The following is a 72,089-nucleotide window of genomic DNA, read 5'->3' as shown; positions in this document are numbered from 1 at the left end:
TGGATTTTAATACCTACTACGAACTTTTCTTTTGTTTCCTTTACTGCTTGCTCAATATACAAATAAAATAACATCGGGGATAGGCTGCAACCCTGTCTTACTCCCTTCCCAACCACTGCTTCCCTTTCGTGTCCCTCGACTGTTATAACTGCCATCTGGTTTCTGTACAAATTGCAAATAGCCTTTCGCTCCCTGCATTTGACCCCTGCCACCTTCAGAATTTGAAAGAGAGTATTCCAGTCAACATTGTCAAAAGCTTTCTCTAAGTCTACAAATGCTCGATACGTAGGTTTGCCTTTCCTTAATCTTTCTTCTAAGTCGTAGGGTCAGTATCGCCTCACGTGTTCCGAGGTCTGCTTCTACCAGTTTTTCCATTCGTCGGTAAAACATTCGCGTTAATATTTTCCAGCTGTGACTTATTAAAACGGTAATTTTCACATCTGTCAACACCTGCTTTCTTTGGGATTGGAATTACTATATTCTTCTTGAAGTCTGAGGGTATTTCGCCTGTCTCATACATCTTGCTCACCAGATGCTAGAGTTTTGTCAGCATTGGCTCTCCCAAGGCTGTCAGTAGTTCTAATGGAATGTTGTCTACTCCCGGGGCCTTGTTCCGACTCAGGTCTTTCAGTGCTCTGTCAAACTCTTCACGCAGTTTCATGTCTCCCATTTCGTCTTCATCTACATCCTCTTCCATTTCCATAATATTGTCCTCAAGTACATCGCCCCTGTGTAGACCCTCTATATACTCCTTGCACCTTTCTGCTTTCCTGTCTTTGCTTAGAACTGGGTTTCCATCTGTGCTCTTGATATTCATGCCATTCTTAACTGCGACAAATCGCAATTACCTGAAAGTAGCATTCACAGAAATAACTGATATCGGAAAATCGCAGTTTGTACTAGTTTGCACTACACTGGCGCTCCTGGCGGCGAAATGGGGTACTAGTGCACCACGTCAGTCAAATTCGACGTTTCCAGAACAAATTTTCACTCTGCAGTGGAGTGTGCGCTAATACGAAAGTTTCTGGCAGATTAACGCTCAACCCCAATGTTTAAATCGAGAGTTAAGGCAAACATTATTTGAAAATTTTAATTTATGCTATATAAAATTTATTTTTACTATCATTTAAGTGTTGTTTAAATGCTTCTAATTTATTTTATTACACTAAATAAAGCCTGCAGCATAATTTTGTGTTGTTCTTTTAAATAGTACACATAAATAGACTGTTAGAGTACTGAATTTTACATTCTGAAAAACTATACAATCTCTGTGGCAAATAAATTTGCAAATAAAACTAAACTTCAGGGTTTAAATTTGCGCATAAAAATTCTAACCGATAGGTACAAAGAGAAAGTCTTTCAAATTGACATTCATTGCTGGGAAGTACAGGGTTATTACAAATGATTGTAGCGATTTCATAGCTCTACAATAACTTTATTATTTGAGTTATTTTCAGAATGCTTTGCACACATATACAAAAACTCAAAAAGTTTTTTTAGGCATTCACAAATGTTCGATATGTGCCCCTTTAGTGATTCGGCAGACATCAAGCCGATAATCAAGTTCCTCGCACACTCGGCGCAGCATGTCCCCATCAATGAGTTCGAAAGCATCGTTGATGCGAGCTCGCAGTTCTGGCACGTTTCTTGGTCGAGGAGGTTTCAACACTAAATCTTTCACATAACCCCACAGAAAGAAATCGCATGAGGTTAAGTCGGGAGAGCGTGGAGGCCATGACACGAATTGCTGATCGTGATCTCCACCACGACCGATCCGTCGGTTTTCCAATCTCCTGTTTAAGAAATGCCGAACATCACGATGGAAGTGCGGTGGAGCACCATCCTGTCGAAAGATGAAGTCGGCGCTGTCGGTCTCCAGTTGTGGCATGAGCCAATTATCCAGCATGTCCAGATACACGTGTCCTGTAACGTTTTGTTCGCAGAAGAAAAAGGGGCCGTAAACTTTAAACCGTGAGATTGCACAAAACACGTTAACTTTTGGGGAATTGCGAATTTGCTGCACGAATGCGTGAGGATTCTCTACCGCCCAGATTCGCACATTGTGTCTGTTCACTTCACCATGAAGAAAAAATGTTGCCTCATCACTGAAAACAAGTTTCGCACTGAATGCATCCTCTTCCGTGAGCTTTTGCAACCGCGCCGAAAATTCAAAGCGTTTGACTTTGTCATCGGGTGTCAGGGCTTGTAGCAGTTGTAAACGGTAAGGCTTCTGCTTTAGCCTTTTCCGTAAGATTTTCCAAACCGTCGGCTGTGGTACGTTTAGCTGCCTGCTTGCTTCATTCGTCGACTTCCGCGGGCTACGCGTGAAACTTGCCCGCACGCGTTCAACCGTTTCTTCGCTCACTGCAGGCCGACCCGTCGATTTCCCCTTACAGGGGCATCCAGAAGCTTTAAACTGAGCATACCATCGCCGAATGGAGTTGGCAGTTGGTGGATCTCTGTTGAACTTCGTCCTGAAGTGTCGTTGCACTGTTATGACTGACTGATGTGAGTGCATTTCAAGCACGACATACGCTTTCTCGGCTCCTGTCGCCATTTTGTCTCACTGCGCTCTCGAGCGCTCTGGCGGCAGAAACCTGAAGTGCGGCTTCAGCCGAACAAAACTTTATGAGTTTTTCTACGTATCTGCAGTGTGTCGTGACCATATGTCAATGAATGGAGCTACAGTGAATTTATGAAATCGCTTCAATCATTTGTAATAGCCGTGTACATTATTATCACCAGTCAGAACACATTCGATTTTAACAAACACGTCAAGTATTTCATTGAAGAAACAGACAGATCCCCATCACAACTTTCCTGAAGTTCTTCCCGTGAATGATAGTCTTGTTCGATAGCAGAACAGTTATCACTGGCTAATGTAAACTCGTCGCCTTTTCCGTTTATTTCTTGATTATATCACTAACACCTTCCTACATAGACTGACTAACGATTTCACCAAACTCGGGAAAGTTAAAAATGAAACATTCGTGCCAACACATTTTGTGCTATCGGTATCGTACTGAAAAAAACAGGTACGTAGTTCATGAAGCGCGGTCTACGAGACTTCAACACCTATCAGTAACACGTGTCAACATTGAACACCGAAGGCGATAACGCAACCGACAACAAAACATCGTAGGTTTGGCAATTTAAGGAGGGTAGGGAGAGTATAGAAGTATTCCATCACAACTGGCCTCGGATAGCGAGTTCAAAACTTTCCGCGCAGTCTGAGAGACCACACCGCGTGTGTTAAAACTATGTGGCGGACTGGACTCTAAATCTCGATCTCTGCCTTTCGCGGGCAAGCGCTGTAGAAGTTTCAAAGATGACGCTGTCTGCAACAAAATGACACATCCACCGATTCTGAAAGTTATCTCAATAAACTCCTACATCTTTCCCAGGTTGTGTAGTCCTTTTTGACTCATCCTGTATAGAGTATACACTACTGGCCATTAAAATTGCTACACTACGAAGATGAGGTACTACAGACGCGAAATTTAACCGGCAGGAAGAAGATGCTGTGATATGCAAATGATTAGCTTTTCAGAGCATTCAGACAAGGTTGGCGCCGGTGGCGATACCTACAACGTGCTAACATGAGGAAAGTTTCCAACCGATTTCTCAGACACAAACAGCAGTTGACCGGCGTTGCCTGGTGAATCGTTGTTGTAATGCCTCGTGTAAGGAGGAGAAATGCGTACCGTCACGTTTCCGACTTTGATAAAGGTCGGGTGTAGCCTATCGCGATTGCGGTTTATCGTATCACGACATTGCTGCTCGCGTTGATCGAGATCCGATGACTGTTAGCAGAATATGGAATCGGTGGGTTCAGGAGGGTAATACGGAACGCCGTGCTGGATCCCGACGGCCTTGTATCACTAGCAGTCGAGATGACAGGCATCTTATCCGCACGGCTGTAACGGATCGTGCAGCCACGTCTCGATCCCAAAGTCAACAGATGGGGACGTTTGCAAGACGACAACCATCTGCACGAACAGTGATGGTATGGGGTGCCATCGGTTACACGTCTCGGTCACCTCTTGTTCGCATTCACGGCACTTTGAACAGTGGACGTTACATTTCAGATGTGTTGCGACCCGTGACTCTACCCTTCATTAAATCCCTGCGAAACCCTACATTTCAGCAGGATAATGCACTATCTCATGTTGCAGGTCCTGTACGGGCTTTTCTGGACACAGAAAATGTTCGACTGCTGCCCTGGCCAGCACATTCTCCAGATCTCTCACCAACTGAAAATGTCTGGTCAATGGTGGCCGAGCAACTGGCTCGTCACAATACGCCAGTCACTACTCTCGACGAACTGTGGTATCGTGTTGAAGCTGCACGGGCAGCTGTACCTGTACACGCCATCCGAGCTCTGTTTGACTCAATGCCCAGGCGTATCGAGGCCGTTATTACGGCCAGAGGTTGTTGTTCTGGGTACTGATTTCACGGGATCTATGCACCCAAATTGCGTGAAAACGTAATCACATGTGAGTTCTAGTATAATATATTTGTCCAATGAATACGCGTGTATCATCTGCATTTCTTCGTGATGTAGCAGTTTTAATGCGTAGAAACATCGTTGCCGAGATGAAAGCACCCGACAGCAAGGCCTCGGACACATTTTCCGTTTTGCCGGGCTGACGACGGACGAGGGAGGGTTCATGTGGCTGTAGGGGGAGAGGGGGAGGAGGCAGAGCCTGCATTAAGGCGCGGTCACGCCCCCCGTGTCGTTTTAATTACGCAGCGTCAACACGGCGAGCTAACCGCCGGCAGCCGGCAGCCGGCAGCTCGCGGCTTTGTCCGCCAGATAGGCGCCTAGCGGAACCCGGCGCACCCACTCATCCAGTCCAGATCAACCGCGAGACCAACACGAGAGGGGGCGCTAAGCGGCTCTCTAGCACACGCAGCGTGTATTTTCAGGCGTTTCGCGTTCGCCCGTTACAAGGCCCGGGGTAGATAACTGCAAGAGTCACGCAACGCTCGCTTTTTGCATCCCTGTAATTATCCGTAGAAATACTGGAAGGCGAGAGGCAATACTGACCCTACGAGTTATCTTAGAAGCTAGATTAAGAAAAGGCAAACCTACGTTTCTAGCTTTTGACAATGTTGACTGGAATACTCTCTTTCAAATTCTGAAGGTGGCAGGGGTAAAATACAGGGAGCGAAAGGCTATTTACAATTCGTACAGAAACCAGATGGCAGTTATAACAGTCGAGGGACACGAAAGGGAAGCAGTGGTTGGGAAGGGAGTGAGACAGGGGTTGTAGGCTCTCCCCGCTGCTATTCAATCTGTGTATTGAGCAAGCAGTAAAGGAAACAAGACAAAAATTCGGAGTAGGTATTAAAATCCATGGAGAAGAAATAAAAAGTTTGAGGTTCGCCGATGACATTGTAATTCTGTCAGAGACTTCAAAGGACTTGGAAGAGCAGTTGAACGGAATGGACAGTGTCTTGAAAGGAGGATATAAGATGAACATCAACAAAAGCAAAACGAGGATAATGGAATGTAGTCGAATTAAATCGGGTGAGTTAGATTAGGAAATGAGACGCTAGATTAGGAAATGAGACGCTTAAAGTAGTAAAGCAGTTCTGCGATTTGGGGAACAAAAGAACTGATGATGGTCGAAGTAGAGAGGATGTAAAATGTAGACTGGCAATGGCAAGCAAAGCGTTTCTGAAGGAGAGAAATTTGTTAACACTGAGTATAGATTTAAGTGTCAGGAAGTCGTTTCTGAAAGTATTTGTATGTTGCCATGAATGGAAGTGAAACATGGACGATAAATAGTTTGGACAAGAAGAGAGTAGAAGGTTTCCAAATCTGGTGCTACAGAAGAATGCTGAAGATTATATGGGTAGATCACATAACTAATGAGGAGGTATTAAACAGAATTGGGGAGAAGAGTACAGCCATTGCAGTGTTCTGCTCTGATTGTTGTTGTTGTTGTTGTGGTCTTCAGTCCTGAGACTGGTTTGATGCAGCTCTCCATGCTACTCTATCCTGTGCAAGCTTCTTCATCTCCCAGTACCTACTGCAACCTACATCCTTCTGAATCTGCTTAGTGTATTCATCTCTTGGTCTCCCTCTACGAATTTTTGCCCTCCATGCTGCCCTCCAATGCTAAATTGGTGATCCCTTGATGCCTCAAAACATGTCCTACCAACCGATCCCTTCTTCTAGTCAAGTTGTGCCACAAACTTCTCTCCAATTCTATTCAATACCTCCTCATTAGTTATATGATCTACCCATCTAATCTTCAGCATTCTTCTGTAGCACATTTCGAAAGCTTCTATTCTCCTCTTGTCCAAACTATTTATCGTGCATGTTTCACTTCCATACATGGCTACACTCCCTACAAATACTTTCAGAAACGACTTCCTGGCGCTTAAATCTATACTGGATGTTAACAAATTTCTCTTCTTCAGAAACGCTTTCCTTGCCATTGCCAGTCCACATTTTATATCCTCTCTACTTCGACCATCATCAGTTGTTTTGCTCCCCAAATAGCAAAACTCCTGTACTACTTTAAGTGTCTGATTCCCTAATCTAATTCCCTCAGCATCATCCGAGTCAACTCGACTATATTCCATTATCCTCGTTTTGCTTTTGTTGATGTTCTGTTGCTCTGATTGTCGCGCAGTTAATACGCAGTATGGAAATGGTTGAGGCTGCTTCCTGTTCCGCAGTGAAACACGGTTAAAAAGTGCCAAGAAATGTTGTCAGATATTTACAGAGATAATAGGCTTTGAGATTTCCTGAGGCAATGTATTACAAGCAGTTTCCACAACAGCGTACGTTCGTGCATAGCGGAAACGGTAGCGTAATACCTCGATAGTACATTAAAGTATGTGGTGCGCTGTTTCCAACCTCATCCCAGTCATTTGTTTACTCTCGTTCAATTTGAATTACCTACATCTCGTAAATGTAGGCTTTGCCATCATTTTTATGAATAATGCAAATCTATTTGTTTTTAACTACATTTTGCACGCGGAATTCCCGTTTTTATTTTAAATATAAATTCTCAGTTGTCGATATTTTATGAATCACTGTTAATAAAGGTTGTTTAAATTAAGAAAACATAACAATTTAATTTTTAAGGCAAAAATGAAAAACCAAATACTCTTTATTTGGGCTGTTTCAATTGTTTTATACCACAGATGTGTCGTAGAAACATGAAAACTATAACTTCCACTGTGCCGAGCACGCCATACGAAATGCTGCATTTTTACATTTGCCACCGTACCGTTACAAGAGAACTGATCTGGAGCCAAGTTACGGAATTTGGCCCGAGAAATAACAACTGTTAAGCTGCCCGACGTACTGGAACTAACGCACGCTGCTTTTTCACACGGCACTGCCGAACGTGGGCGGGAAATATAGAACGGCACGTCATAAAAGAAGAAGAGAACATGCGGCGTGCGGGTGGCTTCGTGGATTCTGTGTTATCAACGCAGCAGATGGCAGTTCCAATACTGAAATGTATTTCTCGGATTCGGAAGAGGAAGGAGCTAAGATAATACCTTCGGTGGCTACAATATTCAACAATACGATGAAATCCCAGCAGTACGCTTTTGCATCACTCGTAGCTCGCTCGGAAAAATTACCCTGTTTTTAAGTTACGAATTTTCGTCACTCTTGTTTGTAATTAGAACACTGTGCCAGGTGAGAACAAGAGCATTTTATGCTTTCCGTCTGGTCACCTGAGAAGCGAGCAGTAGTGCTGGAGTTTTGCCGAATATTATTTCATTCTGTTTGAAAATTAAATGACATTCGAAGCTATATTGTTTCTCTGCCCATCTCTTTTTACGTCTGAACTGGAACTGCTCACATCGTTGTAGTGTAGTTGGACGTCTGGTTGGTCAGTGCTGTCCAAGTTTACTGCGCCGATAAAGCTGTTGTCCCGTACACTGTTGGTCAGTCTGTGTGCGTGTAACGCAGCATAAAACGTACTCTTATGATCCTACTTGACTGTACTGGTCACAATTTGTCTTCCCCTGCACGTGAAACGATATCCAATTATATTCAAGCAAACGCTGAAGAATACATGGCGTAATGTTTATACCAGGTTTATTCTTATGATCAACAAGTACTCTTGTAGTAAATCTTACATCTTTAGCCTCGTCTACTTTAGTATATTACTTTTGTAGTAATTTACTCTTTAAGTAACTGTTGGAGAGCTCAATTTCTGTGTACACTACCGGCCATTAAAACTGCTGCACCACGAAGATGACGTGCTACAGACGCGAAATTTAACCGACAGGAAGAAGATGCTGTGATATGCAAATTATTAGCTTTTCACAGCATTCACACAAGGTTGGCGCCAACGTGCTCACATGAGGAAAGTTTCCAACCGATATCTCATACACTAACAGCAGTTGACCGGCGTTGCCTGGTGAAACGTTGCTGTGATGCCTCGTGTAAGGAGGAGAAATGCGTACCGTCACGTTTCCGACTTTCATAAACGTCCGATTGTAGCCTATCACGATTGTGGTTTATTGTACCGCGACATTGCTGCTCGCGTTGATCGAGATCCGATGACTGTTAGCAGAATATGGAATCGGTGGGTTCAGGAGGGTAATACGGAACGCCGTGCTGGAGCCCTACGGCCTCGTATCACTAGCAGTCGAGATGACAGGCATCTTATCCGCACGGGTGTAACGGATCGTGCAGCCACGTCTCGATCCCGGAGACAACATATGGGGACGTTTGCAAGACGACAACCATCTGCACGAACAGTTCGACGACGTTTGCAGCAGCACGGACTATCAGCTCGGAGACCGTGGCTACGGTTACCCTTGACGCTGCATCACAGACAGGAGCGCCTGCGATGGTGTACTCGACGACGAAACTGGGTGCACGAATGGCAAAACGTCATTGTTTTCGGACGAATCCAGGTTCTGTTTACAGCATCACGATGGACGCATCCGTGTTTGGCGACATCGCGGTGAACGCACACTGGAAGCGTGTATTCGTCATCGCCATACTGGCGTTGAAATGGCTCTGAGCACTATGCGACTAGAACTCAGAACTAATTAAATCTAACTAACCTAAGAACATCACACACATCCATGCCCGAGGCAGGATTCGAACCTGCGACCGTAGCGGTCGCTCGACTCCAGACTGCAGCGCCTAGAACCGCACAGCCACTCCGGACGGCGCAATACTGACGTATCACCTGGCGTGTTGGTATGGGGTGCCATTGGTTACACGTCTCTGTCAGCTGTTGTTCGCGTTGACGGCACTTTGAACAGTGGACGTTACATTTCAGATGTGTTACGACCCATGGCTCTACCCTTCATTCGATCCCTGCGAAACCCTACATTTCAGCAGGATAATGCGAGACCGCATGTTGCAGGTCCTGTACGGGCCTTTCTCGATACAGAAAATGTTCGACAGCTGCCCTGGCCAGCACATTCTCCTGATCTCTCAGCAACTGAAAACGTCTGGTCAATAGTGGCCGAGCAACTGACTCGTCACAATACGCCAGTCACTACTCTCGATGAACTGTGGTATCGTGTTGAAGCTGCATGGGCAGCTGTACCTGTACACGCCATCCGAGCTCTGTTTGACTCAATGCACAGGCCTAAAGGCCGTTATTACGGCCAGAGGTGGTTGTTCTGGGTACTGGTTTCTCAGGATTTATGCACCCAAATTGCGTGAAAATGTAATCACATGTCAGTTCTAGCATAATATATTTGTCCAGTGAATACCAGTTTATCATCTGCATTTGCCTTCTTACTAAGAAAGTAAGCCATTTCTGCACACTGGGCACGCGCATTCCCTCTCGGAAAATACTTACTGTAATGGCCAGTAGTGTACTTTAGTTTCTCTTAGTCCTGGTCGGTGATCGCCACCATAAATGTCCAGAAGGGGCAGAGGTCAACCTCGCACTGAATGTATGTATTACACTTCATAATATGGACATCGTCAACGTTCGATATATGTTCAAATCAGACCACTGGCTCGCACCGTGAACAGCGAAGAAAAATGTCGCGCCACAGTGATCACAAAGATTCGCGCTATCAAGATCGATGGCGAACTCCTTAGGAGTTATAATCCGTGCAGGACTTAGCAAGATATCGACTCTTTTTTGAAGAATGCGTACAGAATCATATTGGTGTAACGGGGTAAAAATGAACTGAGCGTATGACATCGTTGGCCGGGAGGCCCAAATCTGGAAGTTCGGCCGCCATTCGAAGTCACAACGGGTGCTTGCGCGCCGATAATGGAGATGAATTAATGATGAGAACAATAGAATACCCAGTCCCCGAGCGGAGAATATCTCCAACCCGGCCGGGAATCGAACCCGGGCCCGCTTACATGGAAGGCGAGCACGTTACCACCCAGCTAAGGAGGCGGACGGTGTAACATGGATGACGAGAAGTGATGAAATGGGTTGACACACGAAACAGTCTGTCGTGGAGTTTATCGTGAAACTGGCTGTCCTTTACGGCGTAGCTGCAGATAGCGTGATAACGTTTTCAGCGCACGGAGAAAACAAACCTCCAGAGGCTGAATTTGCCCAGTTCTTCGAGACTGTAGGAACTGCTATATCACATCCTTTTCAGAAGGGATAGTTTGCTCCAGAGCGGTATGATTTTTATACGCAGACTAGGAATTGAGCAGGTTTATAGTCCCGATCTTCAAGAAAGGGGATAAAAGGAGATGTGAGAACTACAGAGGAATCACCCTGCTATGCCACTGTGGAAAAATCTATGAAAAGATCCTGGAGAAGAGAATAAGAAGCAGTATTGAAAGTAGACTGCAAGAGGAGCAGTATGGTTTCAGACCGGGAAGATCAACAACGGACCTCATATTTGCGGTGAGGCAACTGCAGGAAAGGCACTATGAGTACGGGAAGAACTTAATCATGGCCTTTTTAGATATTGAGAAGGCGTATGACAGTATCTATAGGGACAAGCTCTGGGATGTGCTGAACGCAAAAGGGATAGATGAAGAGATAACACGAAAAGTCAGAAAAATGTATGAGGGAAGTGAGAGTTGTGTGAAAGTGGGGAGGGAACGTACTGCATGGTTCAAGCTGGAAAATGGGCTGCGACAGGGAAGTGCACTTTCGCCTTTATTGTTTATTATTGTTATGGATGAAATCCTACAGCAAGTATCAGATGCAATTGGAGATCATAAAATGAAAGCAGTGCTTTTTGCCGATGACCTGATGTTATGGGGAAATTGCGAGAAGGAGGTGCAAGAGCAGTTAGATGTATGGGAGGCAACGGCAGCACAATATGGAATGCATTTCTCTGCAAAGAAAAGTGAAATAATTGTCACAACAAGGAAGAAGAATAGGCCAAATGTGGATATAGCTTGTGGAGGAGAAAAACTACAAGTGGTAGAGAACTTCAAGTACCTGGGAAGCGTGATTGAAAGTAAGGGGGGAAACGCAACGGAAATAAATGAAAGGTGCAGAAAAGCAGGGCAGTTCTACAAATGCATTAGGGGGCTTATTTGGAGCAAGGAGGTGCCACAGAAATCCAAGGGAATTATATACCGAACCTACTTTGTCCCCATATTGGCATACGGAAGTGAGACATGGGTAATGCACAAAAGCGACAAAAGTAGAATACAGGCTAGTGAAATGAAGTTCCAGAGGAGCAGGTTGAGTGTAACAAGACGAGACAGACTGCGAAATGTGTATGTGAGGGAAAGACTAAAGGAGGAACCAGTACAGGACAGGATAGAAAAATCAAGACTGCAGTGGTATGGACACATGAAGAGAATGGATGAGGGAAGAATTCCAAAGAGGATGTTTGATCTGCAACTGGAGGGGAAGAGGCCCAGAGGAAGAGCAAGAGATAGATGGGTGAAGGGAGTGAAGGAATGTGTGACGAGAAGAGGAGAGAACTGGACGAAGGTGGAAGAGGGGGAATGGTGGAAAGACAGAACACGATGGAGAGGCTTGTGTTCCCGACAGACCCAGCCAGTGGCTGGAAACTGTCCAAGATGATGATGATGATGATGATGATGATGACTAGGAATCGAGCAAAGGCAAGTTATTTTGACCAGCTATTGGCCAAAAGCAGTGCTCACGCCATACTTGTAGTTGTCTTACGCCTATTTACCCACTCTTACTTGCTGTGACGTAAATATTCGCTACTGCCGTTGCAAGATCACGCTCACGAGATAGGATCGTAGGGGGCAGAGCACATACATCTTGGAAATGAAATGAAGTCCCATGCTTCTTAACAGAGCGTAGGGGAACGATGCGGCAGACCTGCACCGACGTACCAGGCAAGGTCCGAATGGAGGTGGTTTGCCGTTGCCTTCCTCCGACCCTACTGGGCATGAATGATGATGATGAAGACGATAAAACAACAGCTAGTCATCTCTGGCCAGGTGAAAATCCCTGACCCAGCCAGGAACCTTTTTTTTTTTTGTTCTTGATTTTTTATTTTCTTTTTCATTTTGCATCATCTTCTTCAATTTTATAAAAAACAATTGTCAGCTGAAATAGGAGGCATATTAGAACAGTGCTTGATAATATTTAATGTATTACTTCTCAAGGTTGCGTTGTTATAATTAGTTAGTCGCTATTTGATCTTAACTCCCGATAGCATGTTGTATCCGACCGTAAAAGTAAAAATTTAGGTCTCACCGAGATTTGAACTTTTTTTTGGTAACGGTATATTTTTATTCAAATCTATTAACAACGATACGTTTAAAAAAAGAAAACACATTTTATTCTATTAACCTATTATATTCCTAGTGTTGGTTAACATTACTGTCATTTTGTAGGGTTTCGTTTTTATATTCTTTACTTTTTCGTTTTTCTCTTATTGTTGTTCCTTGAACCCTTTTATATGGCCGGCCGGTGTGGACGTGCGGTTAAAGGCGCTTCAGTCTGGAACCGCGTGACCGCTACGGTCACAGGTTCGAATCCTGCCTCGGGCATGGATGTGTGTGATGTCCTTAGGTTAGTTAGGTTTAATTAGTTCTAAGTTCTAGGCGACTGATGACCTCAGAAGTTAAGTCGCATAGTGCTCAGAGCCATTTGAACCATTTTTGAACCTTTTACATGGCCATTTGTCATCTTTTTTTTGGGTAAAACATTGCAGGACAGGCATAACAATTTATATATAGCACCGATGCATTGATTTCGAGTTCATGTTTCTGCATGTGATGCACTTGTGATGCCACAGCCACACTGCGCAGTCTGGTTTGATCTCTTCCTCTAGTCTGCACTGTTAGGTGGGACAGTATGAGGGAAAACATCGGCATGATAGATGGAGCACAAGTGGAAGAAACCTTTTTACATATACTACTACAAAGAGAAGCAGGAAGGAAAGTGTGAGTACAGAATATAAATTTTATAGGGCACATAGTAAAGGAAATCATTAAAAAAAATTATGAGTAGTTGGCACTTTCCACTAAGTAATGCTTGTATCCTAGGCAATATAGTACAAATGATGAAAAAAATAAAAAAATAAACTGGTAGTACCACTGGGCATACTTTCGACACTGATTTGGTTGCGACCGTGACCCGAACCCGGGACCACGAGCTCAGGAAGCGAAAACACTACCGCGAGACCACGAGTTGTCGACACAGCCAAACCTTTTGCAGCAAAATAAATAACATTCCAGCCAATTTACCATCCAGATTAAAAGCCGACATAATTATACGAATGCGTTTAGGCACTGATGTTAGTAAATCTTGATACAACCCTCTTGGTACTTCTAATTTCCAGGGTTCCTCTTCAAATCCCGATTGATAGAAGTTTAAAAGAAATTCATTATTGAACGATGGGCTAAGTTTGTTTATCTCACCTACAAATTTTCTGGCCGAATCCGCAGTTTGCTGTGCACTGTCGAGTCGAAGCTTTGTTTGAAATTTCGTTATCTTTCGTCTCCCAGTTCTGTTACACCGTTTGGAGTTGTCCTACTATGCACTCCTTCTCCGGAAATGACTGCAATCTATGTCGTGCGCAGTTTGATGTGCATAACATAGTAGGTCACTACAGTGTAACGTATATCCTCGGGACGCACAATCACCAGTTTTTTTTTAATAGTTGCGTCTTGTGCTCCCTTAAATACCCGTAGACTGTCTTACGTACTACGCGGTCATATTGCTGCGTACTTATTGGAAATCTGTTCATAATTTACTGTTTTTTTTCACTATGTAGCGGATGATCTTCCATGTAGGCTGAGCCGCGGCGCCATATTTTACTCATTTTTATTTTATTTTTATTTACTTCTTGTCTCGCGCCACTGGCTCGAGTTTGCTATCAATTTACTATTTGTTCAGTAAGCATCTTTGGTCGAAGTCCGCCTAGGAGGAAGTGCTGGCTGTGTGGCGTGTCCATGGAGGTAAGAATAAGGGGAGATGGCGCTACGTATCCCAGCCGTAGTACGTTTTGAAGCCATGGGGGCGTGGCTCGCTGCCATGACACTCTGACCAAAACATTGCCAGTGTGCTATAGCGCTGCGTCTATTACAGTCGCTAATTGCACCATATACGCATGTAACGTCATCAAATTGGTTGTTTCAAAGTTTTTGTTTAAAATAAAATCTCGTAAAGGCGAAATTCCGGGTTTCTTCTGATTAAAAATAGTTTTTAATGTAATATTACGAATAGCTAGCCTTCAATGTTAATTCAGTAATAAACGTGTATCACAAACTAAATAATAGAAACTGAAAACTAAGTTAGCTATACCCTCCCTCCAAAGCCCCATAAATACATCTTGTTTGTAATACGTACTGGGACATTTCAGTTACGTTACACTACTGGGAAACACTGTTCATTACCACCAATATTTGCTGAAATACGGTACATAGAATGGCAAATCTACACAGTGTCCTGTTTAGGCCTGTACTTTACGCCAGTTAATGTAGTGTTAGCTTTTAATTTGGTGCACGATGAAGACAAGGTGAGTTACTCAACACTTGGATTATCGACGATACGTACGTATTATACTGAAACGTGAACTTGAAAACTAGGAATTTAATTCTTTGAATTAACATACCTTTTGCAAATGTTTTGGGTGTGTTGGGAAAACTGATCGTACAGCATTTTCTCGCAGCCTCACTGTTGAAATGGAAGTTCGGTCTATGTCCTCTTCTCGGAAATGCTGAGAACATATAGTGCTCCATTTAGACGCACGCCAATTCTTCCTCCTCACGGCATTCTCCCACAGAGCTTTCCGACTTTCATTTTTAGGAAATCTAAAATCATACAGGAGAAAAACACGCTATAGTACAAGTACAGACGTAGCACACGTTCGTTCACAATGAAGTTGTAAAACCACACTTAACGAGACAACTCACACACGAAATGTTATTCCCTTCGATTTCGCATAACAATCAGAAGGATTCGTACATCCGAACATCACGCAAGTCACCATAATAGCGCAAAATCCTTCCAAAAGCGAGCGACAAGCCTATGCACACAAGCTTACAGCAGCAATGTTTTGGTCGGACTGAGATGGCTACCCTCGGCTTCACATGGCTTCGCAGCTGTGACGTCACGGCGTCTCCCTCTATTCTTACCTCAATGCGTAAAACAGATTTTGTGTTGTCAACATACATTGCCGGCCTGGTCACGTGTTCTCGGGACGTCGTGTGTGTGTCCGTATAGCGCCCTGTATATTTCGAATGTCACTGCATCCCTGGTACAGACGGATTCTTTTCGTACGTGTCGTGGATTATATTGCGCAGACATTTTAACAGTATCCATTTGATAACGGGAATAAACCAGCTACGCAACTTTTAAGGGCAAGTGATATTACATCCTTCTCCTTTGCGATAGGTGTCACAGTTCAGATGCACTCGATTTTTGGTCACTCGATTTTTGATAGTTTTCGGTATGGTACGGCACTTTATAGTATTACGGGGCCTGACGTACATTTTTTGAGGTAATGGTCTTGCAAAATGACTTGACAGTACGCTAGTACTTTTGCAAGTGTCCGAAAAACACCGAATTTGCCACACGTTAGCGATTATATCCCTGCTAATTCGTCCTTTTTTTCTGCTATTTCTGCGTATTTATTTTCTCTTTTTTGCGACCAAAAGCACAATTTTTCTTACTGGTGACACTTTGAAGTGTTTATTCAACGCATTTTACGTACTTGCACCCAGTTTATTAAATAAATAGTAGACTGAGTAAGAAGGGGGAAAAAGGCGATCGGAGAATAAATGTACTGTAAAGCAAATACTGTTGGCCATGGCCGGCCGCGGTGGTCTAGCGGTTCTAGGCGCTCAGTCAGGAACCGCGCGGCTGCTACGGTCGCAGGTTCGAATCCTGCCTCGGGCATGGATGTGTGTGATGTCCTTAGGTTAGTTAGGTTTAAGTAGTTCTAAGTTCTAGGGGACTTATGACCACAGATGTTGAGTCCCATAGTGCTCAGATTCATTTGAACAGTTGGTCATGTAATAGTCAACCCATATGACACCATTAAGAGAAGTGGAAAGTGACACAAATGAAAGAGTTTTGGGACATGTTTACTAATATTTTACGCTTCTTAATCAAATGGTGAAGAAAATTAATTCAAGGCAAAATACACCAAAGAAGATGACTGTGTACTTTGATTAGCTACACTATTGTGTTTTTTATTTCATTTGTGCAGAAAATGTATTTAATCTGAATGCAGAAATTGGTAGTAGGTGCTGTGGAAAATTAAAAATAGTTGGTATAGCATCTACCTTCAGCCACACACGTCCAAATTTTTCTCTGTCTAAACATTCCTCTTCAAAGTGTTTTGAACATACTTTGGAATATTTTGTGGGGACAAAAATTACTCCTCCTTATTTTCTGGAGCCAAATCTTTACTCGTTGTTCGGGAAACTAAAATGTAAATCACACATAATCATTCTCCATGTCCTAGACACACTGAACACTGTCTCCTACTGCAACTTTATAGTAATCAAAAAGGTTTGGACACACATATTATACGAAGACAATTACAGACTCCAATTCTATTGAATTTATCTGTCTCCCGTCTTTCAATTCTATATACATAATCGACAAGTCACTGATAAATGCATGAAGGATAGTATTTGCTGAAACAACTAATCATTCCCTTTCCTGTTCCACTAGCTAATTTACGAGAGGAAGCGATTGTTTATAAGCTTTTGTACGAGCCGTAATATCTATTATATAGTCATAAAATCGTAGAAAAATAGGTCTACAGAATCAAGGCTTAATTATAATGCGTCTCGAAATTTTTAAACATAGTACCCACGAAAAGTTACTATCCCTCCTTTCACATATTTTTCTTTGCATCCGTAGGAACAACAGTAATTCACCATCGCTATTACACTATCAACAAACGGTGAAAACACAACAAAAACTCTTGATATTATAAACTTCCAACTCTGCGGAAAGCACACACGCACAGCGAAGTCCCAAGATCACGTGACAATCCGGGTTTAATGTTGACAACATGCGCAGAACGCAGTGCTCACTCCAGAGATATTTACTCTCTTCTTATTCTACGCTACTTGGTTGCTCTGAGACAGCAGAGTTGCACATTAGAGCCGAGTTGTTTGTGACGTCGGGTTCCTATGCGACAGCTGAGTTGGGCTGTTTCAGCCAAGGTGGTATGCGAAAGCCGCATCCATCCGACACAAGTAACTGGCTGTTGGACCAGTGGTGTGTGTGTGTGGGGGGGGGGGGGGGGGGGGTCTAGTGAAGCAGGGGATACAACCCGTCGGCTTTGACCAGTGACGTCATACCTTAGTCATAGATAGTAATGTCTTCACTTCGAGGCATAGATAATAAAACAGTTCTGTGTTCTAATCTTCGACCATAGATACTAGTAGACCGGCCTTGCTGTGCAGAAGCTATAGGGCTGGTGTGGCTCCAACATAAACCACGTGACTGTTGGCAAAACGTGGCGGGATTTCAAATCAGCGGTCTGCCATCCTATGTTTGTATCGTATTTTACCCACATTTCTCAGTTGACTGCCAAACGCTTCCAACAAAAATTACTTTTTTATTTGCGAAATATTATGTCAGAACTACATTTGACCTGGATTTGTTCACAGTACCATTTATAAAATCTAACAAATACATCGAACGCCCCTCTGGTGGCCAGCGGGACGAAATTACTATAAACTATCAATTAAAGTAAAATGTCGTTAAAATTCTTTTAAACGGTAAGAGTCGGCTCGTGTCAAAACTTCTAACATTGGATTCGCCGCGTTTTGAGCTCTAGTCACTTACAAAAGAAAATGGGATATGGGAATTACGTCAACTATAGGTGCCAAAATTGTCGACTTTAGGAGCAGGTCCATTTTAGAGTATCAATTTTAGGTGCACTCTAAAGGTTCAGTTCCTACTATTTTTACAAAAGTTTAAACTATCAGTTTAAAAAAAATGATATTTTAGATGAAAGGTGAGACTTTGAAGTTTCAGAAAATAATTTTGGAGCCTACATTTATTTAATAGTATCAGAAGGTAGAAAGAAATTCTCTTCATGTGTCGACTATAGGTGCTCTTACCTTATTATAATCTCACTTGTATATACAAAAAGGCGCGTATGTGCAGATGGCTTAAAGTTTTTCCATTTCAGGGCCTGTATCCAAAGCTGCCTTCGGTTTTCATCCTTAGGGAACCTATGAGTGGGAACGAGAAACAGTTATACTTACTTCTGTGACCGAATTATCACAGTTTCGAAAATGTAATATGAGTCTGACTTTACAGGTATCACTTTCAACACTTTAATTTACGTGATACTCTATTTCAAGTGTAAAAAACATAAAAGTCACTTCAGCAGACTTCCATAAACGCATCTGCACCATCATAGAAACACTTAAACGTGAAATGTAACGCCATTTCCCCCGACAAAACGCTGAGTACAGCCGCAAGCGCAACACGAAACAACCATGTTTTGCCAACATTCACGTGACTTCAGCCCTGAGATGTTGGAGCCACGAAAATGACGTCAGGGCCAGTCTATTATATTTATGGTCGAAGGTTCTAATAAGCGCTATCATTAAAAGAATTGAATGTGAATCTAAAAGTGATCGCTTGATATTGGTTAAATTATTAAACGTGTGATTTAATTAAGTTAATTGTTTGTTTCTTATTCAGACGGTACTTAATATTTTTCATAATGATATTGAGGTAATGTGGAGTATTAGTTTTTTATTGTAGAACAATTTTTCGCGCCTTATTTTCGTTTATAGGATTGGATTTGTCTATCCGAATGAATCTGGACGATTTAAGGGAAGTTATGGGCCAAGACATGTTGACCACAGTTTGCTTCTTGCAAATATGTGGTCTCATTGCGGAATACGTCCGATGTCGTGAGTGTGGCGAACGTATGTGCCTTACCAGTGTATCAAGTCGCCGTACTCACGACTTATTTGTATGGAGGTGCAGCAGAGACCGGTTATGGCGACCTATTAGGAAGGGAACGTGGATCGAGAAATCTAAGCTCGCCCTGAGAGACATAATGAAAATCATATACTGTTGGTGTTTAAGATATCTTGTGTGCATGAATGTCGTGCGAGTAAGCGTACGGTGGTAGACTGGTGCTCATTTTGTAGGGAAGTTTGTGGGGAGTATATGAAATATAGGGGGCCGTTGGGGGGGGGGGCGGGTGTTATGGTCTAAATTGACGAATCGCATTCTGGGAAAAGGAAATACAATAGGGGGGAACCTCCGGTGTGATTATGAGTGTGGGGGGCCGTAGTTTCAGGTCAGCATTGTGACGATGTAGTGTTCAGAGTAGTACCAAATAGAAGTAAGGAAGTTTTGGTTAGGTTAATTGAAGATCAGGTTGCAGAGGGTTTCTATTGTTATTTCAGACGGGTTTTCTTCGTATAGGGATTTAGGGGATAGGGGTTATCAACATGTAGTAGTAAACCACAACACTGAATTTAAATCTCTATCGACAGGCCCCTGCACTAACAGCATAAAGGGGTACTGGTCAGCGGTAAAATTTCTTATAGGGAAAGGGAAACGTCAGATTTGGACTCTTCAAAGCCATCTAGATGAGTATTCGTGGAGACAAAGTTCAAAAATGGTTCAAATGGCTCTGAGCACTATGGGACTCAACTGCTGAGGTCATTAGTCCCCTAGAACTTAGAACTAGTTAAACCTAACTAACCTAAGGACATCACAAACATCCATGCCCGAGGCAGGATTCGAACCTGCGACCGTAGCGGTCTTGCGGTTCCAGACTGCAGCGCCTTTAACCGCACGGCCACTTCGGCCGGCTGGAGACAAAGTATTCCGCGGACATATTGCCCGTTTAAATGTTTTATTAAACGTGTTGGCAAAATGTATAGTCCCAAACATCTCAGTTAATTTCAGAGAGGAGGTGAGGGAAGGGGGGTTGGTGGATGTGTGTGTGTGTGTGTGTGTGTGTGTGTGTGTGTGTGTGTGTGTTTGGAAGAGAGAGAGAGGGAGAGAGAGAGGTTTCGTAATGTTGTGTTTGTTGTGAGTGTGGGTATGTGATTTTCGTTACTGTCTGTCTAAGCGAGATTCCTCGATATTTCCATGTGGTAAGTTCACTTTTTCATTTGCTTCTTTCCCTGTATTTCACTATTTTGCCATATTTTACTGTTTTGTTCCACCAATATGTGTATTTTCGTGTTGTGAAGTACGTAACAGAAATCTGACAGCTGTCGATCTTGTTTCGTTTTCCAGCTCTAGTATCACTACGACAATTTCGAAAGTGTGCTTGCGAAACCCCCGTCACAACTAAAATTTGTATCCCGTGTTTCATTTAGGGTTTACTGAAGCGGAGGATACATCGTTCAAGTGAAGAACACAACAGTAATGCTAATGAAAACGAAGAAATCGACTTACAACACACTCGTATTCCATACTGTACGTAGGCAACACACTTCGAATGAGCTTTTAATTTGTATCCGGTGTTTCATTTACGGTTTAATGAAGCAGGGGATACATAGTTCAAGTGAACAACAGGACAGCAATGCTAGCTGAAACTAAGAAATCGACATATGCTGAACTTGTATCCCGTACTGCACTTAGGCAATACAGTTCGAAAGAGTTTCGAGATACAACTGACATACATCTCACGTGATGTATTCTTTGCTAGTAACATATTTCATTCATTTCTTTCCATTGTATTTTGCGGAGAAATAATAACAAGGGAACCTCCCGATCGCACCCCCCTCAGATTTAGTTATAAGTTGGCACAGTGGATAGGCCTTGAGAAACTGAACATGGATCAATCGAGAAAACAGGAAGAAGTTGTGTGGAACTATGAAAAAATAAGCAAAATATACAAACTGAGTAGTCCATTTGCAAGATAGGCAACATCAAGGACACTCTGAGCTCAGGAGCGCCGTGGTCCCGTGGTTAGCGTGAGCAGATGCGGAACGAGAGGTACTTGGTTCAAGTCTTCCCTCGAGTGAAAAGTTCAATATTTTTATTTTCAGACAATTATTATCTGTCCGTCCGTCCGTCCGATGCGATCACTTTTTTGGGAGTGATTATCACATCCACAAGAAAACCTAAATCGGACAAGGTAGAAGAATCTTTTTACCCATTCGCCAGGTGTACAAGTTAGGTGGGTCGACAACATATTCCTGTCATGTGACGCACATGCCGTCACCAGCGTCGTATAGAATATATCAGACGTGTTTTCCCGTGGAGGAATCGGTTGACCTATGACCTTGCGATCAAATGTTTTCGGTTCCCATTGGAGAGGCACGTCCTTTCCTCTACTAATCGCACGGTTTTGCAGTGCGGTCGCAAAACACAGACACTAAACTTATTACAGTGAACAGAGACGTCAATGAACGAACGGACAGATCATAGCTTTGTGAAAATAAAGAAAGTAAAATTTTCACTCTAGGGAAGACTTGAACCAAGGACCCCTTGTTCCGCATCTGCTCACGCTAACCACGGGACCACGGCGCTCCTGACCTCACACTATCCTTGATGTTGCCTGTCTTGCGCATGGACTACTCAGTTTGTATATTTTGCTTATTTTTTTCGTAGTTCCACACAACTTCTTCCTGTTTTCTCGATTGATCTGTGTTCAGTTTTTCGAGGCTTACCCCCTGCACCAACTTATAACTAAATCTGAGGGGGGTGCGATGGGGAGGTCCCTTGTAAGATATAAATACCCGATATCGTTAACATGAAAATACATATGTGGAATACAGTTTTTCTCTCTCGCATTCCTTTGTTTCTGAACATTCTTCTCAGCTCTTTTATCTTTGTAGTAGATTCTCTCTGGCGAATTCTGACGTCATTGGTCAAAGCCGACGGTTTGTATCCCCTGCTAAACTAGACCCGTGTGTGTGTGTGGCGTGTTGGTCGGTTGGTGGGGTCTGCCTTCGTAGCGTCTCCCAGCTAGTGTGGGCGTGGAAAGGGGCTACTTTGTGGCGTCCGATCATTACTGACACCGCAATGCACCGGCTTGTATGACTGCCTCTTCACGTTGCTCGCAGCCTGCCTCACCTTGGACCGATATGCCAGGTACGCCATCCGACTGTGTGTTTAAAAATAATCATCGCAAGTCACCTCTTGCATCCATGCAGCGCCGACTCCTTACACGTGATGAGTATTAAGTGTGGCTTCGTTTGACTGCAGTAGTCCGAAAAGAGTGACTTTGTAGTCGTATTTCTCCAAACTGTGGCCTTCAGGGGGGTAGGACGTCAAACGGACCGACTTGGAGCAGGAGAGGCACCACAGGACATTTTGATTTACACTGTCTATAATTTTACAAATACATCCATAAAACTTTGCCAGAATGACCAGGAAGGATTCAGGATTCACACTCATAGCAGTGGAAGTTCAAAAACATAACAAATTAATTTTTTTCACACGTGAAATTTCATCATTTTTTCACTTACTATTGGCTGCATTTATTGCTGTAGGTACACTTTTCTTCGTAAGTAAGAGAGATTCTTTGGTGAATTTTGCACAGCATACAAACCATACTTACAGATGTGTGAAACTCTAGAATTTATCTAATTTTTTAAAAAAGTGAATGATCTGTTACATTTTGAACTTCATGTTTAGAAAAAAACTCGAATTTTATAATTAATTAACTCAATTTTTACCACAGTTTTTAATAGATTTGGAAAATTCTAGAGTTTCACACACCTGTAACTATGTTTTGTATGCTATGCCAAATTCATCGAAGAATCTCTGTTACTTATAAAGAAAAGTGTACCTATAGCAACAAATGCAGCCAGTAATAAGTGAAAAAATGATGAAATTTCACATTAAAAAAATTATTTTGTTGTGTTTTTGAACTTCCACTGCTATGAATATGAATCCTGAATCCTTCTTGGTCGTGCTGACGAAGTTTTATGAATTTATTTGTAAACGTTTAGACAGTAGAAATTAAAATGTCCTGTGGTGTGTCTTCTGCTCCAAGTCGGTCCGTTTCACGCCCTACCCCCCTTAAGATTTTAACTGCAAATTTCACCGACACTTTTGCATAGCCGTACCTTTTATTGTTACTATTATTAAAGGCACATTACATTTCTTCTAAATTGCGGCCATGGATTTAATTTGCAGTACTTATGTCTTTGATTTTAAGTAAAATTTTAACTTATCCGTAAATTGTTATTTGCATGAACTAAGAACCAGCTGATTTGTGGGACCGGTCCTTCCCGTTACCCTTAACTCCCTATTGTCCGGTTCATACGTAATTATGTCCAGTATTCGCTCCTCGGACAACGACTGTCCTTTACTACGTTTCGCTGCAGACGGGATTTGTGACTCCTGTCCAACAAGGATGATGAACTACATGGATCGCGCCTGTTTCTGTATCGTTTTCACTTGAGCACAAATCGTAACTGTACTCCTCAAGTACACTGTCCGCACAGTCGAGCGTATACGACGCCGCACATTCTACATCTACATCTACATACATACTCCGCAATCCACCATACGGTGCGTGGCGGAGGGTACCTCGTACCACAACTAGCATCTTCTCTCGCTGTTCCACTCCCAAACAGAACGAGGGAAAAATGACTGCCTGTATGCCTCTGTACGAGCCCTAATCTCTCTTATCTCTGTGGTTTCCGCGAAATGTAAGTTGGCGGCAGTAAAATTGTACTGCAGTCAACCTCAAATGCTAGTTCTCTAAATTTCCTCAGTAGCGATTCACGAAAAGAACGCCTCCTTTCCTCTAGAGACTCCCACCCGAGTTTCTGAAGCATTTCCGTAACACTCGCGGGATGACCAAACCTACCAGTAACAAATCTAGCAGCCCGCCTCTAAATTGCTTGTATGTCCTCCCTCAATCCGACGTGATAGGGATCCCATGCGCTCGAGCAGTACTCAAAAATATGTCGTATTAGTGTTTTATAAGCGGTCTCCTTTACAGATGAACCACATCTTCCCAAAATTCTAACAACGAACCGAAGACGACTATCCGCCTTCCCCACAACTGCCATTACACGCTTGTCCCACTTCATATCGCTCTGCAATGTTACGCCCAAATATTTAATCGACGTGACTGTGTCAAGCACAACACTACTAATGGAGTATTCAAACATTACATAATTCTTTTTCCTATTCATCTGCATTAATTTACATTTATCTACATGTAGAGTTAGCTGCCGTTCTTTACACCAATCACATTCCACTGACTCATCTTGCAGAAACGCTCGTATATCATCTGCCTCTTCTTTTTCACCCTGTGAAATTTCTTGGGTTCCTTTCTGACTGAATGGCACCTTCAGCAACTGTTGTTGTAGAGATATCGCAGCGTTTGCTTTGTTTATCGTTGCTGTTGCCCTGCTTTGTAACAACGCCACTAACTACACTTGGCCACTGTTTCTACGTTTCGATACAGTGTATCGATACCTGGAAATGTTTCAGTGTTTCGGAACGGCTGTGGTTCACTGTTTCGAAACAGTGTTGTTTCATTCCGCCCCTGTCTCGGATAACCGCACCAGATTCGATCTCGAGCCAGACACAGAAACTGTATCGTTGTTTCAGAATAAGGCTGTTTCAGTCCACCTGTGCCTGGAACGGACTGATTGTATCGAAACAGTGATGTTTCATTGCGCTCTGTGTCGGACGAGATTCGGGCTCGGCACAGGTACTGAAACACAACACACCACTTCATGAAACACTTTCAAGAGTGTCGAAATCTTTTGACAAGAAGCTTAAGGTATCCGAAAATAAAGCTTCGTTTCTAGCTGACTGTCCTATTTCGAAGTGGCGTAACATCTGCTTTATAAACACTAACCAAACAATAAAACAACGCATACTATTCACATTGAAAATAATAAATACACTCCTGGAAATTGAAATAAGAACACCGTGAATTCATTGTCCCAGGAAGGGGAAACTTCATTGACACATTCCTGGGGTCAGATACATCACATGATCACACTGACAGAACCACAGGCACATAGACACAGGCAACAGAGCATGCACAATGTCGGCACTAGTACAGTGTATATCCACCTTTCGCAGCAATGCAGGCTGCTATTCTCCCATGGAGACGATCGTAGAGATGCTGGATGTAGTCCTGTGGAACGGCTTGCCATGCCATTTCCACCTGGCGCCTCAGTTGGACCAGCGTTCGTGCTGGACGTGCAGACCGCGTGAGACGACGCTTCATCCAGTCCCAAACATGCTCAATGGGGGACAGATCCGGAGATCTTGCTGGCCAGGGTAGTTGACTTACACCTTCTAGAGCACGTTGGGTGGCACGGGATACATGCGGACGTGCATTGTCCTGTTGGAACAGCAAGTTCCCTTGCCGGTCTAGGAATGGTAGAACGATGGGTTCGATGACGGTTTGGATGTACCGTGCACTATTCAGTGTCCCCTCGACGATCACCAGTGGTGTACGGCCAGTGTAGGAGATCGCTCCCCACACCATGATGCCGGGTGTTGGCCCTGTGTGCCTCGGTCGTATGCAGTCCTGATTGTGGCGCTCACCTGCACGGCACGGCGCCAAACACGCATACGACCATCATTGGCACCAAGGCAGAAGCGACTCTCATCGCTGAAGACGACACGTCTCCATTCGTCCCTCCATTCACGCCTGTCGCGACACCACTGGAGGCGGGCTGCACGATGTTGGGGCGTGAGCGGAAGACGGCCTAACGGTGTGCGGGACCGTAGCCCAGCTTCATGGAGACGGTTGCGAATGGTCCTCGCCGATACCCCAGGAGCAACAGTGTCCCTAATTTGCTGGGAAGTGGCGGTGCGGTCCCCTACGGCACTGCGTAGGATCCTACGGTCTTGGCGTGCATCCGTGCGTCGCTGCGGTCCGGTCCCAGGTCGACGGGCACGTGCACCTTCCGCCGACCACTGGCGACAACATCGATGTACTGTGGAGACCTCACGCCCCACGTGTTGAGCAATTCGGCGGTACGTCCACCCGGCCTCCCGCATGCCCACTGTACGCCCTCGCTCAAAGTCCGTCAACTGCACATACGGTTCACGTCCACGCTGTCGCGGCATGCTACCAGTGTTAAAGACTGCGATGGAGCTCCGTATGCCACGGCAAACTGGCTGACACTGACGGCGGCGGTGCACAAATGCTGCGCAGCTAGCGCCATTCGACGGCCAACACCGCGGTTCCTGGTGTGTCCGCTGTGCCGTGCGTGTGATCATTGCTTGTACAGCCCTCTCGCAGTGTCCGGAGCAAGTATGGTGGGTCTGACACACCGGTGTCAATGTGTTCTTTTTTCCATTTCCAGGAGTGTATGTGAAAATCATTTAGTTAAATTACACTTTTTTATAACATGCGCTTCTCTGTTCATGTGCAATAATCATATTAAGAAACGCCAGTAAGTCTACAACATTTTGAATAAAAAAAGGCGTAGAGTGACAGTTATTAGACATGTACATAAATTTCATGTACGTATAATTGTAAGCAATCTGTTTGACATATCACTGTTGTGTAATGGTGAACGGGAAGGGTTGGGAAGCATGGTGAATTCATAGTAACGGTTGGAAACACCTTGAAAAACAAAAATTTTTTGTTATATTTTGTTATTTATTCGAAGTATTTGCCGTTGTTTGTGAGTCTATAGTCACGGTGCCTATTATCCACAATGATTCCCTTTCTGTGCATGGAAATTAGCACAGGATGGGTTTATTACCCGTACTAACGGAATGTGGGAATCCCAGTAGCATATCCGTTGTTTCTGCAGTTTGCTCCCACCTCCAGTTCCGTTCGTGGTGGTCCTTCAGTCTTCAGCTATGGCTGTCCTCAGCCAATTGAAAAGTATGAAAGCCACACGACACGAAAGCAGCGCATTTGCTGCAGGAAATACGAAACTGCCAAGACACCTAAGTGATAGTTTCATACTTCCTGCGACATGATTAGCGCTCTCGCACCTCATTTGTGTGTATATGGACATACTTATACAGTAGACATTCAAGATGATAAAATGTGTAGGTTTATTAGATTACAAAACACAAGTTGTTTCACTGTTTCGAAACAACGTATCGAAACATTACATTGTACTGTTTCATTTGTTTCGAAACAGTTACATGTTTGACTTTGCCCATCTCTACTCTGTGGCACTGTTGTGAGTTTCTCGTCGCCTAAGCAATTCAAATATGCTGTCCTCGCCATTGGATACCTTCAGTCCCTCCCCTGTCACCATTGGCAGTCAATATTGTGGCTGTATGCCAGACATTACGTGGGGAGTCTAATGCCGTAAACATCATTGTTTCGTCGTGAGCACGTATTCTGTGAAACACTGAAGACCGTGGCATTTATAAGGGTTTCATCCCGTTCCATTCACGTATGGAGCGCGGACTGACTGAATGTTTCAACGCTTCCGAGCGTGCAGTTATTATTATAATCTTGTCCTCACGGTCCCTATGCGGGCGGTACACAGGCGGCTGTAGTATATTCGCAGAATCATCATTTAAAGCCGTTTCTTGAAACTTCATTAGTAGACTTTCTCGGGATAGTTTAAGTCTCTTTTCCAGAGTCTGCCAGTTCATTTTCTTCAGCATCTCTGTAACACCCTGCCATTGCTCAAACAAACCTGTAACCATACGTGCTGCCCTTCTCTGTATACGTTCAATATCCCCTGTTAGTCCTATTTGGAAGACGTGTCACACACGTGAGCAGTATTCATTCTAGCATCACGAGAGATTCGTAAGCTCTTGAAGACCAGTTGCATTTCCCTAGTACTCCACCGATAAACCCAACTCCACCACCTGCTTTACAATGAGAAATCGCTTTGTACAAAAAATACTGTTTGAAATTCAGCTTTTTAAAAGATAATGTGGTATACTCAAAACAATAAAGCCACAAGATTTAAGGGGGGTAGGACGTCAAACGGGCCGACTTGGAGCAGGAGAGGCATCACAGGACATTTTAATTTCCAGTGTCTATACTTTTACAAATAAATTCATCAAACTTTGTCAACATCACCACGAAGGATTCAGGATTCACACCCACTGCAGTGGAAGTTCGAAACCATAACAAAATAAATTTTTTTACGTGCGAAATTTCATCATTTTTCCACTTACTAATGGCTACATTTGTTGCTATAGGTACACTTTTCTTCATAAGTTAGAGAGATTCTTCGATGAATTTTGCACAGCATACATGCCATACTTACAGGTGCATGAAACTCTAGAATTTATTTAATTTATGGAAAAACGAATGAACTGCTATATTGTAAACTTCATGTTTAGAAAAAACACAATTTGTAGTTCATTGCCTCAATTTTACCACAGTTTTTAATAGATTTGGAAAATTCTAGAGTTTCATACACCTTTAAGTATGGTTTGTATGCTGTGCAAAATTCATCGAAGAGTCTCTCTTACTTATGAAGAAAAGTGTACCTACGGTAACAAATGCTGCCATTAGTAAGTGAAAAAAATGAAGAAATTTCACATGTAAAAAAAAATTATTTCGTATGTTTTCGAACTATGAGTGTGAATTCTGAATCCTTCCTGGTCATGCTGACAAAGTTTTATGAATTTATTTGTAAAAATATAGACAGTGGAAATTAAAATGTTCAGTGGTGTCTCTCGTGCTCCACGTCGGCCCGTTTGACGCCCTACCCCCCTTAGTATAAACAACGGGCGCTACCGACAGTTCCAGTAGCTGTGTCATTTGCCTCCTACTTCTGCTCGGGACATATCGGGACAAGTCGGTATTCTTCGTGACTATGACGTCGTGTTTTCAACCGCTGCCAGCGGCAACGTTCAAACAGCCTCATTGCATCCGCTCGGCGATCGTGTGTCCAGTATTAATAAAGCATTTGGTGACGAATCACGATTAAGGTATTTCCTGGTTCGTCGGGCTAACGTACAATTCCGACTTCCCGAAGTCTTAGGAGAAACAAAATTACATGTGACGTGACACTCGGAGTTAAATGTTCAGTAAATGCTTTAAATTTCATTTGCCTTCTGCTCACAGAGTTGTTTCACAACTGGATTTATTGAAGTTCATGTTCGTCAACAGAAATAAGTGATAGTGACTAAACTAAACTAGACCCTGTCTGATTGTACTACGGTAAATTGAGAAACTGTCTCCCTAAACAATTATTGGCAAAGCAAGAATAAATACCTTTTATTAGTATAAAGCTTTTCTGAAGAAGAGAAATTTCTTAACATCGAGTATAGATTTAAGTGTCTGGAAGTCATTTCTGAAAGTATTTGTATGGAGTGTAGCCATGTATGGAAGTGAAACATGGACGATAAATATTTTGGACAAGAAGAGAATAGAAGCTTTTGAAATGTGGTGCTACAGAAGAATCTGAAGATTAGATAGGTAGATCACATAACTAATGAGGAAGTATTGAATAGAATTGGAGAGAAGAGAAATTTGTGGCACAACTTGAGTAGAAGAAGGGATCGGTTGGTAGCACATGTGTTGAGGCATCAAGGGATCAGCAATTTAGTATTGGAGGGCAGCGTGGAGGGTAAAAATCGTAGAGGGACACCAAGAGATGATTACACTAAGCAGATTCAAAAGGCTGTAGGTTGCAGTAGGTACTGGGAGATGAAGAAGCTTGCACAGGATAGAGTAGCATGGAGAGCTGCATCAAACCAGTCTCAGAACTGAAGACCACAACAACAACAACATTAGTATAAACTACGCTTCCTACATTTAATACTGAAAACTGCACTTCTTATAAGTGCACTTACATAAAGTGCAAATATCGTGTTTATTACTCTAAAATCGTAGATATATTTTACTGCTACGAAAAATTATCTCCGGTATGGATATGTGGCGCCTCTGGCGTGAAGCGCCAAAAAAGTCTTTGGAACGTATGTTCTTTGACACTGCTTTAGTTCACTTTGTCCCGCTGTGCCTAATCTTCGACAGCTTCTCTCGTATTCGATTTGCTCAGTGGTAAAATAAATGTTCATTCGATTGCAAAAGTGTGTTATGAGGGTTCTACGCCACATAGTACCCACAAATATTATTTTTCCTTCTGATTGAAATAAATTGAAAAATTGTTTAATTTTGTAATATTATTTCGTCAGGCTAAAGTTAACACAAGATTCTGCTAGAGTGATTTTACTTAAAGATACATTTTCAACAATCAAAGACAACAGTGCTGTGGTAACTGAACATCGGACTTCGTAAATAATTTTAAAATGCCGGTTGTTCGGAATGCAGAGCGCGAGAAATGAAAAAAAATTAATTTCAAGCTACCTTGGTCATTAAATTAAAATACCACACGAGCTTCCACCCGTACAAAGCATTGGCCACATTTATGTAAATATTATGGAGAACAAAAGGTTTCCGTTTCAAAGCAATAACAAATTTTTAAAATTCAACATGAATAATTGTTACTTAACGGTAATTCACCTTACATAAATAGGCAGCAGATCACTGTACATCAAATGTCGTACGGAGGCACTAGCGAAAAATGAGAGTTAAGCAACAAGATCAAGCAATAAGAAAAAAAAAATATGGCGTCTTATCTTTATATACACTACTGGCCATTAAAATTGCTACACCACGAAGATGATGTGCTACAGACACGAAATTTAACCGACAGGAAGAATATGCTGTGATATGCAAATGATTAGCTTTGTGAAACGTGATGCCTCGTGTAAGGAGGAGAAATGCGTACCATCACGTTTCCGATTTTCATAAAGGTCCGATTGTAGCCTATTGAGATTGCGATTTATCGTATCGCGACATTGCTGCTTGCATTGGTCGAGATCCAATGACTGTTAGCAGAATATGGAATCGGTGGGTTCAGGAGGGTAATACGGAACGCCGTGCTGGATCCCGACGGCCTTGTATCACTAGCAGTCGAGATGACAGGCATCTTATCCGCACGGCTGTAACGGATCGTGCAGCCACGTCTCGATCCCTTAGTCAACAGATGGGGACGTTTGCAAGACGACAACCATCGGCACGAACAGTTCGACGATGTTTGCAGCAGCACGGACTATCAGCTCGGAGACCGTGGCTGCGGCTACCCTTCGCGCTGCATCACAGACAGAAGCGCCTGTGATGGTGCACTCGACGGCGAACCTGGGTGCACGAGTGGCAAAACGTCATTTTTTCGGATGAATCCAGGTTCTGTTTACAGCATCACGATGGTCACATCCGTGTTTGGCGACATCGTGGTGATCGCACATTGGAAGCGTGTATTAGTCATCGCCATACTGGCGTATCACCCGGCGTGATGGTATGGGGTGGCATTGGTTACACGTCTCGGTCACCTCTTGTTCGCATTGACGGCACTTTGAACAGTGGACGTTACATTTCAGATGTGTAACGACCCTTGGCTCTACCCTTCATTCGATCCGTGCGAAACCCTACATTTCAGCAGGATAATGCACGACCGCATGTTGCAGGTCCTGTACGGGCCTTTGTGGATACAGAAAATGTTCGACTGCTGCCCTGGCCAGCACATTCTCCAGATCTCTCACCAACTGAAAACGCCTGGTCAATGGTGGCCGAGCAACTGGCTCGTCACAATACGCCAGTCACTGCTCTCGATGAACTGTGGTATCGTGTTGAAGCTGCACGGGCAGCTGTACCTGTACACGCCATCCGAGCTCTGTTTGACTCAATGCCCAGGCGTATCGAGGCCGCTATTACAGCCAGAGGTTGTTGTTCTGGGTACTGATTTCTCAGGATGTATGCACGCAAATTGGGTGAAAATGTAATGACATGTCAGTTCTAGTATAATATATTTGTCCAATGAATACCCGTTTATCATCTGCATTTGTTCTTGGTGTAGCAATTTTAATGGCCAGTAGTTTATTAGTTCATGGAATCTTTGTGTGTCACCGAGGAATCTAAAGTTTCAATGCCAGTACTTGTGATAAATATTCTTTGTTAAGCATATGTCACTGTAATTAGTCTTATCACTAATTAGAAGCGCCACACGACGTGGTGATTATGCTGTTTGAAGCTGTCCCTCGTGCAGCAACGATTATCTCTGTAGTGCCCTGTGCTACTCTCAGAAAACTGAAAAACGACTTCAGCCTGTTTCTCACTGCTATTCATCACTCACCCTACAGCCCGTATCTCGCAAATTTCGACTTCCGCCTGTTTGGCGCAATGAAGGATGCACTCTACGGGAAGGGGAAGCAGTACGTGGGTGTGGGGAGGTTACTGACGCAGCAGGACCTTTGCTCCCCATCGGCATGTAGAGTGCATAAAGGCCCTCCCAGTAAGGTGGCATTGAACGGATTCAAATGATCAGGGCTCCTACAGAGGGGTATAGGCAGTCATTTTTCCCTCGTTCTGTTTGGGAGTGGAACGGGCAGAGAAGATGCTACCTGTGGTACGAGCTACCCCGCCACGCACTGTATGGTGGATTGCGGAGTATGGATGTAGATGTAGATGTAGATGTAGAGGCTCTAAGCACTATGGGACTTAACATTTGAGCTCATCAGGGCCCTAGACCTAGAACTACGTAAACCTGACCCTACGACTTATCTTAGAAAATAGATTAAGGAAAGGCAAACCTACGTTTCTAGCATCTGCAGAATTAGAGAAAGCTTTTGACAATGTTGGCTGGAATACTCTCTTTCAAATTCTGAAGGTGACAGGGGTAAAATACAGGGACCCAAAGGCTATCTACAATTTGTACAGAAACGAGATGGCAGTTATAAGAGTCGAGGGGCATGAAAGGGAAGCAGTGGTTGGGAAGGGAGTGAGACAGGGTTGTAGCCTATCATCAATGTTATTCCATCTGTATACTGAGCAAGCAGTAAAGGAAACGAAAGAAAAATTCGGATTAGGTATTAAAATCCATGGAGAAGAAATAAATACTTTGAGGTTCGCCGATGACATTGTAATTCTGTCAGAGACAGCAAAGGACTTGGAAGGGTAGTTGAACGGAATGGACAGTGCCTTGAAAGGAGGGTATAAGATGAACATCAACAAAAGCAAAACGAGGATAATGGAATGGAGTCAAATTAAGTCGGGTGATGCTGCGGGAATTAGATGAGGAAATGAGACGCTTAAAGAAGTAAATGACTTTTGGTATTTGGGGAGCAAAATAACTGATGATGGTCTATAGAGGATATAAAATGTAGACTGGCAATGGCAAGGAAAGCGTTTCTGAAGAAGAGAAATTTGTTAACATCGAGTATAGATTTAAGTGTCAGGCATTCGTTTCTGAAAGTATTTGTATGAAGTGTAGCCATGTACGGAAGTGAAACGTGGACGATAAATAGTTTGGACAAGAAGAGAATAGAAGCTTTTGAAATGTGGTGCTACAGAAAAATGCTGAAGATTAGATGGGTAGATCACATAACTAATGAGGAGATTCTGAATAGAATTGAGGAGAACAGGAATTTGTGGCACAACGTGTCTAGAAGAAAGAATCGGTTGGCAGGACACATTCTGAGGCATCAAGGGATCACCAATTTAGTACTGGAGCTAAGTGCAGAGGGTAAAAATCGTAGAGGGAGGCCAAGAGATGAATACACTAAGCAGATTCAGAAGGATGTAGGTTGCAGTTGTTACTGGGAGCTGAAGCAGCTTGCACAGGATAGAGTAGCATGGAGAGCTGCATCAAACCAGTCTCTGGACTGAAGACCACAACAAGAACAACAAACCTAACAAACCTAAGGACATCATACACATCCATACCCGAGGCAGGATTCGAACCTGCGACCGTAGCGGCGGTGCGGTGCTGGACTGAAACGCCCAGAACCGCTCGACCACAGCGGTCGGCTCATTGAACGGAGATTATGCTGAAAAATAGTGTTTTGTTGCCAAAAGAGTGCGGAGTAAAATGGTGTATTGGGATCCTGGAAAAAACCAACGTGCTTATTAAACGGCCCTCCTACATACTGACGGAAAGGCATCGAGTAAAATAGATGTGATTTCTGGCGTTCCCCAAGATAGTGTTATAGGCCCTTCGCTGTTCCTTATCTATATAAAAGATTTAGGAGACAGCCGTTTGCAGATGACGCTCTCGTTTGTCGACTAGTAAAGCCAACAGAAGATCAAAACAAATTGCAAAACGGTCTAGAAAATATACCTGTGTGATTCAAAAATTGGCAATTGATCATAAATAACGAAAAGTGAGAGGTCACCCACATGAGTGCTAAAAGTAATCCGTTAAACTTTGGTAACACTATACATCAGTCAAATTTTGAGGCCGTAAATTCAAGTAAATACTCATGAATTACAATTGCGAACAACTTAAATTGGAAGGAACGCGTAGAAACTGTAATGGGAAAGCTAACCAAACACTACGTTTTATTATTGGTAGAACACAGAAAATGTAACAGATCTTCTAAAGAGACTGACTGCACTACGCTTGTCCGTCGTCTTTCGGAGTACTACTGCGCGGTCTGTGATCTTTACCAGATAGAATTGACGGAATAGATCGAGATAGATGAAAAAAGGGCGTCACATTTTGTCTTATCGCGAAATAGGGGAGAGAGTTCAAATGGCTCTGAGCCCTATGCGATTTAACTTCTGAGGTCATCAGCCGCCTAGAACTTAGAACTAATTGAACCTAACTAACCTAAGGACAGCCGGCCGGTGTGGCCGTGCGGTTCCAGGCGCTTCAGTCTGGAACCGCGTGACCGCTACGGTCGCAGGTTCGAATCCTGCCTCGGGCATGGATGTGTGTGATGTCCTTAGCTTAGTTGGGTTTAACTAGTTCTAAGTTCTAGGAGACTGATGACCTCAGAAGTTAAGTCCCATACTGCTCATTTGAACCATTCAACCTAAGGACATCACACACATCCATGCTCGAGGCAGGATTCGAACCTGCGACCGTAGCGGTCGCTCGGTTCCAGACTGTAGCGCCTAGAACCGAACGGTCACTCCGGCCGTCCAGGGGAGAGAGTGTCACTGAAAATGGTAGAGGATTTGGGGTGGACATCATTAAAACAAAGGCGTTTATCGCTGCGGCAGAAACGTCTGATGAAATTTCAGTCACCAGTTTTCTCCTCCGAATGCGAAAATATTTTGTTAAGGTGGACCTACATAAGGAGAAACGATGATCATTCTAAAATAAGGGAAATCTGTGCTCGCACGGAAGGATATAGGTATCCGTTTCTTCCGCACGCTGTACGAGATTGGAATACTAGAGAAGTATTGTGAAGATGTTTCGACGAATCTTGTGCCAGCCACTTAAATGTGATTTGTAGATTATTCGTGTAGATGTCGATACGAGCAATAAAAGATTCAGCGTTTAATTTCAGCGTGTTTGTAAATTGTTTCGATACGGTATACTTGTCGGCTGTGTTCGCGTTGCGCGCCACACAAAAAATCACCAAAATTCGGGTCCGCGCCTAGGCTCTGCTGCGTAACTGCACGTCGACGAATAGACACACGTCACTGGAGCCTTCCTTGGCGCTAGGCTGCAGTCAACCGCGCTAATGACTTCCTGCTGCCGGCCGTGACCCCGTGGGAGTCTGCCGCACTATACAGAGCTGCCTAACTACTGCACTGCCGCTCCCCCCCCCCCCCCCCACCCTCTCCCCTCACCACAACGACGAGTCAGTCCAGTTCCCCCACCCCACGCCTCCCTCGCCGGGCAACCACCAACTGAAGTCGACACCAAATGGAGCGGTCTTCCCAGGCGATTCTTCCGTCTGGAACACACGCACACACACAGACATACACACACACACACACACACACACGACCTTCGAAGCCCACTGGAGGCGTGAGAAACCCACAACCCAGTCGCTTCGTAACATCGGAATATCCCACCCGCGTCGCGCAGTACTCTCGCTACCACGATAGTAGTAAAACCGAACCGGCCGTCAAATGTAACGGGCATGAAAAACAACAACACTTCTTCCCACTGTGTATGTCAAAAGCTCAGATACGCCCAAGACATTTAGTGGACGTCTTAAAAATAATCACTCGTAATAGTGTTTACCTACACATGTGCTATCCAGTGTTTACGTTCGCCTGGCAGCTGATCGGCGCGCGAGAATGTTTACCATCTAGCGACTGCGACAGGTGACGTTTGCCGACCACGTGGGCACGCAGTGCTGGCAGCCGAGACCAGATCACAGGTAGAGTGGACACTGTCTTTTATTTATTTTATTTTTATTTATTTATTTATTGTTGCGTGGGACCAAATTAAGGAGAAGTCTCCGTGGTCATGGAACGAGTCAATACATGAAATTATAACACGATTGTAGAAACAGATAAAATGAAATATAAGAAACATATTCAGGCGACAAGTCGTAAGTTTAAATAAACAAAATCAACAATGTAACACTGGAATTTGCTTAATTTTTCAGCTCCTCCAGGAGCTCCTTGACAGAATAGGAGGAGTGAGCCATGAGGAAACTCTTCAGTTTAGACATAAAAGCGTTTGGGCTACTGCTAAGATTTTTGAGTTCTTGTGGTAGCTTATTGAAAATGGACGCAGGCAGAATAGTGCACTCCTTTCTGCACAAGAGTCAAGGAAGTGCATTCCATATGCATATTTGATTTCTGCCTAGTAGTAACTGAGTGAAACTCTTGGAAATAAGCTAATATTGCTAACAACAAACGACATTAAAGAAAATATATACTGTGAGGGCAATGCCAGAATTCCCAGACTATTGAATAGGGGTCGACAAGAGGTCCTCGAACTTACACCACATATAGCTCGAACAGCCCATTTCTGAGCCAAAAATACCTGTTTTGAATCAGAAGAATTACCCCAAAAGATAATACCATACGACATAAGCGTATGAAAATATGCGAAGTAGACTACTTTTCGTGTTGAACCGTCACTTATTTCAGATACTGTTCTAAAGGTAAATAAAGCAGCATTTAGTTTCTGAACAAGAACCTGGACACGGGCTTTCCACGACAGCTTACTATCTATCTGAACTCCTAGGTACTTGAACTGTTGGCGTCTCGCTTATAATATGCCCATTCTGTCTGATCAAAATATCGGCTCTTGTTGAATTGTGAGTTAGAAACTGTAAAAACTGAGTCTTACTGTTATTATTTTGAAAAGATTTTTTGTAAAAGTTGCTCAACTTCTCTAACATACACAGTGTGTCCTAGGAGGAATGCTTAATGTTCAGGGATATAAAACAACAACGATTATTCGAAGCAAAAAAAAAGAGTCTTTTAAACAAAGGCTCTAAAATGCACACTTTAACGAGCTATGAGCGCTTCTTCGTCTTCGATACTACGAAACAAATCTCCTCAACTGCTAGTGCCATGTTTTCCATATTTGCGGAGGTGTTAGTATCGACTAAAACGAGAAAAAATTTCCAGTAAACGTGGGCTCTGAAGTGTTTTCCTTAAGAGCTATGATCGCTTGTTTATCTTCGCTACTGAACAAGTGCTCAGAACTATTAAGATACGCATTTAAAAGCCCTTGTTTACTTGACAATTTTTTCTTGTTCTTCCCAAAATACAAGGTGATTCACGAAGATATGCAAATATTTTAATACCTTATTCTACAAGTAAAACTAAAGAATAAAGTTCATATAAACATAGGTCCGCAAATGTTTAGTTACAGAGTTACGGCTAATAAAAGATTTTGCCTGAAATTTAGCAACTTCACTAATATGAAGCCATCGCAGAACTGTACCAGGTTAATGTAAAACACGATTTCCATTAATTTTGTTGCTATTGGTCTGGTGAATGTAATAAAACATATCCCAGATGTGTATCTGCAGTAGTTTCCCAGAACATCCACAGAAGCAAAGACATAGTTTCGTAAAATTTTTAATTTACTAACTACTTGTCCCATTTTGTTTTTTAATTTCCAAACAATTGCACAAAGTTTTCAATGGAAGTTATAGAGAATTTAATTTTGGAAAAATGATGGTAATAACGTTAAGTGAATGAAACTGTATGAATGTGTCAGATAATATGCTTTTATTAATACTATAGCACGCGTGAATTAATGTTAAACCGGAGAAAACAAAGCTAGCTCAGTGTTGAGGAAGTTGTACAGTGTATATACAGGGTGAGTCACCTAACATTACCGCTACATATATTTCGTAAACCACATCAAATACTGACGAATCGATTCCACAGACCGAACGTGAGGAGAGGGGCTAGTGTAATTGGTTAATACAAACCATACAAAAATGCACGGAAGTATGTTTAACACAAACCTACGTTTTTTTAAATGGAACCACGTTAGTTTTGTTAGCACATCTGAACATATAAACAAATACGTAATCAGTGCCGTTTGTTGCATTGTAAAAGGTTAATTTGCTGGATTTGCCGACCGGAATGGTCGAGTGGTTCTAGGCGCTACAGTCTGGAACCGCGTGACCGCTACGGTCGCAGGTTCGAATCCTGCCTCCGGCATGGATGTGTGTGATGTCCTTAGGTTAGTTAGGTTTAAGTAGTTCTAAGTTCTAGGGGACTGATGACCTCCGATGTTAAGTCCCGTAGTGCTCAGAGCCATTTGAACCATTTACTGGTTTTATGTTCCATATATTTGATTTTATGTCACACAAAAGATAAATTTATTCGCTAGTAGGCAATAAGGAGTTCAAATTTAGTGAAGAATTCTTATTCTCCCGGTCACAACGCTACCGACCGGCCGCCGTGTCATCCTCAGCCCAAAAGCGTCATCGGATGCGGGTACGGAGGGGCATGTGGTCAACACACCGCTCTCCCGGCCGTATCTTCGTTTCCGAGACGGGAGCCGCTACTTCTCAGGCAAGTAGCTCCTCAGTTTGCCTCAGAAGGGCCGAGTGCAGCCCGCTTGCCAACAGCGCTCGACAGACCGGGCGGTCACCCATCCGAGTGCCAGCCCAGCCCGACAGCGCTTAACTTCGTGATTTGACGAGAACCGGTCTTACCACTGCGGTAAGGTTCAAATGGTTCAAATGGCTCTAAGCGCTATGGGACTTAACATCTGAGGTCATCAGACTTAGAACTACTCGAACCTTAGGACATCACACACATCCATGCCCGAGGCAGGATTCGAACCTGCGACCGTAGCAGCAGCGCCGTGCGGACTGAAGCGCCTAGAACCGCTCGGCCACAGCGGCCGGCCTGCGCAAGGCCGTTGGCGTTGCAAAATATACGTTTGAATTCAACAGAGTGAAATACAGTGACGTGCGATAGAAGAATGCTGTGTAAAGTGGCGTGGCACCAAATAACAAGTCTTACAGTTCCTCGAACATACATGTTTTATATAACAAACTCTTCAGAAAGATGTGCGCTACAAAATGAACCCCCTTTGAAAAATCGACTGTTTTTTCGATTTCTTTTTTTTTTTTTTTAATTTTTGACTTCCTGTCTCAAACGCTCGAGGAGGATGGTGGAGGGGGCGCCATTTGGAAATATTTCTGGGGATTTGAGACACCTTGCAGCGTTCAACGTATCCGTTGCCTGCAGTTCCAATGTTAAGCTGGTGCGGGGCCCAAAGGAAGTGCTACGTGGAGGCGGTTTGTTTGCTTTAGGCCTCGAAGTTCAGGACACAAAATAAAACAGCGCTTTGCTTTGATCCCACAACGAAATGTACCGCTTCTTCGGCGGTTATCCTCATAGAAACGTTTAAAGCACGAATTCTTTTCGCGCCATGATAAAATATAGACGCTACCTTACTGCAGTCACATTTTTATCCGAATTCATTAAATTTGTGCGAAAGTACGAGGCTAATACAATGAAAAGGATAGCTGCTACTCACCCATATAGCAGAGACGCTGAGTTGCAAATGGGCATAACAGAAAGTGTGTCGGAAAGTGAGCTTTTGCACGACAAGGCCTTCGTTGGAGACAGAAAACACACACACACACACACACACACACACACACACACACACACACACACACACACACACACACCCAACTCTCACACACGACTACAATCTCTGGCTACTCATGCCACACACAGCCCCAGCAGCCAGAGATATATATATAGGCTGGTCCATTGATCGTGCCCAGGCCAAATATCTCACGAAATAAGCGTCAAACGAAAAAGCTACAAAGAACGAAACTCGTCTAGCTTGAAGGGGGAAACCAGATGGCGCTATGGTTGGCCCGCTAGATGGCGCCGCCATAGGACAAACGGATATCAACTGCGTTTTTTTTAAAGTGGGAACCCCCATTTTTATTACATGTTCGTGTAGTACGTAAAGACATATCAATGTTCTAGTTTGAGCACTTTTTTCGCTTTGTGATAGATGGAGCTGTAATAGTCACAAACATATGGCTCACAATTTTAGACGAACAGTTGGTAACAGGTGGGTTTTTTAAATTAAAATTCAGAACGTAGGTACGTTTGAACATTTTATTTCGGTTGTTCCAATGTGATAACATGTACCTTTGTCAACTTATCATTTCTAAGAACGCATATATTCTTCTAATACATTCATATATTCTAATATATTAGAAGAATTAAAAATACACACACACACAAAATCAGCACCCGAGACTATATCCATAACGAACAAACAGACTTACCTAACACCCCTTTCCAGAAAAATTTCCAAAAATTACTTTCCAGCCTCAAAAGCAAATAATGTTAGTACACTTATCTGCAGATCAAGTAGCAAATTTATATGTTATTATAATTCTCATGATGCTAAGTGTAATTAAATAATATACTATTTTACCTATACAGTTCTATAAAAAAGAACTTTATAATTAATTTAAAAATATCAACTCAAAAATTCGATACCTCTGTACTAGTGTAAAAGGCATTACAGTTGCATAAATAAATATATGATCCTTTCCAAACATAGGACATCATCGTCAAATGTTACGATATATCATATCATCTGTGATACTCATATGTTTGTAAGCTCTTTGTATGTATCAAAACACGTGGTGCGTGGTAGAAATCTTCTCAGTGACAAATATAAAGTGTTTAGTGAGAACAATTTACGTGTGCAACAATAAGAATGCAGTGGGAATGCGTTTACACCTGTTGGACGCATGTTATGGAAACAAACACTCCAAACCGACGTTTCACGTAAGTCACATGCAACGGAAATCTGTAACGCAACCATCTGTGTGTGGCGTGTTTATAATTATGTATTATTTGTATTTTAGGAAAATTAATCTGTAAAAAACGCACCACATGTTATAAGGAAAGCGCGTAAACCGTCTGAGGATGAGACTTCCTGGCAGATTAAAACTGTGTGCCCGACCGAGACTCGAACTCGGGACCTTTGCCTTTCGGAGGCAAGTGCTCTACCATCTGAGCTACCCGAACACGACTCACGCCCCGTCCTCACAGCTTTACTTCCGGCAGTACCTCGTCTCCTACCTTCCAAACTTTACAGAACCTCTCCTGCGAACCTTGCAGAACTAGCACTCCTGAAAGAAAGGATACTGCGGAGACATTGCTTAGCGACAGCCTGGGGGATGTTTCCAGAATGAGATTTTCACTCTGCAGCGGAGTGTGCGCTGATATGAAACTTCCTGGCAGATTAAAACTGTGTGCCCGACCGAGACTCGAACTCGGGACCTTTGCCTTTCGGAGGCAAGTGCTCTACCATCTGAGCTACCGAAGCACGACTCAAGCCCGGTCCTCACAGCTTTACTTCTGCCAGTATCTCGTCTCCTACCTTCCAAACTTTACAGAAGCTCTCCTGCGAACCTTGCAGAACTAGCACTCCTCAAAGAAAGGATACTGCGGAGACATTGCTTAGCGACAGCCTGGGGGATGTTTCCAGAATGAGATTTTCACTCTGCAGCGGAGTGTGCGCTGATATGAAACTTCCTGGCAGATTAAAACTGTGTGCCCGACCGAGACTCGAACTCGGGACCTTTGCCTTTCGGAGGCAAGTGCTCTACCATCTGAGCTACCCGAACACGACTCACGCCCCGTCCTCACAGCTTTACTTCTGCCAGTACTTCGTCTCCTACCTTCCAAACTTTGCAGAAGCTCTCCTGCGAACCTTGCAGAACTAGCACTCCTGAAAGAAAGGATACTGCGGAGACATGGCTTAGCCACAGCCTGGGGGATGTTTCCAGAATGAGATTTTCACTCTGCAGCGGAGTGTGCGCTGATATGAAACTTCCTGGCAGATTAAAACTGTGTGCCCGACCGAGACTCGAACTCGGGACCTTTGCCTTTCGGAGGCAAGTGCTCTACCATCTGAGCTACCCGAACACGACTCACGCCCCGTCCTCACAGCTTTACTTCTGCCAGTACCTCGTCTTCTACCTTCCAAACTTTACAGAAGCTCTCCTGCGAACCTTGCAGAACTAGCACTCCTGAAAGAGAAGATATTGCGGAGACACAGTTTTAATCTGCCAGGAAGTTTCATATCAGCACACACTCCGCTGCAGAGTGAAAATCTCATTCTGGAAACATTCCCCAGGCTGTGGCTAAGCCATGTCTCCGCAGTATCCTTTCTTTCAGGAGTGCTAGTTCTGCAAGGTTCGCAGGAGAGCTTCTGTAAAGTTTGGAAGGTAGGAGACGAGGTACTGGCAGAAGTAAAGCTGTGAGGACGGGGCGTGAGTCGTGTTCGGGTAGCTCAGATGGTAGAGCACTTGCCTCCGAAAGGCAAAGGTCCCGAGTTCGAGTCTCGGTCGGGCACACAGTTTTAATCTGCCAGGAAGTTTCATATCAGCGCACACTCCGCTGCAGAGTGAAAATCTCATTCTGGAAACATCCCCCAGGCTGTGGCTAAGCCATGTCTCCGCAGTATCCTTTCTTTCAGGAGTGCTAGTTCTGCAAGGTTCGCAGGAGAGCTTCTGTAAAGTTTGGAAGGTAGGAGACGAGGTACTGCCGGAAGTAAAGCTGTGAGGACGGGGCGTGAGTCGTGTTCGGGTAGCTCAGATGGTAGAGCACTTGCCTCCGAAAGGCAAAGGTCCCGAGTTCGAGTCTCGGTCGGGCACACAGTTTTAATCTGCCAGGAAGTTTCATATCAGCGCACACTCCGCTGCAGAGTGAAAATCTCATTCGTCTGAGGATGAATCGCAACGATTCGAAACCGGTAACGGTGCCCTTTGAATAAAGGAACTGAAAGTAAATTTGTGCCTGGTTGCTGTCCTAACACCATCAACATTTGTATTCAAACAACAGCCACGGTCTGCATCACGTCATCATATGACAAAATTGCACAAAGAGATTCTGGTTCTGTGTTAAGTCAAGCAACATAAAGGCTCAGTAAGCGATGAGGAGGAGGTTCAAATGGTTCAAATGGCTCTGAGCACTATGGAACTTAACTGCTGTGGTCATCAGTCCCCTAGAACTTAGAACTACTTAAACCTAACCAACCTAAGGACATCACACACACATCCATGCCCGAGGCAGGATTCGAACCTGCGACCGTAGCAGTCGCGCGGTTCCAGACTGTAGCGCCTAGAACCGCTCGGCCACAGCGGCCGGCTGAGGAGGAGGAGGAGGAGGAGGAGGAGGAGGAGGAGGGGGGGGGGGGGGGGGGAGAAGGGACCCAACCCTTCGGAGCAGGTAAAATCGTGGCAAATGCCCGCACACCAGTTGTGTCCATGCGACGTGGAGTTGGTGCACGGTGCCGGGCGATAGGAGCTCCGACACGGTATCCCAGGACTCTCGTCGGTGTATTATAATGGGAGGCGCGCGACCGTGCAGCGGCATCGCGCCTCGTGCTGTAAACATGCAGACACGATGCAGACAGAGAGACAGATGGCCGCCACATATATAGCGGGGAGCTGCACCCCGGCGGTCAAACGCAGGCGGGGTCGCCTCCCCGGGGGTTCGTGACGTCACGGTCCTCGCCTCGGACAGCTGCGCCGCGGCCAAGGTCGGCCGGCGCTGACGTCACAGCGGCGGGAGCTGCACGGGGGCCTGTAGCCGCCCCACAGTGGTCCAGCGGCCGGCAGCGAGCGGTCTAATGGCGCCGGCCAGCAGCCAGGGACAACGAACAGCGCGCATCTAAGGCTAGGCCCAAATTGAGACGCGTGTAGCACGTGTGACGTGACACGACACTGCAGCGCGACACGCACGTGCCGCACGGGTCGCGCGGGTCCAGCGCATATTGCGACGCGTACACCGTACATACTTCGCACAACTGGCGACGCTCTGCGCTGACAGAACCGAAGCTCACGCAACTTGTTATCTTTCTCAAACGACTTTACAGAAACTATTCACTGAAAATAAATGGTTTTTGCCTTACTTGTAGCGTTATATGTCAGCTTCGTGCCCATCACCTCGCTAATGACCATTCTTATTGTGATGTACACATTTCAGTAAGACACTACGCAAAACTCAAAAAGTTTGCAACGAAAATTAGGGGTCGCTATGATTTTGCGTTTGGTGCGTGTTACACCGTATGTTGCTGCGTATGAAATTTAGCTAACATGCTGAATTTTTGTTCAGACTTGGGAGGAAGTCTCTATCTGCCTCCGATCTCGAGAAAATGGATCCCATGTAGCGCGCTCACTTCCGACCTCACGCCCGCGAGAATGAAATACTCGCAACATCTCTCGTATCTCCTAAACCGCTCGAGACATCGAAACGAAAGTTTGGCGAGTGATAGCACACAGGGAGGAGAGTGTTTTGCCAATTATTAAACACGCGGAACTTTCTTATATATGGCGAGATATCGCCACTTATACTTCCTTTTTTATTTATCTCACTCCAGTGACTTCATTTTTTAAGAGTTATCGACAGCTAGCGAAACAAGAGCTTCCTAGTATGAAAATAAACATGAAACTTCTTCTTTTATGTTACTGCAAACCGATACTACGAGGTTTTTCGTAAGCTATTGAGCTCTGTGGTTGCCAATTACTTGTTTAATGAGGCCCTCCGTTTCGGAATTCTGTCTGAATAGCTGCTGTCGTGCCAAATGCTGCACTGAAGCACAGAACAACAAGAGAAGCTCAACTCCCGTGTTAAGAGGGCAACACTGACCGATAGCAGCGCCTCTAGTGGAATGGAGATGAACTAAAAAAGGATAAACATTGCGGGTTGCATCCCTCCTAGCTTATGTACACTGTTTTTTTTATTTTAATTTTCTTAACTCAGTTTTCTGCGCGTGCTATGTAATTATTTTGGCTAGCATCATAATAAAATAATTTAGACACGGCTATAGCACATTGCAGTACAACAGCGACAAACCTATTATTCAGGAATATTTGTAGTCCAATTTAGCTGCATCAATTTTATTTAGCTTCAGCTATTTAAGCTACAAGCTTGTTTTGACTTACTGTCAGTTTCAAGTGTTGCGTCTAGTTTTTATGCCGCACAAAACATCCTGGAGCTCTCATGTTGGTAGAAATCAATATAAGTGTGTCAGTCTGCAAGTCTATTCTTGACGTTTGCGTCTGACACTCGCTGTTTCTATGATCTTTTCTTGAGCTGCAACTGTTAGGCACAAACATCAAGAATAGACTTGTAAACTGACACACTTATATTGATTTCTTTCAACATATAAGAGCTCCAGTACGTTTTGTGGGTTACAAAAACTAGACGCAACACTTGAAACTGACAGTAAGTCGAAACAAGCTTGTAGTCTAAATAACTGTCACAAGCTAAATAAAAATTGTTGCATATAAATTGGAGCACAAATATTCCTGAATAATGTCATACTTTGACATCTTACAAGCTGTGGGGTCAATGGAAGGAAAAAACTATAATTAAGAGAGTAATCGGCAGTTAAAGAGGTTCAATAAAGAAATCTTTGTCACAGTGTTAACGAATGAAGAACTCTAAAATTTGTTACAACTATGTTTGAGGACTGTAATTTCCGAGTAATTGCCCAATAAACATGCACTACTGACCATTAATTTCTTAAAAAAGTTCCTACATCTTACAACTGTAAACGCTTCAACACAAAAAAGAAGACATCAATATTACGTACCAAAAATAGGAATGGTGGATAAAAACAGTGAAATTAAAACAAAACTTACTTTTTATTTGTTAAGCACACAATAAAAATTTCACTATGAGCAACAGTTTCACCTAATTCACTACTGATATTAACAATTTCAGATGGAACACCTGCCACATGTTTTAGAAACTGACCCCTGTTTACCCTAGGCCTAATTTTATTCATAAAATCTACCTCGAAAAAATTATCTTCACAAACAAAATAAGTAGCACAATTCACATCATGTCACAGTTTACAAACACTTTTCCGCTTCAGAAGCAATCCTGAAAGTAGTTTTGGAAACCTGTTCAAATTCTTGTTCCTAGCTTTCTCCGTTGAACCGACGTAATATCCATATGAACAGCCAGGGAATTTACAGGAGTATTTCTACGTCAATTTGTTGTGTTGAATATTCTGAAAAACATAAAATTCTTCATCAAAAAAAAAAACTACTACTGACATATCAAAGTTATTTAAGTAAGCAAACAGAAATCACACAGCTTCATTCACGACAGAAGGGAATACATTTCATTTATAGGCTATCAGATTATTTAGTGGAAATTAAATGTCTTACCTTAGGATTAATTGCGGACATTTTTTCTGCAGGAAACTCTTCACTTCCGCAGTGAACTTTATAAAATTTAAAGTAATAAACCTGTTTATAATGAAGATGAGTAGTATGTAAATATGAAACATATACGAAGACGACTGTAAAAAAAATGGTTCAAATGGCTCTGAGCACTATGGGACTCAACTTCTGAGGTCATTAGTCCCCTAGAACTTAGAACTAGTTAAACCTAACTAACCTAAGGACATCACACACATCCATGCCCGAGGCAGGATTCGAACCTGCGACCGTAGCGGTCTCGCGGTTCCAGACTGCAGCGCCTAGAACCGCATGGCCACTTCGGCCGGCGAAGACGACTGTAACCGTGAACTTCAGTGCAGAGCAAGACGATATAATATCAATAACGGCCATTCGACAGTTCTCATTGGTCAATTGCAGCTTCGTTTGACCCATAGCGCCTCTAGTGGTCTGGAAGGAACTACCTGGCTTGTTGCCTCTTCTCCCATGTAGCTTTCACCCCAGTGGAGTGACGTTCGTCAGCTGTCTGTGGGTGGGAAATATTCTCGAACAAATGCGGAATACTCGCACAGTAGTGAAACGGCGAAGAAGACAAGTTACGAGGGTGACCGCCTTAAAGTAACAAAATTACGGGGGTAGCTTGAACGGAATACGAGGGTCACTCCAAAAAATACAGTTTTCAATCTGCACGTGTGAAAGTCTTACAGTGTGTAGATACATCCTTCCCGCTTGTTTTCAAACTTAGTTCAACCTGTTCCCGTGAGTGGCGCCGTCACAGCATGTCTTCAAGATGGCTGCTACACTTGACGTACGTCAGAAGCAACGTGCTGTCATAGAATTCCTGTGCTGTGGAAACGAGACAGAGGGAAACATCCACAAGAGGTTAAAAAAGGTGTACGGAGATACTGCTGTCGATCGCAGTACAGTTCAGTCGGTGGGCGAGCAGGTTACGTGGCGAAAGCGGGCACGGCAATATTGAGGATTGTCCTCGCAGCGGCAGGCCTCGTGCTGCACACACTCCAGACAATGCGCAGGGAGTTAACGAATTGGTGACTGCTCACAGACGCATCACAGTGAACGAATTGTCTCGCTACGTTGGAAGTGTCTCCAGAATACTGAAAGTGTTGGCGTTAAAGGTTTGTGCCAAGTGGGTTCCCAGGATGTTGACAGTGGCTCACAAAGAAACGAGAAAAACGGTATGCAGCGAACTTTTGGAACAGTACGAGAATGGTGGAGATGAATTTCTTGGAAAAATTGTGACAGGTGACGAGACATGGCTCTATCATTTTTCACCAGAGACGAAGAGGCAATTGATGGAGTGGCCGCCTGCAAATTCACCCAAGAAAGAAAAATTCAAAACCACACCTTCTGCTGGAAAAGTTACGGCTACGGTGTTTTTCGATTCCGAAGGACTCTTGCTTGTGGACATCGTGCCAAGTGGAACCACCATAAATCCTGATGCATATGTGACGACACTGAAGAAACTTAAAGCTCGACTGATCCGTGTTCGACCACATCGGCAAAAGGAGGTTGTTTTGCTGTTGCACGACAATGCACGGCCACATGTCAGTCCTAAAACCGTGGAAGCGATCACAAAACTCGGATGGACAACACTGAAACACCCGCCTTGCAGTCCTGACCTGACTCCGTGTGACTTTCATTTCTTTGGGAAACTGAAAGACTCTCTTCGTGGAACGAGGTTTGAAAATGAAGACTCCCTTGTGCACGCTGCCAAACAGTGGCTCCAACAGGTTGGTCCAGAATTTTACCGTGCGGGTAAAAAGGCGCCGGTTCCAAGATGGCGTAAGGCAGTTGAGAGGGATGGAAATTATGTGGAGAAATGAAAATATTGTTCCTAAAGGAGGTATCTACACACTGTAAAACTTTCAAACATGTAGAATAAAAGATGGATTAAAAAAATAGTGTGGATTTCTTTTGGCGTGACCCTCATAGAAAAAAAGTACTTACATCGCTGACACTTTTTTTTTATTTTTCAAAAAAAATGGTTCAAATGGCTCTGAGCACTATGGGACTTAACATCTGAGGTCATCAGTCCCCTAGAACTTAGAACTACTTAAACCTAACAAACCTAAGGACATCACACACATCCATGCCCAAGGCAGGATTCGAACCTGCGACCGTAGCGGTCGCACGGTTCCAGACTGTAGCGCCTAGAACCGCTCGGCCACCCCTGCCGGCTTTTATTTTTCCATGTAATCTCCTTGTACATTAATGCACTTGGTCCAACGATGTTCCAGTGTCTTGATTCCATCTCGAAAATGAGTTTCCTCCAGGCTTGCGAAATAGGTGTCAACTCCAGCTATCAATTCTTCGTTTGAAGTAAATCTTGGTCCATCAAGAAAAAATTTAAATTTTGGGAAGAGATGGAAGTATGACGGAGCCATATCAGGTGAATGTCAGGTGTGACAACAATTCATACCTTAGTTCGCGTAATTTTTCCATGGCGACGGCACGTATGCGGGCGCACATTGTCGTGATGGAAGAGGTCTTTCTTCCTTGCTAAACCTGGGCTGTTTTCGTGTATCTTTTGTTGCAATTTGTCCAGGAGGTTAGCATAGTATTCTCCCGTAATTTTTTGCTCAGTAGGGAGATAATCTACAAACAGAATCCCCTTCGCATCCGAGAACACTGATGGCGTGACCTTTTCCGCCAAAGGAATTGTCTTGCTTTCTTTGGCGGCGGAGAATCACAATGTTTTCACTGCTTTCACTGTTGTTTTGTCTCTGGCGTATAGTGGTGCACCAAAGTTTCGTGTCTGGTCATAAACCGGCGCAAAAAAGCAAGCAACGTTCCAATATCTCCATTCTCGTGCGTTTTTGACCCAGCGTCAAGAGTCGCAGCACCCATCTTGCAGATAATTTTTTCATTTCTAACATTTCAGTTAAAATGTGATATACCCTTTCAGATGACATCTGGCAAGTGTGAGTAATTTCACGCACTTCCAATCGCCGATCCTCCGTCACCATTTTGTGCACTCCTGCAATGATTTCTGGGTTAGTGACACACCTTGGCCGACCACTGCGCGGATTCTCATCTAAGCTCACCCGACCAAATTTAAATTCATTTGTCGACTTGGCAACAGTTGAATACGAAGGAGCAGAGTCCCCCAGCGTGCTCTGCAAATCGGCTCGAATGTCCTTTGCTTCCATACCTTTCTTTACGAAGTACTTAATCACTGCTCCAATCTCGATTTTATTTTTTTCCATCTTCGCAAATCACTACGCTGGAACAACAACAGAGCCACGTCACCGCCACAGCTCGCTTCCAAGAGCACAGACGTGGCTCGCGTTTACAGGCAACAGTCCGATGAATATCACGCGAACGACTCGTTGCGCTAGCGCTGACCTCTCGTGGCGATTCCGAGAACTTTTCAAACCACCCTCGTATTCGAGAACTATAGAGACAGCGGATGTCTTTGGGAAATTAATTGTGAGTAGTTGCATATCTTTAAGCACTTCAATCCGGACGCCACTTTTCTGATTTTGGGACGTAGATTAGATACCGTGCGAACTGCGTGTAAAAGAGAACTGAAGGAGGTATGTACTTTCCTACAATTGAAACGTTGCAGAGCAATCTGATTACAGTGAATAGCACACAATAGTATCGGAAATAAATTGTTGGTGGTGTTCAGCAATCAGCCACAAATTAGTTTCAGGTTACTTTATTCGAAAAGAGCCGTTACCAGTTTCGAATTTTTCACAATTCATCATCAGACGTTTTTTCGTGCCGTCATCAATACAGATTATACATTGGTTTGCTGTGAGTTGCCCTAGGATAAACAATAATTTACAAATTACTAACGAGTGACCAAAATGGTTGCGCTAAAAATTTGTGTTGGAATGCAACTTACGTCAAATGTGCATGTGGCGTATTTGTATTGGCAGTTTTCTTGCAATGAAATACATTCTCAAGGATGTTTGCATTCTCACAGTCACAAACGCTGTACTGCATTGTAAACCACTTTCGTTCGGTCACAAAACAAATTTTCGATGTGGACCACGTTTTGATTTATAGCATACGAAAACAGTACTAAGTTTGGAAAGTACATGATCCTTCATTGCAATGATACAAAGATATGGATTTTTTTTGGGGGGGGGGGGGGAATAACAGTAAATTACTGTTATGTTAGATCGAAAAATGTTTTACATTAAATATACGGCATTAAATGCCAATAGAAATGATAAATACATGGGATTTTGTGAATTATAGCACTATAAATATATTTTATAGGATGGACGTGGGAAAGAACTGTGTGAATTCTTATGTGCTATTTGAATATCGATGATAATGATACATTATAATTTATTAGTGTTTAGTGTCATAAATAATACTGTTATAGGTCTGTAGAATGTTAGCAGATTTGTTACTTGATCTGTCGATAGGTGTACAAATATTATTTATATTGGAACACAGAAAGCACTTTCTGGAAGATTTTTGGGAAATTAGTGTCTGCTCTAGAAGAATATTATAAGGGAAGTGTTTCTGTATGTAGGTGTGTCTATTTCCTATGTTCATAGTGGCTGGTTTTTCTGCTAAATTTAAGATTTTCATTTTGTTTTCACTGTCTGTCACTGCTTTGTTTTCTTCAGCAATGTGGACTGGAAATGTAGATTTCTTCACGTTTCCAAGCCTTAAGGCATCGAAGTGTTCTTTGTACCTACTCTCAAGACTTCTACCTCTCTGACCAGTGTAGAATTTTGGGCATGAATCACAGTTGAGCTTGTATATTCAGTGTAGGGGGCCTTAGAAAAATTTACATCATGGATAATTTTTTGCTGTAATTTATTGTTAGTAGAGATGCTCATATTAATGGTCTTTTTTTTTTTAAAAAAAGCCATATCTTTGCATCATTGCAATGCAACATCTTTGAGAATCATGTACTTTGCAAACTGTGTATTTGTTTTCGTATGCAATAAATCGAAACATGTTGTGCAGATGGAAAATTTGTTTCGTGACCGAACAAAAGTGGTTTTAAATGCACTACTGCGTTTGTGACTGTGAGAATACAGACATCCTTGAGAATGTATGCCACTGCAAAAAAAAAAAAAACAAAAAAAAAAAAAACTGCTAAGACTAATGCGCCACATGGACATTTCACGTGAGTTGCATTCCAACACAAACATGTAGCGGAACTGTTGTGGTCACTCGTCTGTAATTTTTAAATTATTGTTTATCCTAGGGCAACTCACAGCAAACCAATGTATAATCTGTATTGATGACGGCACGAAAAAACCGTCTGATGATGAATTGTGAAAAATTTTGAAACCGGTAACGCTACTTTCTTCAAAAAGCAACCTGAAACCAATTTGTGGTCGGCTGCTGTACACCATCAACAACCCACGTCTCCAACCACGTCTAAATATGACAAAAGTGCAGTACCGTAAATGTTTAGCACATTACGACTTTGTTTAAGGCGCAACTGCGAAAAGCCCATTCTTAAATACCTGCGAAAATCACCCGTTCTCAGTTGCTGCAGTGAAAGATTGTGGGTGAATCTCTGTAACCTTCAATACAGCCGAGGCAGTTAGCAGTTTCTGCTGCATCTCGTCGAACCTAACCTCAACGGACTTTCTGTAAACAATTCGCAAACAGCAGTACGAACAGGACGGCGCTCCAATCGCTGAGTGAACTTGATTGGCACGTGTGTAGGCTGCGCATAAGTTGGTTGGTCGGTCTGTCGGTCGGTCGGATGTGCCATAATACACACATCAAAAAAAGATTAGCATCACTGGGTTTCCCAGAACTCGTTAAGATAGACGTTGACTGTGGATATTGTATCACACACACTGTTCAGAGATGTCACTAAACCCGCCCAAAGATGTAAACAACCATGCATGAGCAGCACCTGTTAGACGGAGGGGGTCCGACAGCCGATCAGTTCCAGTCATTCCACCAGGAAGGAGGTACACGGCTCGTGTTGTCTGTAGTTCAACCGTGCCTAGACGGTCAATACCGCGGTTACTTTGTGCCAGGAAGGGCTCTCAGCAAGGGAAGTGTCCAAGCGTCTCGGAGTGAACCAAAGCGATGTTGTTCGAACACGGAGGAGATACAGAGAGACAGGAACTGTCGATGACATGCCTCGCTCAGGCTGCCCGAGGGCTACTACTGCAGTGGGTGACCGCTACCTACGGATTATGACTCGGAGGAACCCTGACAGCAACGCCACCATGTTGAATAATGCTTTTCGTGCAGACACAGGACGTCGTGTTACGACTCAAACTGTGCCCAATAGGCTGCACGATGCGCAACTTCACTCCCGACGTCCGTGGCGATGTCCATCTTTGCAACCACGACACCGTGCAGCGCGGTACAGATGGGCCCAACAACATGCCGAATGGACCGCTCAGGATTGGCATCACGTTCTCTTCACCGACGAGTGTCGCGTATGCCTTCAACCAGACAGTCGTCGGAGACGTGTTTGGAGGCAACCCGGTCAGGCTGAACGTCTGGAACACACTGTCCAGCGAGTGCAGCAAGGCGGAGGTTCCCTGCTGTTTTGGGGTGGCATTATGTGGGGCCGACGTACGCCGCTGGTGGTCACGGAAGACGCCGTAACGGCTGTGCGATACGTGAAGGCCATCCTCCGACTGGTAGTGCAACCGTATCGGCAGCATATTGGGGAGGCATTCGTCTTCGTGGACGACAATTCGCGCCCCCATCGCGGACATCTTATGAATGGCTCCCTTCAGGATAACGACGTCGCGCGACTAGAGTGGCCAGCATGTTCTCCAGGCACGAACCCTATCGCACATGCTTGGGGTAGATTGACAAGGGCTGTTTAGGGACGACGTGACCCACCAACCACTCTGAGGGATCTACGCTAAATCGCCTTTCAGGAGTGGGACAATCTAGACCTACAGTGCCTTCATGAACTTGTGGATAGTGTGCCACGACGAATACAGGCATGCATCAATGCAAGACGACTTGCTACTGGGTACTAGAGGTACCTGTGTGTACAGCAATCTGGACCGCCACCTCTGAAGGTCTCGCTGTATCGTGGTACAACATGCAGTGTGTGATTGTCATAGCAGTAGAAAGGACGGAAATGATGTTTATGTTGATCTCTATTCCAATTTTTTGTACAGGTTCTGGAACTCTCGCAACCGTGGTAGCCGGCCACTGTGACCGAGCGGTTCTAGGCGCTTCAGTCCGGAACCGTGCTGCTGCTACGGTCGCAGGTTCGAATCCTGCCTCGGGCGCGGATGTGTGTGATGTCCTTAGGTTAGTTAGGTTAAAGTAGTTCTAAGTTCTAGGGGACTGACGACCTAAGATGTTAAGTCCTATAGTTCTTGGAGCCGTTTCAACCATTTTTGGAACCGAGGTGATGCTAAACTTTTTTTGATGTATGTGTTTGTACATCGCCCCCTCTGTCCGCCACTTTCTCCTTCCTGTCTCCCCCCCCCTTCTCCCCCACCACCTTTGTCTGTTCTTTCTCCACCCCCGCATACTCTTCGTTTCCTCCTACTGCTCTCCCTGTTAGCCTCCTCTTCCCCTCCCTATCCGTCCGCTATTTACCCTGCTGTCCTACTGCTCTCCCCCTTCTGTACATCTCTCCTCTCTTTGTCCGTCCCCTCCTCCCCTTCTTTGTCTACCTCCTCCCCTTCTTTCCATCTCCTTTTCCCCCTTTTTTTATCTGCCTCCTGCTCTTCCCTTTCTCTGCGCTCTCTTCATCTCTCACCTCCTTCCTCCTATCCTCGAGTTTTGTCTCAAGTACAGATAGTGTTGAGGATCAGTTGACAAAGTTCAAAACCATCGTACAATATGCGTTAGATGAGTATGTACCAAGGAAGATCGTAAGAGGTGCAAAAGAGCCACAGTGGTACAACAACCGAGCTAGAAAACTGCTGCGGAAGCAAAGGGTGCGAGGTGCCGGGGCTAGCAGTGTATTTAACACTGAATCCTTATCAAATCTTCATATGGAAATGATGCTCTAAGCCCCCCCCCCCTTTCCTAACTCCGACTTTTGCTGTTGCTCATGGATTAAGAAGAAACGCGAACTGACTGTAATCGACCCTGCAAGTGGAGCAGAAAAGAGTTCGGCACCTGCGATAATTTAATTTGATAAATAAGTTAAATAAAGGAAAGTTTCATTAACGTAGTGAGAAGTGATAGGGTTGCTCTACCGATTAACAGAATGAAACTTCTGTCCAAAATAACAATATGATTTATTATAACTCAAAATAATAAACAAAAACACATGAAACATTTACAATACATCAAATTGGCTCAAATTGGATAGTCAAATAAACGCTGTGAAGGTGAAGTTGTCCCTAAACTAGATTGTGACATTTATGACCAAGTGGTATGTGGAGCCAATTCGTTGCAACTCAAGTCTTGAGAGAAACACAGCCAACCCAGCATTAATTGCTGCTACATTAGTGAGAACTCAGACAATGAACACCCAAGATAGAACAAAGTTAGAAAAGACAAACAGGCGCGCTCTGCTGAGCTCTGATTATCACAGAGCAACTTCCCTAATCTACTGGTGCTGCGGACGTACATTACCAAACTGTCTTCTTAACTGCAAGGACACGATCTGCTGTACCGGAGGCGATGGCTAGTTTGCTCCGACGTCCCGTTGTGGTGATGATAATGTCGCGAGTATAGCCCGAAACAAATTATCCTGGTCTGGTCTTTCCAGACTAAAGACTTCCTATCAATACAAATGTGCCTCTGAGGGAGACGAAGAAGGCTCGCCACACAATCACTGAAGGTACAGTGATTGATTTTAACAAGCGAAGTCACACAGTAACTCCGATACAGTCATCTTTAGCCAAAACTGCTCAAGACAGACAACATAGGCCGCTTGTACGCAGAATGCTCAATTGCCAACTGTACTCGGAAAGTTACGTTGAAGTCGAAACTTCAGCAACTTTGTCAAACAGTTACAATTAAATAAAAGTATATTAGACAGCCAACGGAAAGCAGGCTGACCAGAGCAGCGAGAGCTCAGTCTTGTAAGCTACCCCGACCGAAAGGCGAGAGCCGACTACCACAGGAGCACCCGTACAAACCGAACACAGAACATTCCCGCCACCACGACAGTGGTCGTGGTTAAACGTTCCAATCGGCAACTCGAAAACCGGCGGACAATTCCAGTCTATTGCCGACGCACTACTATTCCACCAATGCAGATTCTTGGCGCCAATTTCTGCGCCGATTTTGCTACGTCACGGAGCTATCCACTGAGCAAGCCAATCACAGTTACGATTTTGCAGAAAGCGCGGGAATTTGCGCGCCAAGGCTGCCTGGGAACACGAGTCATTCCCACACCTCCCTGGTAGCCCACCAGAAAGTGTTTTCACTAAGTTTCTGCGAAGTAACGGAATCTCTAGCCCAGCCGCTCCGTCAGATCCCTGTGGCGTGTCGCCCCCGCTCTTACGACAATGTCGGCGTCTGGACAGCATCCACTCGACTCCCTCGCACCCGTCGGCTTAACCCTTCCAAGATCAGCAGAGCCCGCCTGTCACCTGACCACCCGGCTGACGAGAGACGCTGCGTGGGAAGGAATAGTGACTTTTCACCGCATGCAATTAGAGAGGAAGATCGAATTACTCAGAGTAAGATAGAAATATGAGAGGGGGCTCATGCCACCTATCAAGGGAACTTCACAGCATACAGAAAAAGCCTTGCAGACAAAAAAAAATTATGCAAAGCGAAATGTAGTTTGAGGAGGTCTATGTGAGAGGGGTTCAATGAATTCGAAAGTAAAGTTCTGTGTACTGACTTGGCAGAAAATCCTAAGAAATTTTGGTCTTATGTCAAAGCGGTAGGTGGATAAAAACAAAATGTCCAGACACTCTGTGACCAAAATGGTACTGAAACAGAGGATGACAGACTAAAGGCCGAAATACTAAATGTCTTTTTCCAAAGCTGTTTCACAGAGGAACACTGCACTGTAGTTCGTTTTCTAGATTATCGCACAGATGACAAAATGGTAGATATCGAAATAGATGACAGAGGGATAGAGAAACAATTAAAATCACTCAAAACAGGAAAGGCCGCTAGACCTGATGGGATACCAGTTCGATTTTACACAGAGTACGAGAAGGAACTTGCCCCCCTCCTTGCAGCGGTGTACCGTAGGTCTCTTGAAGAGCGTAGCGTTCCAAAGGATTGGAAAAGGGCACAGGTCATCCCCGTTTTCAAGAGGGGACGTCGAACAGATGTGCAGAACTATAGACCTGTATCTCTAACGTCGATCAGTTGTAGAATTTTGGAACACGTATTATGTTCAAGTAGAATGACTTTTCTGGAGACTAGAAGTCTACTCTGTAGCAATCAGCACGGGGTTTGAAAAAGACGATCGTGTGAAACCCAGCTCGCGCTATTCGTCCACGAGACTCAGAGGGCCATAGACACGGGTTCCCAGGTAGATGCCGTGTTTCTTCACTTCCGCAAGGCGTTCGATACAGTTCCCCACAGTCATTTAATGAACAAAGTTAGACCATATGGACTATCAGACCAATCGTGTGACTGGATTGAAGAGTTCCTAGATAACAGAACGCAGCATGTCATTCTCAATGGAGAGAAGTCTTCCGAAGTAAGAGTGATTTCAGGTGTGCCGCAGGGGAGTGTCGTAGGACCGTTGCTATTCACAATATACAGAAATGACCTTGTGGATGACATCGGAAGTTCACTGAGGCTTTTTGCGGATGATGCTGTGGTATATCGAGAGGTTGTAACAATGGAAAATTGTACTGAAATGCAGGAGGATCTGCAGCGAATTGATGCACGGTGCAAGGAATGGCAATTGAATCTCAGTGTAGACAAGTGTAATGTGCTGCGAATACATAGAAAGAAAGATCCCTTATCATTTAGCTACAATATAGCAGGTCAGCAACTGGAAACAGTTAATTCCATAAATTATCTGGGAGTAAGCATTAGGAGTGATTTAAAATGGAATGATCATATAAAGTTGATAGTCGGTAAAGCAGATGCCAGACTGAGATTCATTTTAAGAGTCCTATGGAAATGCAATCCGAAAACAAAGGAAGTAGGTTACAGTACGCTTGTTCGCCCAGTGCTCGAATACTGCTCAGCAGTGTGGGATCCGTTCCAGATAGGGTCGATACAAGAGACAGAGAAGATCCAACGGAGATCGGCGCGCTTCGTTACAGGATCATTTAGTAATCGCGAAAGCGTTACGGAGATGATAGATAAACTCCAGTGGAAGACTCTGCAGGAGAGACGCTCAGTAGCTCGGTACGGGCTTTTGTCGAAGTTTCGAGAACATACCTTCACCGAGAAGTCAAGCAGTATATTGCTCCCTCCTACGTATATCTGGCGAAGAGACCGTGAGGATAAAATCAGAGAGATTAGAGCCCACACAGAAGCATACCGACAATCTTTCTTTCCACGAACAATACGAGACTGGAATAGAAGGGAGAAGTGATAGAGGTACTCAAGGTACCCTCCACCACACACCGTCAGGTGGCTTCCGGAGTATGGATGTAGATGTAGATGTAGATGCAGATCTACCTCCTCCTTCCTGTCTGTTCGTGTCTTCCTGTCTCCATTCTTCCTCGAGAACCGAGCAACAGGACTTTGCTGTTTCGTACCCCGACAGTATTTCCCACTATTTATTCACATCTACATCATCATCTACATGCATACTCTGCAAATCACATGTAAGTCCCTGGCAGACGCTTCATCGAACCACCTTCACAATTCTCTATTATTCCAATCTCGTACAGCGCGCGGAAAGAACGAACACCTATATCTCTCCATACGAGTTCTGATTTCTCTTATTTCACAAAGCTGATCATTTGTCCCTACGTATGTCGGCGTCAGCAAAATATTTTCGCATTCGGAAGAGAAAGTTGTTGCTTTAATTTCGTGAGAAGATTCCTCCACAACGAAAAACGCCTTTGTTTTGATGTTGTCCATCCCAAATCTTCTGTCATTTCAATGACACTCTCTCCCATATTTCGCGATAATACAAAACATGCTGCCCTTCTTTGAACTTTTTCGATGTACTCCGTCAGTCCTACCTGGTAAGGATCCCACACCGCGCAGCAGTATTCTAAAAGAGGACAGACAAGCGTAGTGTAGGCAGTCTCCTTAGTAGGTCTGTTACATTTTCCAAGTTGTCCCGCCAATAAAACGCAGTCTTTGGTTAACCTCCCCCACAAAATTTTCTCTGTGTTCTTGCCAATTCTAATTGTTCGTAATTATAATTCCTAGGTACTTAGTTGAATTCATGGCCTTTAGATTTGCCTGATTTCAGCACTCATGTGGATGACTTTTGGTTATTTAGGGTCAATTACCAATTTTCTCACCAGACAGATAGCTTACCTAAATCGTGTTGCTATTTGTTTTGATCTTCTGATAACTTTATTAGTCGATAAACGACAGCGTCATCTGCAAACAACCTAAGACGGCTGCTCAGATTGTCCCCTGCATCGTTAATATAGATAAGGAACAGAAAGGGCCTATAACACTAGCTTGGGGAACGACAGAAATCACTTCTGTTTTACTCGATGACTTCCCGTCATTTAGTACGGACTGTGAGCTCTCTGACAAGAAATCACGAATCAAGTCACATAACTGAGACGATATTCCATAACCACACAAATTCACTACAAGCCACTTGTGTGATACAGTGTTTAAAGCCTTCCGGAAATCCAGAAATACGGAATCAATCTGAAAGCCCTTGTCAATAGCACTTAATACTTCATGCAAGTAAAGACCTAGTTGTGTTTCACAGATGATAACTAGAATGCGTATTAAGTTTTGTTTGGGACGCACATGTGGCTTTGCCTTGTCTGCTGCTGTCACATATATTTCACATACACTTAAAATATTCCACACGTATTCGTACACGTATTTTGCCTATATCTCCAGCAAATTTTGCCTTGCAGCTTCTCTCTCACACGTCTCGTTGTTGTTGTGGTCTTCAGTCCAGAGACTGGTTTGATGCAGCTCTCCATGCTACTCTATCCTGTGCAAGCTTCTTCATCTCCCAGTACCTACAACCTTCTGAATCTGCTTACTGTATTCATCTCTTGGTCTCTCTATGATTTTTACCCTCCACGCTGGCCTCCAATACTTAATTTGTAATCCCTTGATGCCTCAAAACATGTCCTACCAACCGATCCCTTCTTCTGGTCAAGTTGTGCCACAAATCCTCTTCTCACCAATCCTATTCAGTACCTCCTCATTAGTCATATGATCTACCCATCTAATCTTCAGCATTCTTCTGTAGGACCACATTTCGAAAGCTTCTATTCTCTTCTTGTCCAAACTAGTTATCGTCCATGTTTCACTTCCATACATGGCTACACTCCATACAAGTACTTTCACAGGCGACTTCCTGACACTTAAATCTATACTCGATGTTAACAAATTTCTCTTCTGCAGAAACGCATTCCTTGCCATCGCCAGTCTACATTTTATATCCTCTCTACTTCGACCATCATCAGTTATTTTGCTCCCCAAATAGCAAAACTCCTTTACTACTTTAAGTGTCTCATTTCCTAATCTAATTCCCTCAGCATCACCCGACTTAATTCGACTACATTCCATTAACCTCGTTTTGCTTTTGTTGATCTTCATCTTATACCCTCCTTTCAAGACACTGTCCATTCCGTTCAACTGCTCTTCCAAGTCCTTTGCTGTCTCTGACAGAATTACAATGTCATCAGCGAACCTCAAAGTTTTTACTTCTTCTCCATGGATTTTAATACCTACTGTTTTGTTAACTTTACTGCTTGCTCAATATACAGATTGAATAACATCGGGGAGAGTCTACAACCCTGTCTTACTCCCTTCCCAAGAACTGCTTCCCTTTCATGACCCTCGACTCTTATAACTGCCATCTGGTTTCTGTACAAATTGTAAATAGCCTTTCGCTCCCTGTATTTTACTCCTGCCACCTTTAGAATTTGAAACAGAGTATTCCAGTCAACATTGTAAAAAGCTTTCTCTAAGTCTACAAATGCTAGAAACGTAGGTTTGCCATTCCTTAATCTAGCTTCTAAGGTAAGACGTATGGTCAGTATTGCCTCACGTGTTCCGACATTTCTACGGAATCCAAACTGATCTTCCCCGAGGTCGGCTTCTATCAGTTTTTCCATTCGTCTGTAAAGAATTCAATGTAAACAATTCAATATACCATATTTCCAGAACTGCCTACTGTACAACGACATAATTTTGCAAGTTTGTCCAGCGATATATGTGGCTGCTGTCTGCGAAATGCGTTCTGAGTGGAGTTCGTAGTAAACAAGTAATAAAGTAAGACCTTGTGCGTAATGCGGCAGCTGTGCTCGTGTTCCAGTATCTGGTGTCACATGCCCTGAACTACATGTTGTACACTGATACATTTTTCTACGTACGTTGAACAGCAGACGTGGATTTCCTGAGTCAGTCTACTGACTGGTTTGATGCGGCCCGCCACGAATTCCTTTCCTGTGCTAACCTCTTCATCTCAGAGTAGCACTTGCAACCTACGTCCTCAATTATTTGCTTGACGTATTCCAATCTCTGTCTTCCTCTACAGTTTTTGCCCTCTACAGCTCCCTCTAGTAACATGGAAGTCATTCCCCCATGTCTTAACAGATGTCCTATCATCCTGTCCATTCTCCTTATCACTGTTTTCCACACGTTCTTTTCCTCTCCAGCTCTGGGCAGAATCTCCTCATTCCTTACCTAATCAATCCACCTAATTTTCAACATTCGTCTGAAGCACCACATCTCAATTACGTTTTTTCCCTGAGTCCATGTTTCACTACCATAAAATGCTGTGCTCCAGACATACATTTTCAAAAATTTCTTCATCAAATTAACGGCTATGTTTGCTGCTAGTATACTTTTCTTGCCCAGGAATGCCCTTTTTGCCACTGCCAGTCTGCTTTTGATGTCCTCCTTGCTCCGTCCTCTTTATTGATTATTCTGCTGCCTAGGTAGCACAATTCCTTAACTTTATCTACTTCACAACCATCATAAGTTTCTCGCTGTTCTCATTTCTGCTACTTCTCATTACTTTCGTCTTTCTTCGATACTCTGTACTCATTAGACTGTTCATTCCATTCAGCAGATCATTTAATTCTTCTTAACTTTCGCTCAGGATAGTAATGTCATAAGCAAATCGTATCATTGAATAACCTTTCACCTTGAACTTTAATTCCACTCCTGACTCTTTCTTTTAGTTCCATCATTGCTTCCTCAATGTACAGATTTAACAGTAGGGGCGAAAGACTACATCCCTGTTTTACACCCTTTTTCATCCGAGCACTTCGTTCTTGGTCGTCTACTCTTATTATTCCCTCTTGGCTCTTTTACATGTTGTATATTACCCGTCTCTCCCTATAGCTTGTCTCTACTTTTCTCACAATTTTGAACATATTGGACCATTTTACGTTTTCGAACGCTTTGTCCAGGTCGGCAAATCCTATGAACGTGTCCTGATTTTTCTTTAGTTTTGCTTCCATTATTAACCGCAACGACAGAATTGCCTCTATCGTGGCTTTACCGTGTCTAAAGCCAAACTGATCGTCATCTAGCGCATCCTCAATTTTCTTTTGGATTTTTTTATATATTATTCTTGTCAGCAACTGGGATGCATGAGCTGTTAAGCTGATTGTGCGATAGTTCTCGATAGTTGTCAGCTCTTGCAGTCTTTCGAAATAGTGTGGTTGATATTTTTCCGAAAGTCAGACAGTATATCGCCACACTCATACATTCTACACACCAATATGAATAGTCGTTTCATTGCCACTTCCCCCAATAATTTTAGGAATTCTCGTGGAATGTTATCTGTCCCTTCTGCCTTATTTGATCTTAAGTCCGCCAAAGCTCTCTTAAATTCTGATTTTAATACTGGATCCCGTATCTCCTCTAAATCGACTCCTGTTTGTACTTCTCTCTCATCAGACAAATCTTCCTCCTTCCTCCTCCTTCAATGTACTCTTTGCACCTAGCGGCTTCCTCCTCTGCTTTTAACAGTGGAATTGCATTTGACAGCGGAAGTCCCATTGCACTCTTAATGCTAACAGCCTTGCTTTTAATTTCACTGAAAGCTGTTTTCACTTTCTTATTTGCCGAGTCAGTCCTTCCGACAACCATTTCTTGTTCGATTTTTTCACATTTTTCATGCAGGCATTTCGTCTTAGCTTCCCTTCACTTCCTATTTATTTCATTCCTCAGCGACTAGAATTTCCGTATTCCTAAATTTCCCTGAACATTTTTGTACTGCCTTCTTTCATCGATCAGCTGAAGTATTTCTTCGCTTACCCATGGTTTCATTGTAGTTATCTTCTTTGTATATATGTTTTTCCTTCCAGCTTCTGTGATGGCCCTTTTTAGAGATGTCCATTCCTCTTCAACTGTACTGCCTACTGCGCTATTCCTTAGTGCTGTATCTTTAGTGTTAGAGAACTTCAAACGTATCTCATCATTCCTTAGTACTTCCGTATCCCACTTCTTTGCGTATTGATTCTTCCTGACTAATGTCTTGAACTTCAGCCCACTCTTCATCACTACTATATTGTGATATGAGTCTATATCTGCTCCTGGGTACGCCTTACAATCCAGTATCTGATTTCGGAATCTCTGTCTGACCATGATGTAATCTAATTGAAATCTTCCCGTATCTCCCGGCCTTTTCCAAGTATACCTTCTCCTCTTGTGATTCTTGAACAGGGTATTCGCTATTACTAGCTGAAACTTGTTACAGAACTCAATTAGTCTTTCTCCTCTTTCATTCCTTGTCCCAAGCCCATATTCTCCTGTAACCTTTTCTTCTACTTCTTCCCCTACAACTGCATTCTAGTCTCCCATGACTACAAGATTTTCGTCTCCATTTATGTACTGTATTACACTTTCAATATCCTCATACACTTTCTCTATCTGTTGATCTTCAGCTTGCGTCGTCGGCATGTATACCTGAACTATCGTTGTCGGTGTTGGTCTGCTGTCTCTTCTGATAAGAACAGCCCTATCGCTGAACTGTTCTCTGTAACACAGTCTGTGCCCCGTCTTTCTATTCATAGCGAACCCTATTCCCGTTATTCTATTTTCTGCTACTGTTGATATTACAGTATACTCATCTGACCAGAAATCCTTATCTTCTTTCCATTTCACTTCACTGACCCCTACTATATCTAGATCGAGCCTTTGCATTTCCCTCTCCAGATTTTCTAGTTTCCCTACCACCTTCAAGCTTCTGACATTCCGCGCCCAGACTTTCGTTGATGGTTCAATCTTTTCGTCGTGGTCACCTCTTCCTTGACAGTCCCCTGCTGGAGATCCGAATAGGGTGCTGTTCCGGAATCTTTTGCCAATGGAGAGGTCATCATAACATTTTTTTTTTCAATTACAGGCCACATTTCCTGTGGAGACACGTAAACGTGTCTTTAATGCAGTGGTTTCTATTGCCTTCTGCATTATCATGCTGTTGATCATTGCTGATTCTACCGCCTCTGCCGGCCGGGGTGGCCGAGCGGTTCTAGGCGCTACAGTCTGGACCGCGCAACCGCTACGGTCGCAGGTTCGAATCCTGCCTCGGTGATGGATGTGTGTGATGTCCTTAGGTTAGTTAGGTTTAAGTAGTTCTAAGTTCTAGGGGACAGATGACCTCAGATGTTAAGTCCCACAGTGCTGAGAGCCATTTTAATCATTCGAATAACATCGGGGATAGGCTACAACCCTGTCTCATTCCCTTCTGAACCACTATTTCCCTTTTGTGCCCCTCAACTCATATAATTGCCATCTGGTTTCTGTATAAATTTTAAGTAGCCATTCGCTCCCTGTGTTTTACTCCTGTCACCTTCTACCGTATCTTCCTTCGTCGTCGGCGTTATTGCCGTGAGGCAGCGTTATATCGAGTGGAAAGGCGCGTCGATCCTAGAGCACCTGCTGAAGTGTAGGGTCTCGCAGGGATTGAAAGGAGGGTAGAGCCACGGGTCGTAACACATCTGAAATGTAACGTCCACTGTTCAAAGTGCCGTCAGTGCGAATAAGACGTGACCGAGACGTGTAACCAATGGCACCCCATACCGTCACGCCGGGTGATACGCCAGAGTGGCGATGACGAATACACGCTTCCAATGAGCGTTCACCGCGATGTTGCCAAACACGGATGCGACCATAATGATGCTGTAAACAGAACCTGGCTTCATCCGAAAAACTGACGTTTTGCCATTGGTGCACCCAGGTTCGTCGTCGAGTACACCATCGAAGGCGCTCCTGTCTGTGATGCAGCGTCAAGGGTAACCGTAGGTACGGTCTCCGAGCTGATAGTCCGTGCTGCTGCAAACGCCGTCGAACTGTTCGTGCAGAAGGTTGTCGTCTTGCAAACGTCCCCATCTGTTGACTCAGGGATCGAGACGTGGCTGCACGATCCGTTACAGCCGTGCGGATAAGATGCCTGTCATCTCGACTGCTAGTGATACGAGGCCGTTGGGATCCAGCACGGCGTTCCGTATTACCCTCCTGAACCCACCCATTCCATATTCCGCTAACAGTCGTCGAATCTCGACCGACGCGATACGATAAACCGCATTCGTGATAGGCTACAATCCGACCTTTATCAAAGTCGGAAACGTGATGGTACGCATTTCTCCTCCTCAAACGAGGCATCACAACAACGTTTCACGGCGCCAACCTTGTGTGAATGCTCTGTAAAGCTACTCATTTGCATATCATAGCATCTTCTTGCTTTCGGTTACATTTCGTATCTGTAGCACGTCATCTTCGTGGTGTAGCAAGTTTAATGGCGAGTAGTGTACATTGTTCTTGAGGTCTGAGGGTATTTCGCCTGTTACATACATCTCGCACACCAGATGGAAAATTTTCCTTATGACTGTGACCACTTGTGGTCGAATATCGTGTACCTGCGGGACTTCTTTTCGACTTACATCTTTCAGAGCTTTGTCAAATTCTTCTCTCAGCATGATATTTGCTATGTCATACACAGATTTTTACAGTGGATTTGCTTGTTTCATTGTCTTCTACTCGCTACTTTCGTTGGTACCCTGTCAGCCTTTGACTAGTACACTATCCTACAGAGCCGCTGTTTGCCTGTGAGTCACTGCATGTGAACAACTGGTCCTTTTTTTTCTTGAGACCCTGATAAAGTCCAAGGTCGGGGAAAACTGCCTCAGGCGGACCCTGCCGGGAAATCTCAGACGGATGTTCGGGAAAACAATGGCAGTGCGAGAGTGAAGTTGGTGCGGGTAGGGCGGGGGGGAGAGGGAGGAGAGGGGGGGGGAGCAGGAAAGGGAGAGGGGGAATGGCAGACTGAAACGGACGTGGAGAGCCGTGGGAGCGGTTAGCTGGCGCCGTGGGAAATTCTCCGGCGCAAGGTTGGCAGCCGTGAGTTAGCTGCAAGTTCGACGGAGTCCCTGCTCCTCGGATAAGGAGGGTGTGTAAGACTCGGGGGCGACGAATAAACGAAAATATCTCGCAGAGATTATTTTTTACTTTCGGAATAACGTAATTGGGAGTGGTTATGATTAAGATCGTGAAAACGTTCGTGAATTGCACATTTTTGTTGTTCAAAAATGGCTCTGAGCACTATGGGACTTAAATTCTGCCGGCCGGAGAGGCCGTGCGGTTCTGGGCGCTACAGTCTGGAACCGAGCGAGCGCTACGGTCGCAGGTTCGAATCCTGCATCGGGCATGGATGTGTGTGATGTCCTTAGGTTAGCTAGGTTTAATTAGTTCGAAGTTCTAGGCGACTGATGAACTCAGAAGTTAAGTCACATAGTGCTCAGAGCCATTTTTTAACTTAACTTCTGAGGTCATCTGTCCCCTATAAGTACTTAAACCTAACTAACCTAAGGACATCACACACATCCATGCCCGAGGCAGGATTCGAACCTGCGACAGTAGCAGCAGCGCGGTTCCAGCCATTTTTGTTGTTGTAATAACAAAATACTGCTAGCGTTCTAAACGTTAACACACTACAAGAAATAAGAGGGTCATTCGGTAATTAAAGAGACAAATGGTCAGGGGAAAAAACCGATTATTTTTACGGAACAATACTTTTTCTACTTTCCAACACAATTCCCTTGAACAAGTATGCATTTGTTACAACGGGCTAAAAGTTTTTTTTTTTTTTTATTTCATCTGCAAAGGACTCATTATCTTGATGTTTGAACCAATTTCCCGCAAACTATTTCACTTTCTCCTTGTCCTGCAACCTCTTCCCACGTAATGCCTTCTTCAGTGCACAAGACAAAGATAAATCACCAGGTGCTAAGGCAGGACTGTAAGGGGGATGAGGCAGTACTTCCCAGCCCAATTTGTCGACGGTTTAACGGGTTACTTGAGCAATATGGGGACGTGCGTTGTCTTGCTGGAGAATCACACCTCTCCTCTGAGATCCACGACGTCTCTCTCTCTTGTGGCTGACTTCACCTTGTTTACAAGCAAATCCGAGTAGTATTACCTGTTCATTGTACGCTGCTCTTCGAGATAATCACAAAAAACTGGACCTTCAACATCCCAAAACACATGAGTTTTCCTGCTGATGCTTGCATTTTGAATTTTTTCTTGATAGGTGAGGTGTTGACAGATGTGAAAATTACCGAACTATCAGTTTCATAAGTCACAGCTGCAAAATACTAACGCGAATTCTTTACAGACGAATGGAAAAGCCGGTAGAAGCGTACCTCGGGGAAGATCAGTTTGGATTCCGTAGAAATGTTGGAACACGTGAGGCAATACTAACCTTACGACTTATCTTAGAAGAAAGATTAAGGAAAGGCAAACCTACGCTTCTAGCAATTGTAGACTTAGAGAAAGCTTTTGACAATGTTAACTGGAATACTCTCTTTCAAATTCTTAAGGTGGCAGGGGTAAAATACAGGGAGCGAAAGGCTATTTACAATTTGTACAGAAACCAGATGGCAGTTATAAGAGTTGAGGGGCATCAAAGGGAAGCAGTGGTTGGGAAAGGAGTGAGACAGGGTTGTAGCCTGTCCCCGATGTTATTCAATCTGTATATTGAGCAAGCAGTAAAGGAAACAAAAGAAAAATTCGGAGTAGGTATTAAAATTCATGGAGAGGAAGTAAAAACTTTGAGGTTCGCCGATGACATTGTAATTCTGTCAGAGACGGCAAAGGACTTGGAAGAGCAGTTGAACGGAATGGACAGTGTCTTGAAAGGAGGATATAAGATGAACATCAACAAAAGCAAAACGAGGTTCAAATGGCTCTGAGCACTATGCGACTTAACTTCTGAGGTCATCAGTCGCCTAGAACTTAGAACTAATTAAACCTAAGTAACCTAAGGACATCACACACATCCATGCCCGAGGCAGGATTCGAACCTGCGACAGTAGCGGTCGCTCGGCTCCAGGCTGGAGCGCCTAGAACCGCACGGCCACTCCGACCGGCGCAAAACGAGGATCATGGAATGTAGTCAAATTAAATCGGGTGATGCTGTGGGGATTAGATTAGGAAATGAGACACTTAAAGTAGTAAAGGAGTTTTCCTATTTAGGGAGCAAAATAACTGACGATGGTCGAAGTAGAGAGTATATAAAATGTAGACTGGCAATGGCAAGGAAATCGTTTCTGAAGAAGAGAAATTTGTTAACATCGAGTATAGATTTAAGTGTGAGGAAGTCGTTTCTGAAAGTACACTCCTGGAAATTGAAATAAGAACACCGCGAATTCATTGTCCCAGGAAGGGGAAACTTTATTGACACATTCCTGGGGTCAGATACATCACATGATCACACTGACAGAACCACAGGCACATAGACACAGGCAACAGAGCATGCACAATGTCGGCACTAGTACAGTGTATATCCACCTTTCGCAGCAATGCAGGCTGCTATTCTCCCATGGAGACGATCGTAGAGATGCTGGATGTAGTCCTGTGGAACGGCTTGCCATGCCATTTCCACCTGGCGCCTCAGTTGGACCAGCGTTCGTGCTGGACGTGCAGACCGCGTGAGACGACGCTTCATCCAGTCCCAAACATGCTCAATGGGGGACAGATCCGGAGATCTTGCTGGCCAGGGTAGTTGACTTACACCTTCTAGAGCACGTTGGGTGGCACGGGATACATGCGGACGTGCATTGTCCTGTTGGAACAGCAAGTTCCCTTGCCGGTCTAGGAATGGTAGAACGATGGGTTCGATGACGGTTTGGATGTACCGTGCACTATTCAGTGTCCCCTCGACGATCACCAGTGGTGTACGGCCAGTGTAGGAGATCGCTCCCCACACCATGATGCCGGGTGTTGGCCCTGTGTGCCTCGGTCGTATGCAGTCCTGATTGTGGCGCTCACCTGCACGGCGCCAAACACGCATACGACCATCATTGGCACCAAGGCAGAAGCGACTCTCATCGCTGAAGACGACACGTCTCCATTCGTCCCTCCATTCACACCTGTCGCGACACCACTGGAGGCGGGCTGCACGATGTTGGGGCGTGAGCGGAAGACAGCCTAACGGTGTGCGGGACCGTAGCCCAGCTTCATGGAGACGGTTGCGAATGGTCCTCGCCGATACCCCAGGAGCAACAGTGTCCCTAATTTGCTGGGAAGTGGCGGTGCGGTCCCCTACGGCACTGCGTAGGATCCTACGGTCTTGGCGTGCATCCGTGCGTCGCTGCGGTCCGGTCCCAGGTCGACGGGCACGTGCACCTTCCGCCGACCACTGGCGACAACATCGATGTACTGTGGAGACCTCACGCACCGCGTGTTGAGCAATTCGGCGGTACGTCCACCCGGCCTCCCGCATGCCCACTGTACGCCCTCGCTCAAAGTCCGTCAACTGCACATACGGTTCACGTCCACGCTGTCGCGGCATGCTACCAGTGTTAAAGACTGCGATGGAGCTCCGTATGCCACGGCAAACTGGCTGACACTGACGGCGGCGGTGCACAAATGCTGCGCAGCTAGCGCCATTCGACGGCCAACACCGCGGTTCCTGGTGTGTCCGCTGTGCCGTGCGTGTGATCATTGCTTGTACAGCCCTCTCGCAGTGTCCGGAGCCAGTATGGTGGGTCTGACACACCGGTGTCAATGTGTTCTTTTTTCCATTTCCAGGAGTGTATTTGTATGGAGTCTAGCCATGTATGGAAGTGAAACATGGACGATAACCAGTTTGGACAAGAAGAGAATAGAAGCCTTCGAAATGTGGTGCTACAGAAGAATGCTGAAGATAAGGTGTGTAGATCAGGTAACTAATGAGGAGATATTGAATAGGATTGGGGAGAAGAGAAGTTTGTGGCACAACTTGACTAGAAGACGGGATCGGTTGGTAGGACATGTTTTGAGGCATCACGGGATCACAAATTTAGCATTGGAGGGCAGCGTGGAGGGTAAAAATTGTAGAGGGAGACCGAGAGATGAATACACTAAGCAGATTCAGAAGGATGTAGGTTGCAGTAAGTACTGGGAGATGAAGAAGCTTGCACAGGATAGAGTAGCATGGAGAGCTGCATCAAATCAGTCTCAGGACTGAAGACCACAACAACAACAACAACAGGTGAGTTGGTGCGCTTTCACTCCATGCTTTATCTTTTTGATTCTGGCTCATAATAGTGAACCCAAGTTTCATCACAAATTACAGTTTCGTTGAGGAGGTGCTCACCTTCGCTTTCATAACGTCCCTTTAACTCTGTGCACACTCTCAACCTTGTTTCCTTGTGTAGCAGCGCCGTCAACTCCTTTGGGACCCATCTTGCACGTGCTCTGCGGTACTTCAGCTTGTTACAGATAATGTTATAAACTATACCAGTAGTAACTTGAACCTTATCGACTATCATTTCCACAGTCACACGGCGGCCGGCACGAATGACGTCATCAGTTCGACTTTCAAGTGAGGGAGTGGAAACTGCGGCTGGTCGGCCAGAACGGTGTTCGTCAGTCACTGAGTCGCGACCATTTTTGAACTGCTCCACCCACATTTCCGCGATTCGTTCAACCTTCACGATAAACTGTAGACATTCTACATTACATATTCACTCGTTTCTCGTCTTCAGGAAGTATAAAAACCGAGTAACAGAACTTTGTTCAACTAATGTGGACGTTTCTAGCGGACTCGCCATCTTGAAATGTATTTTTGATGTTACAAACAAAACAATGTTGATACATCAGCTGATCAGGGCTCATCCCAGTGATGCCAACTTAAAGATATAAAAGTACCAAACTTACCCTACTAACAATTTTTTCCCCACACCAATTTCTCTCTTTAATTATTCATTGAAACTCGTACTTCACGGTAATCCATCAAATGGAACAGACGTAAATTGTTCAAGTGTTCAAATATGTGTGAAATCTTACGGGACTTAAACTTCTAAGGTCATCAGTCCCTAAGCCTACACACTACTTTAACCTAAATTATCCTAAAGACAAACACACACACACACCCATGCCCGAGGGAGGACTCGAACCTCCGCCGGGACCAGCCGCACAGTCCATGACTGCAGCGCCTCAGACCGCTCGGCTAATCCCGCGCGACTATTGTAAATTCTTAGGTGCGACTGTCGATGAGAACCTGAAGACGATGTAACGCGTCACACATCTTGGTAGATGTATACTTGCTGCAGCGTTTGCGTTACGGTTAATATCAAACTGTGGCAGAAGGAAGTGTCAAAAAACTGACTTTCTTTTCCTATTTTCATATACTGACCTCTTCTAGCGTCATATCCTAGAGCAACTCGCCACTGACGAAGAAAATGTTTGCGTCAAAGAAGCTTGTAGTAGGGATAATGCATTGTGTCGACCCTAGAGCCTCGTGCAGACAGGTCTTTAAACAGTTACCATACTGACAACATTCTCCAAAGAAATGACTTCCTGCAAACGCTCTTTCTCCATTTTATTTTCATTTTGAGTTGTACGACATGTCGGCTGTGTAATCACGTCAACTAAAATGTTTAACCCGTTACCTGCGTAATTACGTTTTGGGTTACAATCGTCTTCATGGTTGCCCCGATTTACAATAAACTAAACAGAAGTTAAACACTGTGTAAGTCCAAACAAAAATAGTAAGTAGGCAATTGTTGGAAACGCAATATGATAAAATGTTTCACCATAATAGCGGGGAGCCTTGCTATTCTGTTCGGTACAAACAGGGCTCTGAGCACTATGGGACTTAACATCTGAGGTCATCAGTCCCCTAGAACTTAGAACTACTTAAACCTAACTAACCTAAGGACATCACACACATCCATGCCCGAGGCAGGATTCGAACCTGCGACCATAACGATCGCGTGGTTCCAGACTGTAGCGCCTAGAACCGGTCGGCCACCGCCGCCGGCTATTGCGAGAGAAAAGTGAAGTGTGTTTTGTGACACCTTGTGGCTAACAGGTCGGAGATAAATCTGGGTGGATAAGTACCGTTTATGTCTCGAGTGCCCTGTGTTAGGCGTTAGCGTGAGTGCTAGGAAAGCAAAGAACAAGGGATTGTTTTCCTCTTTACAATGCCAAACTGACATGTCAGGA

Source organism: Schistocerca americana, chromosome 11 (assembly GCF_021461395.2).
Source record: "Schistocerca americana isolate TAMUIC-IGC-003095 chromosome 11, iqSchAmer2.1, whole genome shotgun sequence".
Lineage (NCBI taxonomy): Eukaryota > Metazoa > Arthropoda > Insecta > Orthoptera > Acrididae > Schistocerca > Schistocerca americana.
Note: the sequence above shows the minus strand (reverse complement) of the source record.